This window comes from Myxine glutinosa, chromosome 10 (assembly GCF_964187855.1).
Source record: "Myxine glutinosa chromosome 10, kmMyxGlut1.1, whole genome shotgun sequence".
NCBI classification, from domain to species: domain Eukaryota; kingdom Metazoa; phylum Chordata; class Myxini; order Myxiniformes; family Myxinidae; genus Myxine; species Myxine glutinosa.
Window position 1 is genome coordinate 19,163,848 of NC_136270.1, and position 72,089 is coordinate 19,235,936.

Below are 72,089 nucleotides of genomic sequence, written 5' to 3' on the forward strand. Positions count from 1 at the left end.
ACACAAGTGCGAAAAGTGGTTTTTCAACACTAACACAGGTGCGAAAAGTGGTTTTTCAACACTAACACAAGTGCGAAAAGTGGTTTTTTCACACTAATACAAGTGCGAAAAGTGGTTTTTCAACACTAAAACAAGTGCGAAAAGTGGTTTTTCCACACTAATACAAGTGCAAAAGTGGTTTCCTGCACAAACACAAGTGCGAAAAGTGATTTTTCAACACTAACACAAGTGCGAAAAGTGGTTTTTCAACACTATCACAAGTGCAAAAAGTGTTTTTTCCACACTAATACAAGTGCAAACAAAAGTGGTTTCCTGCACCAACACAAGTGCGAAAAGTGGTTTTTTAACACTAACACAAGTGCGAAAAGTGGTTTTTCAACACTATCACAAGTGCAAAAAGTGTTTTTTCCACACTAATACAAGTGGAAAAGTTGTTTCCTGCACCAATACAAGTGCGAAAAGTGGTTTTTCAACACTAACACAAGTGCGAAAAGTGGTTTTTCAACACTAACACAAGTGCGAAAAGTGTTTTTTCCACACTAATACAAGTGCAAAAGTGGTTTCCTGCACCAACACAAGTGCGAAAAGTGGTTTTTCAACACTAACACAAGTGCAAAAAGTGGTTTTTCAACACTAACACAAGTGCGAAAAGTGGTTTTTCAACACTAACACACGTGCGAAAAGTGTTTTTTCCACACTAATACAAGTGCAAAAGTGGTTTCCTGCACCAACACAAGTGCGAAAAGTGGTTTTTCAACACTAACACAAGTGCGAAAAGTGGTTTTTCAACACTAACACAAGTGCGAAAAGTGGTTTTTCCACACTAATACAAGTGCAAAAGTGGTTTCCTGCACCAACACAAGTGCGAAAAGTGGTTTTTCAACACTAACACAAGTGCGAAAAGTGGTTTTTCAACACTATCACAAGTGCAAAAAGTGTTTTTTCCACACTAATACAAGTGCAAAAGTGATTTCCTGCACTAACACAAGTGCGAAAAGTGGTTTTTCAACACTAACACAAGTGCGAAAAGTGGTTTTTCAACACTAACACAAGTGCGAAAAGTGTTTTTTCCACACTAATACAAGTGCAAAACAGGTTTCCTGCACCAACACAAGTGCCAAAAGTGGTTTTTCAACACTATCACAAGTACAAAAAGTGTTTTTTCCACACTAATACAAGTGCAAAAATGGTTTCCTGCACCAACACAAGTGCGAAAAGTGGTTTTTCAACACTAACACAAGTGCGAAAAGTGGTTTTTCAACACTAACACAAGTGGAAAAGTTGTTTCCTGCACCAATACAAGTGCGAAAAGTGGTTTTTCAACACTAACACAAGTGCGAAAAGTGTCTTTTCAACACTAACACAAGTGCGAAAAGTGGTTTTTCAACACTAACACAGGTGCGAAAAGTGGTTTTTCAACACTAACACAAGTGCGAAAAGTGGTTTTTTCACACTAATACAAGTGCGAAAAGTGGTTTTTCAACACTAAAACAAGTGCGAAAAGTGGTTTTTCCACACTAATACAAGTGCAAAAGTGGTTTCCTGCACAAACACAAGTGCGAAAAGTGATTTTTCAACACTAACACAAGTGCGAAAAGTGGTTTTTCAACACTATCACAAGTGCAAAAAGTGTTTTTTCCACACTAATACAAGTGCAAACAAAAGTGGTTTCCTGCACCAACACAAGTGCGAAAAGTGGTTTTTTAACACTAACACAAGTGCGAAAAGTGGTTTTTCAACACTATCACAAGTGCAAAAAGTGTTTTTTCCACACTAATACAAGTGGAAAAGTTGTTTCCTGCACCAATACAAGTGCGAAAAGTGGTTTTTCAACACTAACACAAGTGCGAAAAGTGGTTTTTCCACACTAATACAAGTGCGAAAAGTGGTTTTTCAACACTAACACAAGTGCGAAAAGTGGTTTTTCCACACTAATACAAGTGCAAAAGTGGTTTCCTGCACCAACACAAGTGCGAAAAGTGTCTTTTCAACACTAACACAAGTGCGAAAAGTGGTTTTTCAACACTAACACAGGTGCGAAAAGTGGTTTTTCAACACTAACACAAGTGCGAAAAGTGGTTTTTTCACACTAATACAAGTGCGAAAAGTGGTTTTTCAACACTAAAACAAGTGCGAAAAGTGGTTTTTCCACACTAATACAAGTGCAAAAGTGGTTTCCTGCACAAACACAAGTGCGAAAAGTGATTTTTCAACACTAACACAAGTGCGAAAAGTGGTTTTTCAACACTATCACAAGTGCAAAAAGTGTTTTTTCCACACTAATACAAGTGCAAACAAAAGTGGTTTCCTGCACCAACACAAGTGCGAAAAGTGGTTTTTTAACACTAACACAAGTGCGAAAAGTGGTTTTTCAACACTATCACAAGTGCAAAAAGTGTTTTTTCCACACTAATACAAGTGGAAAAGTTGTTTCCTGCACCAATACAAGTGCGAAAAGTGGTTTTTCAACACTAACACAAGTGCGAAAAGTGGTTTTTCAACACTAACACAAGTGCGAAAAGTGTTTTTTCCACACTAATACAAGTGAAAAAGTGGTTTCCTGCACCAACACAAGTGCGAAAAGTGGTTTTTCAACACTAACACAAGTGCAAAAAGTGGTTTTTCAACACTAACACAAGTGCGAAAAGTGGTTTTTCAACACTAACACACGTGCGAAAAGTGTTTTTTCCACACTAATACAAGTGCAAAAGTGGTTTCCTGCACCAACACAAGTGCGAAAAGTGGTTTTTCAACACTAACACAAGTGCGAAAAGTGGTTTTTCAACACTAACACAAGTGCGAAAAGTGGTTTTTCCACACTAATACAAGTGCAAAAGTGGTTTCCTGCACCAACACAAGTGCGAAAAGTGGTTTTTCAACACTAACACAAGTGCGAAAAGTGGTTTTTCCACACTAATACAAGTGCAAAACAGGTTTCCTGCACCAACACAAGTGCGAATAGTGGTTTTTCAACACTATCACAAGTGCAAAAAGTGTTTTTTCCACACTAATACAAGTGCAAAAGTGGTTTCCTGCACCAACACAAGTGCGAAAAGTGGGTTTTCAACATTAACACAAGTGCGAAAAGTGGTTTTTCAACACTAACACAAGTGCGAAAAGTGGTTTTTCAACACTATCACAAGTGCAAAAAGTGTTTTTTCCACACTAATACAAGTGCAAAAGTGGTTTGCTGCACCAACACAATTGCGAAAAGTGGTTTTTCAACACGAACACAAGTGCGAAAAGTGGTTTTTCCACACTAATACAAGTGCAAAGGTGGTTTTCTGCACCAACACAAGTGCGAAAAGTGGTTTTTCAACACTAACATAAGTGCGAAAAGTGGTTTTTCAACACTAACACAAGTGCGAAAAGTGGTTTTTCCACACTAATACAAGTGCGAAAAGTGGTTTTTCAACACTAACACAAGTGCGAAAAGTGGTTTTTCCACACTAATACAAGTGCAAAAGTGGTTTCCTGCACCAACACAAGTGCGAAAAGTGTCTTTTCAACACTAACACAAGTGCGAAAAGTGGTTATCAACACTATCACAAGTGCAAAAAGTGTTTTTTCCACACTAATACAAGTGCAAAAGTGGTTTCCTGCACCAACACAAGTGCGAAAAGTGGTTTTTCAACACTAACACAAGTGCGAAAAGTGGTTTTTCAACACTAACACAAGTGTGAAAAGTGGTTTTTCAACACTAACACAAGTGCGAAAAGTGGTTTTTCAACACTATCACAATTGCAAAAAGTGTTTTTTCCACACTAATACAAGTGCAAAAGTGGTTTATTGCACCAACACAAGTGCGAAAAGTGGTTTTTCAACACTAACACCAGTGCGAAAAGTGGTTTTTCAACACTGACACAAGTGCGAAAAGTGGTTTTTCCAAACTAATACAAGTGCGAAAAGTGGTTTTTCAACACTATCACAAGTGCAAAAAGTGTTTTTTCCACACTAATACAAGTGCAAAAGTGGTTTCCTGCACCAAAACAAGTCGAAAATTGGTTTTTCAACACTAACACAGGTGCGAAAAGTGGTTTTTCAACACTAACACAAGTGCGAAAAGTGGTTTTTTCACACTAATACAAGTGCGAAAAGTGGTTTTTCAACACTAAAACAAGTGCGAAAAGTGGTTTTTCCACACTAATACAAGTGCAAAAGTGGTTTCCTGCACAAACACAAGTGCGAAAAGTGATTTTTCAACACTAACACAAGTGCGAAAAGTGGTTTTTCAACACTATCACAAGTGCAAAAAGTGTTTTTTCCACACTAATACAAGTGCAAAAGTGGTTTCCTGCACCAACACAAGTGCGAAAAGTGGTTTTTCAACACTAACACAAGTGCGGAAAGTGTTTTTTCCACACTAATACAAGTGCAAAAGTGGTTTCCTGCACCAACACAAGTGCGAAAAGTGGTTTTTCAACACTAACACAAGTGCAAAAAGTGGTTTTTCAACACTAACACAAGTGCGAAAAGTGGTTTTTCAACACTAACACACGTGCGAAAAGTGTTTTTTCCACACTAAGACAAGTGCAAAAGTGGTTTCCTGCACCAACACAAGTGCGAAAAGTGGTTTTTCAACACTAACACAAGTGCGAAAAGTGGTTTTTCAACACTAACACAAGTGCGAAAAGTGGTTTTTCCACACTAATACAAGTGCAAAAGTGGTTTCCTGCACCAACACAAGTGCGAAAAGTGGTTTTTCAACACTAACACAAGTGCGAAAAGTGGTTTTTCAACACTATCACAAGTGCAAAAAGTGTTTTTTCCACACTAATACAAGTGCAAAAGTGATTTCCTGCACTAACACAAGTGCGAAAAGTGGTTTTTCAACACTAACACAAGTGCGAAAAGTGGTTTTTCAACACTAACACAAGTGCGAAAAGTGTTTTTTCCACACTAATACAAGTGCAAAACAGGTTTCCTGCACCAACACAAGTGCCAAAAGTGGTTTTTCAACACTATCACAAGTACAAAAAGTGTTTTTTCCACACTAATACAAGTGCAAAAATGGTTTCCTGCACCAACACAAGTGCGAAAAGTGGTTTTTCAACATTAACACAAGTGCGAAAAGTGGTTTTTCAACACTAACACAAGTGCGAAAAGTGGTTTTTCAACACTATCACAAGTGCAAAAAGTGTTTTTTCCACACTAATACAAGTGCAAAAGTGGTTTCCTGCACCAACACAAGTGCGAAAAGTGGTTTTTCAACACTAACACAAGTGCAAAAAGTGGTTTTTCAACACTAACACAAGTGCGAAAAGTGGTTTTTCAACACTAACACAAGTGCGAAAAGTGGTTTTTCAACACTATCACAAGTGCAAAAAAGTGTTTTTTCCACACTAATACAAGTGCAAAGGTGGTTTCCTGCACCAACACAAGTGCGAAAAGTGGTTTTTCAACACTAACATAAGTGCGAAAAGTGGTTTTTCAACACTAACACAAGTGCGAAAAGTGGTTTTTCCACACTAATACAAGTGCGAAAAGTGGTTTTTCAACACTAACACAAGTGCGAAAAGTGGTTTTTCCACACTAATACAAGTGCAAAAGTGGTTTCCTGCACCAACACAAGTGCGAAAAGTGTCTTTTCAACACTAACACAAGTGCGAAAAGTGGTTTTTCAACACTAACACAGGTGCGAAAAGTGGTTTTTCAACACTAACACAAGTGCGAAAAGTGGTTTTTTCACACTAATACAAGTGCGAAAAGTGGTTTTTCAACACTAAAACAAGTGCGAAAAGTGGTTTTTCCACACTAATACAAGTGCAAAAGTGGTTTCCTGCACAAACACAAGTGCGAAAAGTGATTTTTCAACACTAACACAAGTGCGAAAAGTGGTTTTTCAACACTATCACAAGTGCAAAAAGTGTTTTTTCCACACTAATACAAGTGCAAAAGTGGTTTCCTGCACCAACACAAGTGCGAAAAGTGGTTTTTTTTAACACTAACACAAGTGTGAAAAGTGGTTTTTCAACACTATCACAAGTGCAAAAAGTGTTTTTTCCACACTAATACAAGTGGAAAAGTTGTTTCCTGCACCAATACAAGTGCGAAAAGTGGTTTTTCAACACTAACACAAGTGCGAAAAGTGGTTTTTCAACACTAACACAAGTGCGAAAAGTGTTTTTTCCACACTAATACAAGTGCAAAAGTGGTTTCCTGCACCAACACAAGTGCGAAAAGTGGTTTTTCAACACTAACACAAGTGCAAAAAGTGGTTTTTCAACACTAACACAAGTGCGAAAAGTGGTTTTTCAACACTAACACACGTGCGAAAAGTGTTTTTTCCACACTAATACAAGTGCAAAAGTGGTTTCCTGCACCAACACAAGTGCGAAAAGTGGTTTTTCAACACTAACACAAGTGCGAAAAGTGGTTTTTCAACACTAACACAAGTGCGAAAAGTGGTTTTTCCACACTAATACAAGTGCAAAAGTGGTTTCCTGCACCAACACAAGTGCGAAAAGTGGTTTTTCAACACTAACACAAGTGCGAAAAGTGGTTTTTCAACACTATCACAAGTGCAAAAAGTGTTTTTTCCACACTAATACAAGTGCAAAAGTGATTTCCTGCACTAACACAAGTGCGAAAAGTGGTTTTTCAACACTAACACAAGTGCGAAAAGTGGTTTTTCAACACTAACACAAGTGCGAAAAGTGTTTTTTCCACACTAATACAAGTGCAAAAGTGGTTTCCTGCACCAATACAAGTGCGAAAAGTGGTTTTTCAACACTAACACAAGTGCGAAAAGTGGTTTTTCAACACTAACACAAGTGCGAAAAGTGTTTTTTCCACACTAATACAAGTGGAAAAGTGGTTTCCTGCACCAACACAAGTGCGAAAAGTGGTTTTTCAACACTAACACAAGTGCGAAAAGTGGTTTTTCAATACTAACACAAGTGCGAAAAGTGGTTTTTCAACACTAACACACGTGCGAAAAGTGTTTTTTCCACACTAATACAAGTGCAAAAGTGGTTTCCTGCACCAACACAAGTGCGAAAAGTGGTTTTTCAACACTAACACAAGTGCGAAAAGTGGTTTTTCAACACTAACACAAGTGCGAAAAGTGGTTTTTCCACACTAATACAAGTGCAAAAGTGGTTTCCTGCACCAACACAAGTGCGAAAAGTGGTTTTTCAACACTAACACAAGTGCGAAAAGTGGTTTTTCAACACTATCACAAGTGCAAAAAGTGTTTTTTCCACACTGATACAAGTGCAAAAGTGGTTTCCTGCACTAACACAAGTGCGAAAAGTGGTTTTTCAACACTAACACAAGTGCGAAAAGTGGTTTTTCAACACTAACACAGGTGCGAAAAGTGGTTTTTCAACACTAACACAAGTGCGAAAAGTGGTTTTTCAACACTAACACAAGTGCGAAAAGTGGTTTTTCCACACTAATACAAGTGCAAAAGTGGTTTCCTGCACCAACACAAGTGCGAAAAGTGTCTTTTCAACACTAACACAAGTGCGAAAAGTGGTTTTTCAACACTAACACAGGTGCGAAAAGTGGTTTTTCAACACTAACACAAGTGCGAAAAGTGGTTTTTTCACACTAATACAAGTGCGAAAAGTGGTTTTTCAACACTAAAACAAGTGCGAAAAGTGGTTTTTCCACACTAATACAAGTGCAAAAGTGGTTTCCTGCACAAACACAAGTGCGAAAAGTGATTTTTCAACACTAACACAAGTGCGAAAAGTGGTTTTTCAACACTATCACAAGTGCAAAAAGTGTTTTTTCCACACTAATACAAGTGCAAACAAAAGTGGTTTCCTGCACCAACACAAGTGCGAAAAGTGGTTTTTTAACACTAACACAAGTGCGAAAAGTGGTTTTTCAACACTATCACAAGTGCAAAAAGTGTTTTTTCCACACTAATACAAGTGGAAAAGTTGTTTCCTGCCCCAATACAAGTGCGAAAAGTGGTTTTTCAACACTAACACAAGTGCGAAAAGTGGTTTTTCAACACTAACACAAGTGCGAAAAGTGTTTTTTCCACACTAATACAAGTGCAAAAGTGGTTTCCTGCACCAACACAAGTGCGAAAAGTGGTTTTTCAACACTAACACAAGTGGAAAAAGTGGTTTTTCAACACTAACACAAGTGCAAAAAGTGGTTTTTCAACACTAACACACATGCGAAAAGTGTTTTTTCCACACTAATACAAGTGCAAAAGTGGTTTCCTGCACCAACACAAGTGCGAAAAGTGGTTTTTCAACACTAACACAAGTGCGAAAAGTGGTTTTTCAACACTAACACAAGTGCGAAAAGTGGTTTTTCCACACTAATACAAGTGCAAAAGTGGTTTCCTGCACCAACACAAGTGCGAAAAGTGGTTTTTCAACACTAACACAAGTGCGAAAAGTGGTTTTTCAACACTATCACAAGTGCAAAAAGTGTTTTTTCCACACTAATACAAGTGCAAAAGTGATTTCCTGCACTAACACAAGTGCGAAAAGTGGTTTTTCAACACTAACACAAGTGCGAAAAGTGTCTTTTCAACACTAACACAAGTGCGAAAAGTGGTTTTTCAACACTAACACAGGTGCGAAAAGTGGTTTTTCAACACTAACACAAGTGCGAAAAGTGGTTTTTTCACACTAATACAAGTGCGAAAAGTGGTTTTTCAACACTAAAACAAGTGCGAAAAGTGGTTTTTCCACACTAATACAAGTGCAAAAGTGGTTTCCTGCACAAACACAAGTGCGAAAAGTGATTTTTCAACACTAACACAAGTGCGAAAAGTGGTTTTTCAACACTATCACAAGTGCAAAAAGTGTTTTTTCCACACTAATACAAGTGCAAACAAAAGTGGTTTCCTGCACCAACACAAGTGCGAAAAGTGGTTTTTTAACACTAACACAAGTGCGAAAAGTGGTTTTTCAACACTATCACAAGTGCAAAAAGTGTTTTTTCCACACTAATACAAGTGGAAAAGTTGTTTCCTGCACCAATACAAGTGCGAAAAGTGGTTTTTCAACACTAACACAAGTGCGAAAAGTGGTTTTTCCACACTAATACAAGTGCGAAAAGTGGTTTTTCAACACTAACACAAGTGCGAAAAGTGGTTTTTCCACACTAATACAAGTGCAAAAGTGGTTTCCTGCACCAACACAAGTGCGAAAAGTGTCTTTTCAACACTAACACAAGTGCGAAAAGTGGTTTTTCAACACTAACACAGGTGCGAAAAGTGGTTTTTCAACACTAACACAAGTGCGAAAAGTGGTTTTTTCACACTAATACAAGTGCGAAAAGTGGTTTTTCAACACTAAAACAAGTGCGAAAAGTGGTTTTTCCACACTAATACAAGTGCAAAAGTGGTTTCCTGCACAAACACAAGTGCGAAAAGTGATTTTTCAACACTAACACAAGTGCGAAAAGTGGTTTTTCAACACTATCACAAGTGCAAAAAGTGTTTTTTCCACACTAATACAAGTGCAAACAAAAGTGGTTTCCTGCACCAACACAAGTGCGAAAAGTGGTTTTTTAACACTAACACAAGTGCGAAAAGTGGTTTTTCAACACTATCACAAGTGCAAAAAGTGTTTTTTCCACACTAATACAAGTGGAAAAGTTGTTTCCTGCACCAATACAAGTGCGAAAAGTGGTTTTTCAACACTAACACAAGTGCGAAAAGTGGTTTTTCAACACTAACACAAGTGCGAAAAGTGTTTTTTCCACACTAATACAAGTGCAAAAGTGGTTTCCTGCACCAACACAAGTGCGAAAAGTGGTTTTTCAACACTAACACAAGTGCAAAAAGTGGTTTTTCAACACTAACACAAGTGCGAAAAGTGGTTTTTCAACACTAACACACGTGCGAAAAGTGTTTTTTCCACACTAATACAAGTGCAAAAGTGGTTTCCTGCACCAACACAAGTGCGAAAAGTGGTTTTTCAACACTAACACAAGTGCGAAAAGTGGTTTTTCAACACTAACACAAGTGCGAAAAGTGGTTTTTCCACACTAATACAAGTGCAAAAGTGGTTTCCTGCACAAACACAAGTGCGAAAAGTGATTTTTCAACACTAACACAAGTGCGAAAAGTGGTTTTTCAACACTATCACAAGTGCAAAAAGTGTTTTTTCCACACTAATACAAGTGCAAACAAAAGTGGTTTCCTGCACCAACACAAGTGCGAAAAGTGGTTTTTTAACACTAACACAAGTGCGAAAAGTGGTTTTTCAACACTATCACAAGTGCAAAAAGTGTTTTTTCCACACTAATACAAGTGGAAAAGTTGTTTCCTGCACCAATACAAGTGCGAAAAGTGGTTTTTCAACACTAACACAAGTGCGAAAAGTGGTTTTTCCACACTAATACAAGTGCGAAAAGTGGTTTTTCAACACTAACACAAGTGCGAAAAGTGGTTTTTCCACACTAATACAAGTGCAAAAGTGGTTTCCTGCACCAACACAAGTGCGAAAAGTGTCTTTTCAACACTAACACAAGTGCGAAAAGTGGTTTTTCAACACTAACACAGGTGCGAAAAGTGGTTTTTCAACACTAACACAAGTGCGAAAAGTGGTTTTTTCACACTAATACAAGTGCGAAAAGTGGTTTTTCAACACTAAAACAAGTGCGAAAAGTGGTTTTTCCACACTAATACAAGTGCAAAAGTGGTTTCCTGCACAAACACAAGTGCGAAAAGTGATTTTTCAACACTAACACAAGTGCGAAAAGTGGTTTTTCAACACTATCACAAGTGCAAAAAGTGTTTTTTCCACACTAATACAAGTGCAAACAAAAGTGGTTTCCTGCACCAACACAAGTGCGAAAAGTGGTTTTTTAACACTAACACAAGTGCGAAAAGTGGTTTTTCAACACTATCACAAGTGCAAAAAGTGTTTTTTCCACACTAATACAAGTGGAAAAGTTGTTTCCTGCCCCAATACAAGTGCGAAAAGTGGTTTTTCAACACTAACACAAGTGCGAAAAGTGGTTTTTCAACACTAACACAAGTGCGAAAAGTGTTTTTTCCACACTAATACAAGTGCAAAAGTGGTTTCCTGCACCAACACAAGTGCGAAAAGTGGTTTTTCAACACTAACACAAGTGGAAAAAGTGGTTTTTCAACACTAACACAAGTGCAAAAAGTGGTTTTTCAACACTAACACACATGCGAAAAGTGTTTTTTCCACACTAATACAAGTGCAAAAGTGGTTTCCTGCACCAACACAAGTGCGAAAAGTGGTTTTTCAACACTAACACAAGTGCGAAAAGTGGTTTTTCAACACTAACACAAGTGCGAAAAGTGGTTTTTCCACACTAATACAAGTGCAAAAGTGGTTTCCTGCACCAACACAAGTGCGAAAAGTGGTTTTTCAACACTAACACAAGTGCGAAAAGTGGTTTTTCAACACTATCACAAGTGCAAAAAGTGTTTTTTCCACACTAATACAAGTGCAAAAGTGATTTCCTGCACTAACACAAGTGCGAAAAGTGGTTTTTCAACACTAACACAAGTGCGAAAAGTGGTTTTTCAACACTAACACAAGTGCGAAAAGTGTTTTTTCCACACTAATACAAGTGCAAAACAGGTTTCCTGCACCAACACAAGTGCCAAAAGTGGTTTTTCAACACTATCACAAGTACAAAAAGTGTTTTTTCCACACTAATACAAGTGCAAAAATGGTTTCCTGCACCAACACAAGTGCGAAAAGTGGTTTTTCAACATTAACACAAGTGCGAAAAGTGGTTTTTCAACACTAACACAAGTGCGAAAAGTGGTTTTTCAACACTATCACAAGTGCAAAAAGTGTTTTTTCCACACTAATACAAGTGCAAAAGTGGTTTCCTGCACCAACACAAGTGCGAAAAGTGGTTTTTCAACACCAACACAAGTGCAAAAAGTGGTTTTTCAACACTAACACAAGTGCGAAAAGTGGTTTTTCAACACTAACACAAGTGCGAAAAGTGGTTTTTCAACACTATCACAAGTGCAAAAAAGTGTTTTTTCCACACTAATACAAGTGCAAAGGTGGTTTCCTGCACCAACACAAGTGCGAAAAGTGGTTTTTCAACACTAACATAAGTGCGAAAAGTGGTTTTTCAACACTAACACAAGTGCGAAAAGTGGTTTTTCCACACTAATACAAGTGCGAAAAGTGGTTTTTCAACACTAACACAAGTGCGAAAAGTGGTTTTTCCACACTAATACAAGTGCAAAAGTGGTTTCCTGCCCCAACACAAGTGCGAAAAGTGTCTTTTCAACACTAACACAAGTGCGAAAAGTGGTTATTCAACACTAACACAGGTGCGAAAAGTGGTTTTTCAACACTAACACAAGTGCGAAAAGTGGTTTTTTCACACTAATACAAGTGCGAAAAGTGGTTTTTCAACACTAAAACAAGTGCGAAAAGTGGTTTTTCCACACTAATACAAGTGCAAAAGTGGTTTCCTGCACCAACACAAGTGCGAAAAGTGGTTTTTCAACACTAACACAAGTGCAAAAAGTGGTTTTTCAACACTAACACAAGTGCGAAAAGTGGTTTTTCAACACTAACACAAGTGCGAAAAGTGGTTTTTCAACACTAACACAAGTGCGAAAAGTGTTTTTCCCACACTAATACAAGTGCAAAAGTGGTTTCCTGCACCAACACAAGTGCGAAAAGTGGTTTTTCAACACTAACACAAGTGCAAAAAGTGGTTTTTCAACACTAACACAAGTGCGAAAAGTGGTTTTTCAACACTAACACACGTGCGAAAAGTGTTTTTTCCACACTAATACAAGTGCAAAAGTGGTTTCCTGCACCAACACAAGTGCGAAAAGTGGTTTTTCAACACTAACACAAGTGCGAAAAGTGGTTTTTCAACACTAACACAAGTGCGAAAAGTGGTTTTGCCACACTAATACAAGTGCAAAAGTGGTTTCCTGCACCAACACAAGTGCGAAAAGTGGTTTTTCAACACTAACACAAGTGCGAAAAGTGGTTTTTCAACACTATCACAAGTGCAAAAAGTGTTTTTTCCACACTAATACAAGTGCAAAAGTGATTTACTGCACCAACACAAGTGCGAAAAGTGGTTTTTCAACACTAACACAAGTGCGAAAAGTGGTTTTTCAACACTATCACAAGTGCAAAAAGTGTTTTTTCCACACTAATACAAGTGGAAAAGTTGTTTCCTGCACCAATACAAGTGCGAAAAGTGGTTTTTCAACACTAACACAAGTGCGAAAAGTGGTTTTTCAACACTAACACAAGTGCGAAAAGTGTTTTTTCCACACTAATACAAGTGAAAAAGTGGTTTCCTGCACCAACACAAGTGCGAAAAGTGGTTTTTCAACACTAACACAAGTGCAAAAAGTGGTTTTTCAACACTAACACAAGTGCGAAAAGTGGTTTTTCAACACTAACACACGTGCGAAAAGTGTTTTTTCCACACTAATACAAGTGCAAAAGTGGTTTCCTGCACCAACACAAGTGCGAAAAGTGGTTTTTCAACACTAACACAAGTGCGAAAAGTGGTTTTTCAACACTAACACAAGTGCGAAAAGTGTTTTTTCCACACTAATACAAGTGCAAAACAGGTTTCCTGCACCAACACAAGTGCCAAAAGTGGTTTTTCAACACTATCACAAGTACAAAAAGTGTTTTTTCCACACTAATACAAGTGCAAAAATGGTTTCCTGCACCAACACAAGTGCGAAAAGTGGTTTTTCAACATTAACACAAGTGCGAAAAGTGGTTTTTCAACACTAACACAAGTGCGAAAAGTGGTTTTTCAACACTATCACAAGTGCAAAAAGTGTTTTTTCCACACTAATACAAGTGCAAAAGTGGTTTCCTGCACTAACACAAGTGCGAAAAGTGGTTTTTCAACACTAACACAAGTGCAAAAAGTGGTTTTTCAACACTAACACAAGTGCGAAAAGTGGTTTTTCAACACTAACACAAGTGCGAAAAGTGGTTTTTCAACACTATCACAAGTGCAAAAAAGTGTTTTTTCCACACTAATACAAGTGCAAAGGTGGTTTCCTGCACCAACACAAGTGCGAAAAGTGGTTTTTCAACACTAACATAAGTGCGAAAAGTGGTTTTTCAACACTAACACAAGTGCGAAAAGTGGTTTTTCCACACTAATACAAGTGCGAAAAGTGGTTTTTCAACACTAACACAAGTGCGAAAAGTGGTTTTTCCACACTAATACAAGTGCAAAAGTGGTTTCCTGCACCAACACAAGTGCGAAAAGTGTCTTTTCAACACTAACACAAGTGCGAAAAGTGGTTTTTCAACACTAACACAGGTGCGAAAAGTGGTTTTTCAACACTAACACAAGTGCGAAAAGTGGTTTTTTCACACTAATACAAGTGCGAAAAGTGGTTTTTCAACACTAAAACAAGTGCGAAAAGTGGTTTTTCCACACTAATACAAGTGCAAAAGTGGTTTCCTGCACAAACACAAGTGCGAAAAGTGATTTTTCAACACTAACACAAGTGCGAAAAGTGGTTTTTCAACACTATCACAAGTGCAAAAAGTGTTTTTTCCACACTAATACAAGTGCAAACAAAAGTGGTTTCCTGCACCAACACAAGTGCGAAAAGTGGTTTTTTAACACTAACACAAGTGCGAAAAGTGGTTTTTCAACACTATCACAAGTGCAAAAAGTGTTTTTTCCACACTAATACAAGTGGAAAAGTTGTTTCCTGCACCAATACAAGTGCGAAAAGTGGTTTTTCAACACTAACACAAGTGCGAAAAGTGTCTTTTCAACACTAACACAAGTGCGAAAAGTGGTTTTTCAACACTAACACAGGTGCGAAAAGTGGTTTTTCAACACTAACACAAGTGCGAAAAGTGGTTTTTTCACACTAATACAAGTGCGAAAAGTGGTTTTTCAACACTAAAACAAGTGCGAAAAGTGGTTTTTCCACACTAATACAAGTGCAAAAGTGGTTTCCTGCACAAACACAAGTGCGAAAAGTGATTTTTCAACACTAACACAAGTGCGAAAAGTGGTTTTTCAACACTATCACAAGTGCAAAAAGTGTTTTTTCCACACTAATACAAGTGCAAACAAAAGTGGTTTCCTGCACCAACACAAGTGCGAAAAGTGGTTTTTTAACACTAACACAAGTGCGAAAAGTGGTTTTTCAACACTATCACAAGTGCAAAAAGTGTTTTTTCCACACTAATACAAGTGGAAAAGTTGTTTCCTGCACCAATACAAGTGCGAAAAGTGGTTTTTCAACACTAACACAAGTGCGAAAAGTGGTTTTTCCACACTAATACAAGTGCGAAAAGTGGTTTTTCAACACTAACACAAGTGCGAAAAGTGGTTTTTCCACACTAATACAAGTGCAAAAGTGGTTTCCTGCACCAACACAAGTGCGAAAAGTGTCTTTTCAACACTAACACAAGTGCGAAAAGTGGTTTTTCAACACTAACACAGGTGCGAAAAGTGGTTTTTCAACACTAACACAAGTGCGAAAAGTGGTTTTTTCACACTAATACAAGTGCGAAAAGTGGTTTTTCAACACTAAAACAAGTGCGAAAAGTGGTTTTTCCACACTAATACAAGTGCAAAAGTGGTTTCCTGCACAAACACAAGTGCGAAAAGTGATTTTTCAACACTAACACAAGTGCGAAAAGTGGTTTTTCAACACTATCACAAGTGCAAAAAGTGTTTTTTCCACACTAATACAAGTGCAAACAAAAGTGGTTTCCTGCACCAACACAAGTGCGAAAAGTGGTTTTTTAACACTAACACAAGTGCGAAAAGTGGTTTTTCAACACTATCACAAGTGCAAAAAGTGTTTTTTCCACACTAATACAAGTGGAAAAGTTGTTTCCTGCACCAATACAAGTGCGAAAAGTGGTTTTTCAACACTAACACAAGTGCGAAAAGTGGTTTTTCAACACTAACACAAGTGCGAAAAGTGTTTTTTCCACACTAATACAAGTGCAAAAGTGGTTTCCTGCACCAACACAAGTGCGAAAAGTGGTTTTTCAACACTAACACAAGTGCAAAAAGTGGTTTTTCAACACTAACACAAGTGCGAAAAGTGGTTTTTCAACACTAACACACGTGCGAAAAGTGTTTTTTCCACACTAATACAAGTGCAAAAGTGGTTTCCTGCACCAACACAAGTGCGAAAAGTGGTTTTTCAACACTAACACAAGTGCGAAAAGTGGTTTTTCAACACTAACACAAGTGCGAAAAGTGGTTTTTCCACACTAATACAAGTGCAAAAGTGGTTTCCTGCACCAACACAAGTGCGAAAAGTGGTTTTTCAACACTAACACAAGTGCGAAAAGTGGTTTTTCAACACTATCACAAGTGCAAAAAGTGTTTTTTCCACACTAATACAAGTGCAAAAGTGATTTCCTGCACTAACACAAGTGCGAAAAGTGGTTTTTCAACACTAACACAAGTGCGAAAAGTGGTTTTTCAACACTAACACAAGTGCGAAAAGTGTTTTTTCCACACTAATACAAGTGCAAAACAGGTTTCCTGCACCAACACAAGTGCCAAAAGTGGTTTTTCAACACTATCACAAGTACAAAAAGTGTTTTTTCCACACTAATACAAGTGCAAAAATGGTTTCCTGCACCAACACAAGTGCGAAAAGTGGTTTTTCAACACTAACACAAGTGCGAAAAGTGGTTTTTCAACACTAACACAAGTGGAAAAGTTGTTTCCTGCACCAATACAAGTGCGAAAAGTGGTTTTTCAACACTAACACAAGTGCGAAAAGTGTCTTTTCAACACTAACACAAGTGCGAAAAGTGGTTTTTCAACACTAACACAGGTGCGAAAAGTGGTTTTTCAACACTAACACAAGTGCGAAAAGTGGTTTTTTCACACTAATACAAGTGCGAAAAGTGGTTTTTCAACACTAAAACAAGTGCGAAAAGTGGTTTTTCCACACTAATACAAGTGCAAAAGTGGTTTCCTGCACAAACACAAGTGCGAAAAGTGATTTTTCAACACTAACACAAGTGCGAAAAGTGGTTTTTCAACACTATCACAAGTGCAAAAAGTGTTTTTTCCACACTAATACAAGTGCAAACAAAAGTGGTTTCCTGCACCAACACAAGTGCGAAAAGTGGTTTTTTAACACTAACACAAGTGCGAAAAGTGGTTTTTCAACACTATCACAAGTGCAAAAAGTGTTTTTTCCACACTAATACAAGTGGAAAAGTTGTTTCCTGCACCAATACAAGTGCGAAAAGTGGTTTTTCAACACTAACACAAGTGCGAAAAGTGGTTTTTCCACACTAATACAAGTGCGAAAAGTGGTTTTTCAACACTAACACAAGTGCGAAAAGTGGTTTTTCCACACTAATACAAGTGCAAAAGTGGTTTCCTGCACCAACACAAGTGCGAAAAGTGTCTTTTCAACACTAACACAAGTGCGAAAAGTGGTTTTTCAACACTAACACAGGTGCGAAAAGTGGTTTTTCAACACTAACACAAGTGCGAAAAGTGGTTTTTTCACACTAATACAAGTGCGAAAAGTGGTTTTTCAACACTAAAACAAGTGCGAAAAGTGGTTTTTCCACACTAATACAAGTGCAAAAGTGGTTTCCTGCACAAACACAAGTGCGAAAAGTGATTTTTCAACACTAACACAAGTGCGAAAAGTGGTTTTTCAACACTATCACAAGTGCAAAAAGTGTTTTTTCCACACTAATACAAGTGCAAACAAAAGTGGTTTCCTGCACCAACACAAGTGCGAAAAGTGGTTTTTTAACACTAACACAAGTGCGAAAAGTGGTTTTTCAACACTATCACAAGTGCAAAAAGTGTTTTTTCCACACTAATACAAGTGGAAAAGTTGTTTCCTGCACCAATACAAGTGCGAAAAGTGGTTTTTCAACACTAACACAAGTGCGAAAAGTGGTTTTTCAACACTAACACAAGTGCGAAAAGTGTTTTTTCCACACTAATACAAGTGAAAAAGTGGTTTCCTGCACCAACACAAGTGCGAAAAGTGGTTTTTCAACACTAACACAAGTGCAAAAAGTGGTTTTTCAACACTAACACAAGTGCGAAAAGTGGTTTTTCAACACTAACACACGTGCGAAAAGTGTTTTTTCCACACTAATACAAGTGCAAAAGTGGTTTCCTGCACCAACACAAGTGCGAAAAGTGGTTTTTCAACACTAACACAAGTGCGAAAAGTGGTTTTTCAACACTAACACAAGTGCGAAAAGTGGTTTTTCCACACTAATACAAGTGCAAAAGTGGTTTCCTGCACCAACACAAGTGCGAAAAGTGGTTTTTCAACACTAACACAAGTGCGAAAAGTGGTTTTTCCACACTAATACAAGTGCAAAACAGGTTTCCTGCACCAACACAAGTGCGAATAGTGGTTTTTCAACACTATCACAAGTGCAAAAAGTGTTTTTTCCACACTAATACAAGTGCAAAAGTGGTTTCCTGCACCAACACAAGTGCGAAAAGTGGGTTTTCAACATTAACACAAGTGCGAAAAGTGGTTTTTCAACACTAACACAAGTGCGAAAAGTGGTTTTTCAACACTATCACAAGTGCAAAAAGTGTTTTTTCCACACTAATACAAGTGCAAAAGTGGTTTGCTGCACCAACACAATTGCGAAAAGTGGTTTTTCAACACGAACACAAGTGCGAAAAGTGGTTTTTCCACACTAATACAAGTGCAAAGGTGGTTTTCTGCACCAACACAAGTGCGAAAAGTGGTTTTTCAACACTAACATAAGTGCGAAAAGTGGTTTTTCAACACTAACACAAGTGCGAAAAGTGGTTTTTCCACACTAATACAAGTGCGAAAAGTGGTTTTTCAACACTAACACAAGTGCGAAAAGTGGTTTTTCCACACTAATACAAGTGCAAAAGTGGTTTCCTGCACCAACACAAGTGCGAAAAGTGTCTTTTCAACACTAACACAAGTGCGAAAAGTGGTTATCAACACTATCACAAGTGCAAAAAGTGTTTTTTCCACACTAATACAAGTGCAAAAGTGGTTTCCTGCACCAACACAAGTGCGAAAAGTGGTTTTTCAACACTAACACAAGTGCGAAAAGTGGTTTTTCAACACTAACACAAGTGTGAAAAGTGGTTTTTCAACACTAACACAAGTGCGAAAAGTGGTTTTTCAACACTATCACAATTGCAAAAAGTGTTTTTTCCACACTAATACAAGTGCAAAAGTGGTTTATTGCACCAACACAAGTGCGAAAAGTGGTTTTTCAACACTAACACCAGTGCGAAAAGTGGTTTTTCAACACTGACACAAGTGCGAAAAGTGGTTTTTCCAAACTAATACAAGTGCGAAAAGTGGTTTTTCAACACTATCACAAGTGCAAAAAGTGTTTTTTCCACACTAATACAAGTGCAAAAGTGGTTTCCTGCACCAAAACAAGTCGAAAATTGGTTTTTCAACACTAACACAGGTGCGAAAAGTGGTTTTTCAACACTAACACAAGTGCGAAAAGTGGTTTTTCAACACTAAAACAAGTGCGAAAAGTGGTTTTTCCACACTAATACAAGTGCAAAAGTGGTTTCCTGCACAAACACAAGTGCGAAAAGTGATTTTTCAACACTAACACAAGTGCGAAAAGTGGTTTTTCAACACTATCACAAGTGCAAAAAGTGTTTTTTCCACACTAATACAAGTGCAAACAAAAGTGGTTTCCTGCACCAACACAAGTGCGAAAAGTGGTTTTTTAACACTAACACAAGTGCGAAAAGTGGTTTTTCAACACTATCACAAGTGCAAAAAGTGTTTTTTCCACACTAATACAAGTGGAAAAGTTGTTTCCTGCACCAATACAAGTGCGAAAAGTGGTTTTTCAACACTAACACAAGTGCGAAAAGTGGTTTTTCCACACTAATACAAGTGCGAAAAGTGGTTTTTCAACACTAACACAAGTGCGAAAAGTGGTTTTTCCACACTAATACAAGTGCAAAAGTGGTTTCCTGCACCAACACAAGTGCGAAAAGTGTCTTTTCAACACTAACACAAGTGCGAAAAGTGGTTTTTCAACACTAACACAGGTGCGAAAAGTGGTTTTTCAACACTAACACAAGTGCGAAAAGTGGTTTTTTCACACTAATACAAGTGCGAAAAGTGGTTTTTCAACACTAAAACAAGTGCGAAAAGTGGTTTTTCCACACTAATACAAGTGCAAAAGTGGTTTCCTGCACAAACACAAGTGCGAAAAGTGATTTTTCAACACTAACACAAGTGCGAAAAGTGGTTTTTCAACACTATCACAAGTGCAAAAAGTGTTTTTTCCACACTAATACAAGTGCAAACAAAAGTGGTTTCCTGCACCAACACAAGTGCGAAAAGTGGTTTTTTAACACTAACACAAGTGCGAAAAGTGGTTTTTCAACACTATCACAAGTGCAAAAAGTGTTTTTTCCACACTAATACAAGTGGAAAAGTTGTTTCCTGCACCAATACAAGTGCGAAAAGTGGTTTTTCAACACTAACACAAGTGCGAAAAGTGGTTTTTCAACACTAACACAAGTGCGAAAAGTGTTTTTTCCACACTAATACAAGTGAAAAAGTGGTTTCCTGCACCAACACAAGTGCGAAAAGTGGTTTTTCAACACTAACACAAGTGCAAAAAGTGGTTTTTCAACACTAACACAAGTGCGAAAAGTGGTTTTTCAACACTAACACACGTGCGAAAAGTGTTTTTTCCACACTAATACAAGTGCAAAAGTGGTTTCCTGCACCAACACAAGTGCGAAAAGTGGTTTTTCAACACTAACACAAGTGCGAAAAGTGGTTTTTCAACACTAACACAAGTGCGAAAAGTGGTTTTTCCACACTAATACAAGTGCAAAAGTGGTTTCCTGCACCAACACAAGTGCGAAAAGTGGTTTTTCAACACTAACACAAGTGCGAAAAGTGGTTTTTCCACACTAATACAAGTGCAAAACAGGTTTCCTGCACCAACACAAGTGCGAATAGTGGTTTTTCAACACTATCACAAGTGCAAAAAGTGTTTTTTCCACACTAATACAAGTGCAAAAGTGGTTTCCTGCACCAACACAAGTGCGAAAAGTGGGTTTTCAACATTAACACAAGTGCGAAAAGTGGTTTTTCAACACTAACACAAGTGCGAAAAGTGGTTTTTCAACACTATCACAAGTGCAAAAAGTGTTTTTTCCACACTAATACAAGTGCAAAAGTGGTTTGCTGCACCAACACAATTGCGAAAAGTGGTTTTTCAACACGAACACAAGTGCGAAAAGTGGTTTTTCCACACTAATACAAGTGCAAAGGTGGTTTTCTGCACCAACACAAGTGCGAAAAGTGGTTTTTCAACACTAACATAAGTGCGAAAAGTGGTTTTTCAACACTAACACAAGTGCGAAAAGTGGTTTTTCCACACTAATACAAGTGCGAAAAGTGGTTTTTCAACACTAACACAAGTGCGAAAAGTGGTTTTTCCACACTAATACAAGTGCAAAAGTGGTTTCCTGCACCAACACAAGTGCGAAAAGTGTCTTTTCAACACTAACACAAGTGCGAAAAGTGGTTATCAACACTATCACAAGTGCAAAAAGTGTTTTTTCCACACTAATACAAGTGCAAAAGTGGTTTCCTGCACCAACACAAGTGCGAAAAGTGGTTTTTCAACACTAACACAAGTGCGAAAAGTGGTTTTTCAACACTAACACAAGTGTGAAAAGTGGTTTTTCAACACTAACACAAGTGCGAAAAGTGGTTTTTCAACACTATCACAATTGCAAAAAGTGTTTTTTCCACACTAATACAAGTGCAAAAGTGGTTTATTGCACCAACACAAGTGCGAAAAGTGGTTTTTCAACACTAACACCAGTGCGAAAAGTGGTTTTTCAACACTGACACAAGTGCGAAAAGTGGTTTTTCCAAACTAATACAAGTGCGAAAAGTGGTTTTTCAACACTATCACAAGTGCAAAAAGTGTTTTTTCCACACTAATACAAGTGCAAAAGTGGTTTCCTGCACCAAAACAAGTCGAAAATTGGTTTTTCAACACTAACACAGGTGCGAAAAGTGGTTTTTCAACACTAACACAAGTGCGAAAAGTGGTTTTTTCACACGAATACAAGTGCGAAAAGTGGTTTTTCAACACTAAAACAAGTGCGAAAAGTGGTTTTTCCACACTAATACAAGTGCAAAAGTGGTTTCCTGCACAAACACAAGTGCGAAAAGTGATTTTTCAACACTAACACAAGTGCGAAAAGTGGTTTTTCAACACTATCACAAGTGCAAAAAGTGTTTTTTCCACACTAATACAAGTGCAAAAGTGGTTTCCTGCACCAACACAAGTGCGAAAAGTGGTTTTTCAACACTAACACAAGTGCGGAAAGTGTTTTTTCCACACTAATACAAGTGCAAAAGTGGTTTCCTGCACCAACACAAGTGCGAAAAGTGGTTTTTCAACACTAACACAAGTGCAAAAAGTGGTTTTTCAACACTAACACAAGTGCGAAAAGTGGTTTTTCAACACTAACACACGTGCGAAAAGTGTTTTTTCCACACTAAGACAAGTGCAAAAGTGGTTTCCTGCACCAACACAAGTGCGAAAAGTGGTTTTTCAACACTAACACAAGTGCGAAAAGTGGTTTTTCAACACTAACACAAGTGCGAAAAGTGGTTTTTCCACACTAATACAAGTGCAAAAGTGGTTTCCTGCACCAACACAAGTGCGAAAAGTGGTTTTTCAACACTAACACAAGTGCGAAAAGTGGTTTTTCAACACTATCACAAGTGCAAAAAGTGTTTTTTCCACACTAATACAAGTGCAAAAGTGATTTCCTGCACTAACACAAGTGCGAAAAGTGGTTTTTCAACACTAACACAAGTGCGAAAAGTGGTTTTTCAACACTAACACAAGTGCGAAAAGTGTTTTTTCCACACTAATACAAGTGCAAAACAGGTTTCCTGCACCAACACAAGTGCCAAAAGTGGTTTTTCAACACTATCACAAGTACAAAAAGTGTTTTTTCCACACTAATACAAGTGCAAAAATGGTTTCCTGCACCAACACAAGTGCGAAAAGTGGTTTTTCAACATTAACACAAGTGCGAAAAGTGGTTTTTCAACACTAACACAAGTGCGAAAAGTGGTTTTTCAACACTATCACAAGTGCAAAAAGTGTTTTTTCCACACTAATACAAGTGCAAAAGTGGTTTCCTGCACCAACACAAGTGCGAAAAGTGGTTTTTCAACACTAACACAAGTGCAAAAAGTGGTTTTTCAACACTAACACAAGTGCGAAAAGTGGTTTTTCAACACTAACACAAGTGCGAAAAGTGGTTTTTCAACACTATCACAAGTGCAAAAAAGTGTTTTTTCCACACTAATACAAGTGCAAAGGTGGTTTCCTGCACCAACACAAGTGCGAAAAGTGGTTTTTCAACACTAACATAAGTGCGAAAAGTGGTTTTTCAACACTAACACAAGTGCGAAAAGTGGTTTTTCCACACTAATACAAGTGCGAAAAGTGGTTTTTCAACACTAACACAAGTGCGAAAAGTGGTTTTTCCACACTAATACAAGTGCAAAAGTGGTTTCCTGCACCAACACAAGTGCGAAAAGTGTCTTTTCAACACTAACACAAGTGCGAAAAGTGGTTTTTCAACACTAACACAGGTGCGAAAAGTGGTTTTTCAACACTAACACAAGTGCGAAAAGTGGTTTTTTCACACTAATACAAGTGCGAAAAGTGGTTTTTCAACACTAAAACAAGTGCGAAAAGTGGTTTTTCCACACTAATACAAGTGCAAAAGTGGTTTCCTGCACAAACACAAGTGCGAAAAGTGATTTTTCAACACTAACACAAGTGCGAAAAGTGGTTTTTCAACACTATCACAAGTGCAAAAAGTGTTTTTTCCACACTAATACAAGTGCAAAAGTGGTTTCCTGCACCAACACAAGTGCGAAAAGTGGTTTTTTTTAACACTAACACAAGTGTGAAAAGTGGTTTTTCAACACTATCACAAGTGCAAAAAGTGTTTTTTCCACACTAATACAAGTGGAAAAGTTGTTTCCTGCACCAATACAAGTGCGAAAAGTGGTTTTTCAACACTAACACAAGTGCGAAAAGTGGTTTTTCAACACTAACACAAGTGCGAAAAGTGTTTTTTCCACACTAATACAAGTGCAAAAGTGGTTTCCTGCACCAACACAAGTGCGAAAAGTGGTTTTTCAACACTAACACAAGTGCAAAAAGTGGTTTTTCAACACTAACACAAGTGCGAAAAGTGGTTTTTCAACACTAACACACGTGCGAAAAGTGTTTTTTCCACACTAATACAAGTGCAAAAGTGGTTTCCTGCACCAACACAAGTGCGAAAAGTGGTTTTTCAACACTAACACAAGTGCGAAAAGTGGTTTTTCAACACTAACACAAGTGCGAAAAGTGGTTTTTCCACACTAATACAAGTGCAAAAGTGGTTTCCTGCACCAACACAAGTGCGAAAAGTGGTTTTTCAACACTAACACAAGTGCGAAAAGTGGTTTTTCAACACTATCACAAGTGCAAAAAGTGTTTTTTCCACACTAATACAAGTGCAAAAGTGATTTCCTGCACTAACACAAGTGCGAAAAGTGGTTTTTCAACACTAACACAAGTGCGAAAAGTGGTTTTTCAACACTAACACAAGTGCGAAAAGTGTTTTTTCCACACTAATACAAGTGCAAAAGTGGTTTCCTGCACCAATACAAGTGCGAAAAGTGGTTTTTCAACACTAACACAAGTGCGAAAAGTGGTTTTTCAACACTAACACAAGTGCGAAAAGTGTTTTTTCCACACTAATACAAGTGGAAAAGTGGTTTCCTGCACCAACACAAGTGCGAAAAGTGGTTTTTCAACACTAACACAAGTGCGAAAAGTGGTTTTTCAATACTAACACAAGTGCGAAAAGTGGTTTTTCAACACTAACACACGTGCGAAAAGTGTTTTTTCCACACTAATACAAGTGCAAAAGTGGTTTCCTGCACCAACACAAGTGCGAAAAGTGGTTTTTCAACACTAACACAAGTGCGAAAAGTGGTTTTTCAACACTAACACAAGTGCGAAAAGTGGTTTTTCCACACTAATACAAGTGCAAAAGTGGTTTCCTGCACCAACACAAGTGCGAAAAGTGGTTTTTCAACACTAACACAAGTGCGAAAAGTGGTTTTTCAACACTATCACAAGTGCAAAAAGTGTTTTTTCCACACTGATACAAGTGCAAAAGTGGTTTCCTGCACTAACACAAGTGCGAAAAGTGGTTTTTCAACACTAACACAAGTGCGAAAAGTGTTTTTTCCACACTAATACAAATGCAAAACAGGTTTCCTGCACCAACACAAGTGCGAATAGTGGTTTTTCAACACTATCACAAGTGCAAAAAGTGTTTTTTCCACACTAATACAAGTGCAAAAGTGGTTTCCTGCACCAACACAAGTGCGAAAAGTGGGTTTTCAACATTAACACAAGTGCGAAAAGTGGTTTTTCAACACTAACACAAGTGCGAAAAGTGGTTTTTCAACACTATCACAAGTGCAAAAAGTGTTTTTTCCACACTAATACAAGTGCAAAAGTGGTTTGCTGCACCAACACAAGTGCGAAAAGTGGTTTTTCAACACTAACACCAGTGCGAAAAGTGGTTTTTCAACACTATCACAAGTGCAAAAAGTGTTTTTTCCACACTAATACAAGTGCAAAAGTGGTTTCCTGCACCAACACAAGTGCGAAAAGTGGTTTTTCAACACTAACACAAGTGCGAAAAGTGGTTTTTCAACACGAACAAAAGTGCGAAAAGTGGTTTTGCCACACTAACACAAGTGCGAAAAGTGTTTTTTCCACACTAATACAAGTGCAAAAGTGGTTTCCTGCACCAACACAAGTGCGAAAAGTGGTTTTTCAACACTAACACAAGTGCGAAAAGTGGTTTTTCAACACTAACACAAGTGCGAAAAGTGGTTTTTCAACACTAACACAAGTGCGAAAAGTGGTTTTTCCACACTAATACAAGTGCAAAAGTGGTTTCCTGCACCAACACAAGTGCGAAAAGTGGTTTTTCAACACTAACACAAGTGCGAAAAGTGGTTTTTCAACACTATCACAAGTGCAAAAAGTGTTTTTTCCACACTAATACAAGTGCAAAAGTGGTTTCCTGCACCAACACAAGTGCGAAAAGTGGTTTTTCAACACTAACACAAGTGCGAAAAGTGGTTTTTCAACACTAACACAAGTGCGAAAAGTGGTTTTTCCACACTAATACAAGTGCAAAAGTGGTTTCCTGCACCAACACAAGTGCGAAAAGTGGTTTTTCAACACTAACACAAGTGCAAAAAGTGGTTTTTCAACACTAACACAATTGCGAAAAGTGGTTTTTCAACACTAACACAAGTGCGAAAAGTGGTTTTTCCACACTAATACAAGTGCAAAGGTGGTTTCCTGCACCAACACAAGTGCGAAAAGTGGTTTTTCAACACTAACATAAGTGCGAAAAGTGGTTTTTCAACACTAACACACGTGCGAAAAGTGTTTTTTCCACACTAATACAAGTGCAAAAGTGATTTCCTGCACCAACACAAGTGCGAAAAGTGGTTTTTCAACACTAACACAAGTGCGAAAAGTGGTTTTTCAACACTAACACAAGTGCGAAAAGTGGTTTTTCCACACTAATACAAGTGCAAAAGTGGTTTCCTGCACCAACACAAGTGCGAAAAGTGGTTTTTCAACACTAACACAAGTGCGAAAAGTGGTTTTTCAACACTATCACAAGTGCAAAAAGTGTTTTTTCCACACTAATACAAGTGCAAAAGTGGTTTCCTGCACTAACACAAGTGCGAAAAGTGGTTTTTCAACACTAACACAAGTGCGAAAAGTGTTTTTTCCACACTAATACAAATGCAAAACAGGTTTCCTGCACCAACACAAGTGCGAATAGTGGTTTTTCAACACTATCACAAGTGCAAAAAGTGTTTTTTCCACACTAATACAAGTGCAAAAGTGGTTTCCTGCACCAACACAGGTGCGAAAAGTGGTTTTTCAACATTAACACAAGTGCGAAAAGTGGTTTTTCAACACGAACAAAAGTGCGAAAAGTGGTTTTGCCACACTAACACAAGTGCGAAAAGTGTTTTTTCCACACTAATACAAGTGCAAAAGTGGTTTCCTGCACCAACACAAGTGCGAAAAGTGGTTTTTCAACACTAACACAAGTGCGAAAAGTGGTTTTTCAACACTAACACAAGTGCGAAAAGTGGTTTTTCAACACTAACACAAGTGCGAAAAGTGGTTTTTCCACACTAATACAAGTGCAAAAGTGGTTTCCTGCACCAACACAAGTGCGAAAAGTGGTTTTTCAACACTAACACAAGTGCGAAAAGTGGTTTTTCAACACTATCACAAGTGCAAAAAGTGTTTTTTCCACACTAATACAAGTGCAAAAGTGGTTTCCTGCACCAACACAAGTGCGAAAAGTGGTTTTTCAACACTAACACAAGTGCGAAAAGTGGTTTTTCAACACTAACACAAGTGTGAAAAGTGGTTTTTCCACACTAATACAAGTGCAAAAGTGGTTTCCTGCACCAACACAAGTGCGAAAAGTGGTTTTTCAACACTAACACAAGTGCAAAAAGTGGTTTTTCAACACTAACACAATTGCGAAAAGTGGTTTTTCAACACTAACACAAGTGCGAAAAGTGGTTTTTCCACACTAATACAAGTGCAAAGGTGGTTTTCTGCACCAACACAAATGCGAAAAGTGGTTTTTCAACACTAACATAAGTGCGAAAAGTGGTTTTTCAACACTAACACAAGTGCGAAAAGTGGTTTTTCCACACTAATACAAGTGCGAAAAGTGGTTTTTCAACACTAACACAAGTGCGAAAAGTGGTTTTTCCACACTAATACAAGTGCAAAAGTGGTTTCCTGCACCAACACAAGTGTGAAAAGTGTCTTTTCAACACTAACACAAGTGCGAAAAGTGGTTATCAACACTATCACAAGTGCAAAAAGTGTTTTTTCCACACTAATACAAGTGCAAAAGTGGTTTCCTGCACCAACACAAGTGCGAAAAGTGGTTTTTCAACACTAACACAAGTGCGAAAAGTGGTTTTTCAGCACTAACACATGTGTGAAAAGTGGTTTTTCAACACTAACACAAGTGCGAAAAGTGGTTTTTCAACACTATCACAATTGCAAAAAGTGTTTTTTCCACACTAATACAAGTGCAAAAGTGGTTTATTGCACCAACACAAGTGCGAAAAGTGGTTTTTCAACACTAACACCAGTGCGAAAAGTGGTTTTTCAACACTAACACAAGTGCGAAAAGTGGTTTTTCCAAACTAATACAAGTGCGAAAAGTGGTTTTTCAACACTATCACAAGTGCAAAAAGTGTTTTTTCCACACTAATACAAGTGCAAAAGTGGTTTCCTGCACCAAAACAAGTCGAAAATTGGTTTTTCAACACTAACACAGGTGCGAAAAGTGGTTTTTCAACACTAACACAAGTGCGAAAAGTGGTTTTTTCACACTAATACAAGTGCGAAAAGTGGTTTTTCAACACTAACACAAGTGCGAAAAGTGTTTTTTCCACACTAATACAAGTGCAAAACAGGTTTCCTGCACCAACACAAGTGCCAAAAGTGGTTTTTCAACACTATCACAAGTACAAAAAGTGTTTTTTCCACACTAATACAAGTGCAAAAATGGTTTCCTGCACCAACACAAGTGCGAAAAGTGGTTTTTCAACATTAACACAAGTGCGAAAAGTGGTTTTTCAACACTAACACAAGTGCGAAAAGTGGTTTTTCAACACTATCACAAGTGCAAAAAGTGTTTTTTCCACACTAATACAAGTGCAAAAGTGGTTTCCTGCACCAACACAAGTGCGAAAAGTGGTTTTTCAACACTAACACAAGTGCAAAAAGTGGTTTTTCAACACTAACACAAGTGCGAAAAGTGGTTTTTCAACACTAACACAAGTGCGAAAAGTGGTTTTTCAACACTATCACAAGTGCAAAAAAGTGTTTTTTCCACACTAATACAAGTGCAAAGGTGGTTTCCTGCACCAACACAAGTGCGAAAAGTGGTTTTTCAACACTAACACAAGTGCGAAAAGTGGTTTTTCAACACTAACACAAGTGCGAAAAGTGGTTTTTCCACACTAATACAAGTGCAAAAGTGGTTTCCTGCACCAACACAAGTGCGAAAAGTGGTTTTTCAACACTAACACAAGTGCAAAAAGTGGTTTTTCCACACTAATACAAGTGCGAAAAGTGGTTTTTCAACACGAACACAAGTGCGAAAAGTGGTTTTTCCACACTAATACAAGTGCAAAGGTGGTTTTCTGCACCAACACAAGTGCGAAAAGTGGTTTTTCAACACTAACATAAGTGCGAAAAGTGGTTTTTCAACACTAACACAAGTGCGAAAAGTGGTTTTTCCACACTAATACAAGTGCGAAAAGTGGTTTTTCAACACTAACACAAGTGCGAAAAGTGGTTTTTCCACACTAATACAAGTGCAAAAGTGGTTTCCTGCACCAACACAAGTGCGAAAAGTGTCTTTTCAACACTAACACAAGTGCGAAAAGTGGTTATCAACACTATCACAAGTGCAAAAAGTGTTTTTTCCACACTAATACAAGTGCAAAAGTGGTTTCCTGCACCAAAACAAGTCGAAAATTGGTTTTTCAACACTAACACAGGTGCGAAAAGTGGTTTTTCAACACTAACACAAGTGCGAAAAGTGGTTTTTTCACACTAATACAAGTGCGAAAAGTGGTTTTTCAACACTAACACAAGTGCGAAAAGTGTTTTTTCCACACTAATACAAGTGCAAAACAGGTTTCCTGCACCAACACAAGTGCCAAAAGTGGTTTTTCAACACTAACACAAGTGCGAAAAGTGGTTTTTCAACACTATCACAAGTGCAAAAAGTGTTTTTTCCACACTAATACAAGTGCAAAAGTGGTTTCCTGCACCAACACAAGTGCGAAAAGTGGTTTTTTTAACACTAACACAAGTGCGAAAAGTGGTTTTTCAACACTATCACAAGTGCAAAAAGTGTTTTTTCCACACTAATACAAGTGGAAAAGTTGTTTCCTGCACCAATACAAGTGCGAAAAGTGGTTTTTCAACACTAACACAAGTGCGAAAAGTGGTTTTTCAACACTAACACAAGTGCGAAAAGTGTTTTTTCCACACTAATACAAGTGCAAAAGTGGTTTCCTGCACCAACACAAGTGCGAAAAGTGGTTTTTCAACACTAACACAAGTGCAAAAAGTGGTTTTTCAACACTAACACAAGTGCGAAAAGTGGTTTTTCAACACTAACACACGTGCGAAAAGTGTTTTTTCCACACTAATACAAGTGCAAAAGTGGTTTCCTGCACCAACACAAGTGCGAAAAGTGGTTTTTCAACACTAACACAAGTGCGAAAAGTGGTTTTTCAACACTAACACAAGTGCGAAAAGTGGTTTTTCCACACTAATACAAGTGCAAAAGTGGTTTCCTGCACCAACACAAGTGCGAAAAGTGGTTTTTCAACACTAACACAAGTGCGAAAAGTGGTTTTTCAACACTATCACAAGTGCAAAAAGTGTTTTTTCCACACTAATACAAGTGCAAAAGTGATTTCCTGCACTAACACAAGTGCGAAAAGTGGTTTTTCAACACTAACACAAGTGCGAAAAGTGGTTTTTCAACACTAACACAAGTGCGAAAAGTGTTTTTTCCACACTAATACAAGTGCAAAAGTGGTTTCCTGCACCAATACAAGTGCGAAAAGTGGTTTTTCAACACTAACACAAGTGCGAAAAGTGGTTTTTCAACACTAACACAAGTGCGAAAAGTGTTTTTTCCACACTAATACAAGTGGAAAAGTGGTTTCCTGCACCAACACAAGTGCGAAAAGTGATTTTTCAACACTAACACAAGTGCGAAAAGTGGTTTTTCAACACTATCACAAGTGCAAAAAGTGTTTTTTCCACACTAATACAAGTGCAAAAGTGGTTTCCTGCACCAACACAAGTGCGAAAAGTGGTTTTTTTAACACTAACACAAGTGCGAAAAGTGGTTTTTCAACACTATCACAAGTGCAAAAAGTGTTTTTTCCACACTAATACAAGTGGAAAAGTTGTTTCCTGCACCAATACAAGTGCGAAAAGTGGTTTTTCAACACTAACACAAGTGCGAAAAGTGGTTTTTCAACACTAACACAAGTGCGAAAAGTGTTTTTTCCACACTAATACAAGTGCAAAAGTGGTTTCCTGCACCAACACAAGTGCGAAAAGTGGTTTTTCAACACTAACACAAGTGCAAAAAGTGGTTTTGCAACACTAACACAAGTGCGAAAAGTGGTTTTTCAACACTAACACACGTGCGAAAAGTGTTTTTTCCACACTAATACAAGTGCAAAAGTGGTTTCCTGCACCAACACAAGTGCGAAAAGTGGTTTTTCAACACTAACACAAGTGCGAAAAGTGGTTTTTCAACACTAACACAAGTGCGAAAAGTGGTTTTTCCACACTAATACAAGTGCAAAAGTGGTTTCCTGCACCAACACAAGTGCGAAAAGTGGTTTTTCAACACTAACACAAGTGCGAAAAGTGGTTTTTCAACACTATCACAAGTGCAAAAAGTGTTTTTTCCACACTAATACAAGTGCAAAAGTGATTTCCTGCACTAACACAAGTGCGAAAAGTGGTTTTTCAACACTAACACAAGTGCGAAAAGTGGTTTTTCAACACTAACACAAGTGCGAAAAGTGTTTTTTCCACACTAATACAAGTGCAAAAGTGGTTTCCTGCACCAATACAAGTGCGAAAAGTGGTTTTTCAACACTAACACAAGTGCGAAAAGTGGTTTTTCAACACTAACACAAGTGCGAAAAGTGTTTTTTCCACACTAATACAAGTGGAAAAGTGGTTTCCTGCACCAACACAAGTGCGAAAAGTGGTTTTTCAACACTAACACAAGTGCGAAAAGTGGTTTTTCAATACTAACACAAGTGCGAAAAGTGGTTTTTCAACACTAACACACGTGCGAAAAGTGTTTTTTCCACACTAATACAAGTGCAAAAGTGGTTTCCTGCACCAACACAAGTGCGAAAAGTGGTTTTTCAACACTAACACAAGTGCGAAAAGTGGTTTTTCAACACTAACACAAGTGCGAAAAGTGGTTTTTCCACACTAATACAAGTGCAAAAGTGGTTTCCTGCACCAACACAAGTGCGAAAAGTGGTTTTTCAACACTAACACAAGTGCGAAAAGTGGTTTTTCAACACTATCACAAGTGCAAAAAGTGTTTTTTCCACACTGATACAAGTGCAAAAGTGGTTTCCTGCACTAACACAAGTGCGAAAAGTGGTTTTTCAACACTAACACAAGTGCGAAAAGTGTTTTTTCCACACTAATACAAATGCAAAACAGGTTTCCTGCACCAACACAAGTGCGAATAGTGGTTTTTCAACACTATCACAAGTGCAAAAAGTGTTTTTTCCACACTAATACAAGTGCAAAAGTGGTTTCCTGCACCAACACAAGTGCGAAAAGTGGGTTTTCAACATTAACACAAGTGCGAAAAGTGGTTTTTCAACACTAACACAAGTGCGAAAAGTGGTTTTTCAACACTATCACAAGTGCAAAAAGTGTTTTTTCCACACTAATACAAGTGCAAAAGTGGTTTGCTGCACCAACACAAGTGCGAAAAGTGGTTTTTCAACACTAACACCAGTGCGAAAAGTGGTTTTTCAACACTATCACAAGTGCAAAAAGTGTTTTTTCCACACTAATACAAGTGCAAAAGTGGTTTCCTGCACCAACACAAGTGCGAAAAGTGGTTTTTCAACACTAACACAAGTGCGAAAAGTGGTTTTTCAACACGAACAAAAGTGCGAAAAGTGGTTTTGCCACACTAACACAAGTGCGAAAAGTGTTTTTTCCACACTAATACAAGTGCAAAAGTGGTTTCCTGCACCAACACAAGTGCGAAAAGTGGTTTTTCAACACTAACACAAGTGCGAAAAGTGGTTTTTCAACACTAACACAAGTGCGAAAAGTGGTTTTTCAACACTAACACAAGTGCGAAAAGTGGTTTTTCCACACTAATACAAGTGCAAAAGTGGTTTCCTGCACCAACACAAGTGCGAAAAGTGGTTTTTCAACACTAACACAAGTGCGAAAAGTGGTTTTTCAACACTATCACAAGTGCAAAAAGTGTTTTTTCCACACTAATACAAGTGCAAAAGTGGTTTCCTGCACCAACACAAGTGCGAAAAGTGGTTTTTCAACACTAACACAAGTGCGAAAAGTGGTTTTTCAACACTAACACAAGTGCGAAAAGTGGTTTTTCCACACTAATACAAGTGCAAAAGTGGTTTCCTGCACCAACACAAGTGCGAAAAGTGGTTTTTCAACACTAACACAAGTGCAAAAAGTGGTTTTTCAACACTAACACAATTGCGAAAAGTGGTTTTTCAACACTAACACAAGTGCGAAAAGTGGTTTTTCCACACTAATACAAGTGCAAAGGTGGTTTCCTGCACCAACACAAGTGCGAAAAGTGGTTTTTCAACACTAACATAAGTGCGAAAAGTGGTTTTTCAACACTAACACACGTGCGAAAAGTGTTTTTTCCACACTAATACAAGTGCAAAAGTGATTTCCTGCACCAACACAAGTGCGAAAAGTGGTTTTTCAACACTAACACAAGTGCGAAAAGTGGTTTTTCAACACTAACACAAGTGCGAAAAGTGGTTTTTCCACACTAATACAAGTGCAAAAGTGGTTTCCTGCACCAACACAAGTGCGAAAAGTGGTTTTTCAACACTAACACAAGTGCGAAAAGTGGTTTTTCAACACTATCACAAGTGCAAAAAGTGTTTTTTCCACACTAATACAAGTGCAAAAGTGGTTTCCTGCACTAACACAAGTGCGAAAAGTGGTTTTTCAACACTAACACAAGTGCGAAAAGTGTTTTTTCCACACTAATACAAATGCAAAACAGGTTTCCTGCACCAACACAAGTGCGAATAGTGGTTTTTCAACACTATCACAAGTGCAAAAAGTGTTTTTTCCACACTAATACAAGTGCAAAAGTGGTTTCCTGCACCAACACAGGTGCGAAAAGTGGTTTTTCAACATTAACACAAGTGCGAAAAGTGGTTTTTCAACACGAACAAAAGTGCGAAAAGTGGTTTTGCCACACTAACACAAGTGCGAAAAGTGTTTTTTCCACACTAATACAAGTGCAAAAGTGGTTTCCTGCACCAACACAAGTGCGAAAAGTGGTTTTTCAACACTAACACAAGTGCGAAAAGTGGTTTTTCAACACTAACACAAGTGCGAAAAGTGGTTTTTCAACACTAACACAAGTGCGAAAAGTGGTTTTTCCACACTAATACAAGTGCAAAAGTGGTTTCCTGCACCAACACAAGTGCGAAAAGTGGTTTTTCAACACTAACACAAGTGCGAAAAGTGGTTTTTCAACACTATCACAAGTGCAAAAAGTGTTTTTTCCACACTAATACAAGTGCAAAAGTGGTTTCCTGCACCAACACAAGTGCGAAAAGTGGTTTTTCAACACTAACACAAGTGCGAAAAGTGGTTTTTCAACACTAACACAAGTGTGAAAAGTGGTTTTTCCACACTAATACAAGTGCAAAAGTGGTTTCCTGCACCAACACAAGTGCGAAAAGTGGTTTTTCAACACTAACACAAGTGCAAAAAGTGGTTTTTCAACACTAACACAATTGCGAAAAGTGGTTTTTCAACACTAACACAAGTGCGAAAAGTGGTTTTTCCACACTAATACAAGTGCAAAGGTGGTTTTCTGCACCAACACAAATGCGAAAAGTGGTTTTTCAACACTAACATAAGTGCGAAAAGTGGTTTTTCAACACTAACACAAGTGCGAAAAGTGGTTTTTCCACACTAATACAAGTGCGAAAAGTGGTTTTTCAACACTAACACAAGTGCGAAAAGAGGTTTTTCCACACTAATACAAGTGCAAAAGTGGTTTCCTGCACCAACACAAGTGTGAAAAGTGTCTTTTCAACACTAACACAAGTGCGAAAAGTGGTTATCAACACTATCACAAGTGCAAAAAGTGTTTTTTCCACACTAATACAAGTGCAAAAGTGGTTTCCTGCACCAACACAAGTGCGAAAAGTGGTTTTTCAACACTAACACAAGTGCGAAAAGTGGTTTTTCAGCACTAACACAAGTGTGAAAAGTGGTTTTTCAACACTAACACAAGTGCGAAAAGTGGTTTTTCAACACTATCACAATTGCAAAAAGTGTTTTTTCCACACTAATACAAGTGCAAAAGTGGTTTATTGCACCAACACAAGTGCGAAAAGTGGTTTTTCAACACTAACACCAGTGCGAAAAGTGGTTTTTCAACACTAACACAAGTGCGAAAAGTGGTTTTTCCAAACTAATACAAGTGCGAAAAGTGGTTTTTCAACACTATCACAAGTGCAAAAAGTGTTTTTTCCACACTAATACAAGTGCAAAAGTGGTTTCCTGCACCAAAACAAGTCGAAAATTGGTTTTTCAACACTAACACAGGTGCGAAAAGTGGTTTTTCAACACTAACACAAGTGCGAAAAGTGGTTTTTTCACACTAATACAAGTGCGAAAAGTGGTTTTTCAACACTAACACAAGTGCGAAAAGTGTTTTTTTCCACACTAATACAAGTGCAAAACAGGTTTCCTGCACCAACACAAGTGCCAAAAGTGGTTTTTCAACATTAACACAAGTGCGAAAAGTGGTTTTTCAACACTAACACAAGTGCGAAAAGTGGTTTTTCAACACTATCACAAGTGCAAAAAGTGTTTTTTCCACACTAATACAAGTGCAAAAATTGGTTTCCTGCACCAACACAAGTGCGAAAAGTGGTTTTTCAACACTAACACAAGTGCAAAAAGTGGTTTTTCAACACTAACACAAGTGCGAAAAGTGGTTTTTCAACACTAACACAAGTGCGAAAAGTGGTTTTTCAACACTATCACAAGTGCAAAAAAGTGTTTTTTCCACACTAATACAAGTGCAAAGGTGGTTTCCTGCACCAACACAAGTGCGAAAAGTGGTTTTTCAACACTAACATAAGTGCGAAAAGTGGTTTTTCAACACTAACACAAGTGCGAAAAGTGGTTTTTCCACACTAATACAAGTGCGAAAAGTGGTTTTTCAACACTAACACAAGTGCGAAAAGTGGTTTTTCCACACTAATACAAGTGCAAAAGTGGTTTCCTGCACCAACACAAGTGCGAAAAGTGTCTTTTCAACACTAACACAAGTGCGAAAAGTGGTTTTTCAACACTAACACAGGTGCGAAAAGTGGTTTTTCAACACTAACACAAGTGCGAAAAGTGGTTTTTTCACACTAATACAAGTGCGAAAAGTGGTTTCCTGCACCAACACAAGTGCGAAAAGTGTCTTTTCAACACTAACACAAGTGCGAAAAGTGGTTTTTCAACACTAACACAGGTGCGAAAAGTGGTTTTTCAACACTAACACAAGTGCGAAAAGTGGTTTTTTCACACTAATACAAGTGCGAAAAGTGGTTTTTTCAACACTAAAACAAGTGCGAAAAGTGGTTTTTCCACACTAATACAAGTGCAAAAGTGGTTTCCTGCACAAACACAAGTGCGAAAAGTGATTTTTCAACACTAACACAAGTGCGAAAAGTGGTTTTTCAACACTATCACAAGTGCAAAAAGTGTTTTTTCCACACTAATACAAGTGCAAAAGTGGTTTCCTGCACCAACACAAGTGCGAAAAGTGGTTTTTTTAACACTAACACAAGTGCGAAAAGTGGTTTTTCAACACTATCACAAGTGCAAAAAGTGTTTTTTCCACACTAATACAAGTGGAAAAGTTGTTTCCTGCACCAATACAAGTGCGAAAAGTAGTTTTTCAACACTAACACAAGTGCGAAAAGTGGTTTTTCAACACTAACAAAAGTGCGAAAAGTGGTTTTGCCACACTAACACAAGTGCGAAAAGTGTTTTTTCCACACTAATACAAGTGCAAAAGTGGTTTCCTGCACCAACACAAGTGCGAAAAGTGGTTTTTCAACACTAACACAAGTGCGAAAAGTGGTTTTTCAACACTAACACAAGTGCGAAAAGTGGTTTTTCAACACTAACACAAGTGCGAAAAGTGGTTTTTCCACACTAATACAAGTGCAAAAGTGGTTTCCTGCACCAACACAAGTGCGAAAAGTGGTTTTTCAACACTAACACAAGTGCGAAAAGTGGTTTTTCAACACTATCACAAGTGCAAAAAGTGTTTTTTCCACACTAATACAAGTGCAAAAGTGGTTTCCTGCACCAACACAAGTGCGAAAAGTGGTTTTTCAACACTAACACAAGTGCGAAAAGTGGTTTTTCAACACTAACACAAGTGTGAAAAGTGGTTTTTCCACACTAATACAAGTGCAAAAGTGGTTTCCTGCACCAACACAAGTGCGAAAAGTGGTTTTTCAACACTAACACAAGTGCAAAAAGTGGTTTTTCAACACTAACACAATTGCGAAAAGTGGTTTTTCAACACTAACACAAGTGCGAAAAGTGGTTTTTCCACACTAATACAAGTGCAAAGGTGGTTTTCTGCACCAACACAAATGCGAAAAGTGGTTTTTCAACACTAACATAAGTGCGAAAAGTGGTTTTTCAACACTAACACAAGTGCGAAAAGTGGTTTTTCCACACTAATACAAGTGCGAAAAGTGGTTTTTCAACACTAACACAAGTGCGAAAAGTGGTTTTTCCACACTAATACAAGTGCAAAAGTGGTTTCCTGCACCAACACAAGTGTGAAAAGTGTCTTTTCAACACTAACACAAGTGCGAAAAGTGGTTATCAACACTATCACAAGTGCAAAAAGTGTTTTTTCCACACTAATACAAGTGCAAAAGTGGTTTCCTGCACCAACACAAGTGCGAAAAGTGGTTTTTCAACACTAACACAAGTGCGAAAAGTGGTTTTTCAGCACTAACACAAGTGTGAAAAGTGGTTTTTCAACACTAACACAAGTGCGAAAAGTGGTTTTTCAACACTATCACAATTGCAAAAAGTGTTTTTTCCACACTAATACAAGTGCAAAAGTGGTTTATTGCACCAACACAAGTGCGAAAAGTGGTTTTTCAACACTAACACCAGTGCGAAAAGTGGTTTTTCAACACTAACACAAGTGCGAAAAGTGGTTTTTCCAAACTAATACAAGTGCGAAAAGTGGTTTTTCAACACTATCACAAGTGCAAAAAGTGTTTTTTCCACACTAATACAAGTGCAAAAGTGGTTTCCTGCACCAAAACAAGTCGAAAATTGGTTTTTCAACACTAACACAGGTGCGAAAAGTGGTTTTTCAACACTAACACAAGTGCGAAAAGTGGTTTTTTCACACTAATACAAGTGCGAAAAGTGGTTTTTCAACACTAACACAAGTGCGAAAAGTGTTTTTTCCACACTAATACAAGTGCAAAACAGGTTTCCTGCACCAACACAAGTGCCAAAAGTGGTTTTTCAACACTATCACAAGTACAAAAAGTGTTTTTTCCACACTAATACAAGTGCAAAAATGGTTTCCTGCACCAACACAAGTGCGAAAAGTGGTTTTTCAACATTAACACAAGTGCGAAAAGTGGTTTTTCAACACTAACACAAGTGCGAAAAGTGGTTTTTCAACACTATCACAAGTGCAAAAAGTGTTTTTTCCACACTAATACAAGTGCAAAAGTGGTTTCCTGCACCAACACAAGTGCGAAAAGTGGTTTTTCAACACTAACACAAGTGCAAAAAGTGGTTTTTCAACACTAACACAAGTGCGAAAAGTGGTTTTTCAACACTAACACAAGTGCGAAAAGTGGTTTTTCAACACTATCACAAGTGCAAAAAAGTGTTTTTTCCACACTAATACAAGTGCAAAGGTGGTTTCCTGCACCAACACAAGTGCGAAAAGTGGTTTTTCAACACTAACATAAGTGCGAAAAGTGGTTTTTCAACACTAACACAAGTGCGAAAAGTGGTTTTTCCACACTAATACAAGTGCGAAAAGTGGTTTTTCAACACTAACACAAGTGCGAAAAGTGGTTTTTCCACACTAATACAAGTGCAAAAGTGGTTTCCTGCACCAACACAAGTGCGAAAAGTGTCTTTTCAACACTAACACAAGTGCGAAAAGTGGTTTTTCAACACTAACACAGGTGCGAAAAGTGGTTTTTCAACACTAACACAAGTGCGAAAAGTGGTTTTTTCACACTAATACAAGTGCGAAAAGTGGTTTCCTGCACCAACACAAGTGCGAAAAGTGTCTTTTCAACACTAACACAAGTGCGAAAAGTGGTTTTTCAACACTAACACAGGTGCGAAAAGTGGTTTTTCAACACTAACACAAGTGCGAAAAGTGGTTTTTTCACACTAATACAAGTGCGAAAAGTGGTTTTTTCAACACTAAAACAAGTGCGAAAAGTGGTTTTTCCACACTAATACAAGTGCAAAAGTGGTTTCCTGCACAAACACAAGTGCGAAAAGTGATTTTTCAACACTAACACAAGTGCGAAAAGTGGTTTTTCAACACTATCACAAGTGCAAAAAGTGTTTTTTCCACACTAATACAAGTGCAAAAGTGGTTTCCTGCACCAACACAAGTGCGAAAAGTGGTTTTTTTAACACTAACACAAGTGCGAAAAGTGGTTTTTCAACACTATCACAAGTGCAAAAAGTGTTTTTTCCACACTAATACAAGTGGAAAAGTTGTTTCCTGCACCAATACAAGTGCGAAAAGTGGTTTTTCAACACTAACACAAGTGCGAAAAGTGGTTTTTCAACACTAACACAAGTGCGAAAAGTGTTTTTTCCACACTAATACAAGTGCAAAAGTGGTTTCCTGCACCAACACAAGTGCGAAAAGTGGTTTTTCAACACTAACACAAGTGCAAAAAGTGGTTTTTCAACACTAACACAAGTGCGAAAAGTGGTTTTTCAACACTAACACACGTGCGAAAAGTGTTTTTTCCACACTAATACAAGTGCAAAAGTGGTTTCCTGCACCAACACAAGTGCGAAAAGTGGTTTTTCAACACTAACACAAGTGCGAAAAGTGGTTTTTCAACACTAACACAAGTGCGAAAAGTGGTTTTTCCACACTAATACAAGTGCAAAAGTGGTTTCCTGCACCAATACAAGTGCGAAAAGTGGTTTTTCAACACTAACACAAGTGCGAAAAGTGGTTTTTCAACACTAACAAAAGTGCGAAAAGTGGTTTTGCCACACTAACACAAGTGCGAAAAGTGTTTTTTCCACACTAATACAAGTGCAAAAGTGGTTTCCTGCACCAACACAAGTGCGAAAAGTGGTTTTTCAACACTAACACAAGTGCGAAAAGTGGTTTTTCAACACTAACACAAGTGCGAAAAGTGGTTTTTCAACACTAACACAAGTGCGAAAAGTGGTTTTTCCACACTAATACAAGTGCAAAAGTGGTTTCCTGCACCAACACAAGTGCGAAAAGTGGTTTTTCAACACTAACACAAGTGCGAAAAGTGGTTTTTCAACACTATCACAAGTGCAAAAAGTGTTTTTTCCACACTAATACAAGTGCAAAAGTGGTTTCCTGCACCAACACAAGTGCGAAAAGTGGTTTTTCAACACTAACACAAGTGCGAAAAGTGGTTTTTCAACACTAACACAAGTGTGAAAAGTGGTTTTTCCACACTAATACAAGTGCAAAAGTGGTTTCCTGCACCAACACAAGTGCGAAAAGTGGTTTTTCAACACTAACACAAGTGCAAAAAGTGGTTTTTCAACACTAACACAATTGCGAAAAGTGGTTTTTCAACACTAACACAAGTGCGAAAAGTGGTTTTTCCACACTAATACAAGTGCAAAGGTGGTTTTCTGCACCAACACAAATGCGAAAAGTGGTTTTTCAACACTAACATAAGTGCGAAAAGTGGTTTTTCAACACTAACACAAGTGCGAAAAGTGGTTTTTCCACACTAATACAAGTGCGAAAAGTGGTTTTTCAACACTAACACAAGTGCGAAAAGTGGTTTTTCCACACTAATACAAGTGCAAAAGTGGTTTCCTGCACCAACACAAGTGTGAAAAGTGTCTTTTCAACACTAACACAAGTGCGAAAAGTGGTTATCAACACTATCACAAGTGCAAAAAGTGTTTTTTCCACACTAATACAAGTGCAAAAGTGGTTTCCTGCACCAACACAAGTGCGAAAAGTGGTTTTTCAACACTAACACAAGTGCGAAAAGTGGTTTTTCAGCACTAACACAAGTGTGAAAAGTGGTTTTTCAACACTAACACAAGTGCGAAAAGTGGTTTTTCAACACTATCACAATTGCAAAAAGTGTTTTTTCCACACTAATACAAGTGCAAAAGTGGTTTATTGCACCAACACAAGTGCGAAAAGTGGTTTTTCAACACTAACACCAGTGCGAAAAGTGGTTTTTCAACACTAACACAAGTGCGAAAAGTGGTTTTTCCAAACTAATACAAGTGCGAAAAGTGGTTTTTCAACACTATCACAAGTGCAAAAAGTGTTTTTTCCACACTAATACAAGTGCAAAAGTGGTTTCCTGCACCAAAACAAGTCGAAAATTGGTTTTTCAACACTAACACAGGTGCGAAAAGTGGTTTTTCAACACTAACACAAGTGCGAAAAGTGGTTTTTTCACACTAATACAAGTGCGAAAAGTGGTTTTTCAACACTAACACAAGTGCGAAAAGTGTTTTTTCCACACTAATACAAGTGCAAAACAGGTTTCCTGCACCAACACAAGTGCCAAAAGTGGTTTTTCAACACTATCACAAGTACAAAAAGTGTTTTTTCCACACTAATACAAGTGCAAAAATGGTTTCCTGCACCAACACAAGTGCGAAAAGTGGTTTTTCAACATTAACACAAGTGCGAAAAGTGGTTTTTCAACACTAACACAAGTGCGAAAAGTGGTTTTTCAACACTATCACAAGTGCAAAAAGTGTTTTTTCCACACTAATACAAGTGCAAAAGTGGTTTCCTGCACCAACACAAGTGCGAAAAGTGGTTTTTCAACACTAACACAAGTGCAAAAAGTGGTTTTTCAACACTAACACAAGTGCGAAAAGTGGTTTTTCAACACTAACACAAGTGCGAAAAGTGGTTTTTCAACACTATCACAAGTGCAAAAAAGTGTTTTTTCCACACTAATACAAGTGCAAAGGTGGTTTCCTGCACCAACACAAGTGCGAAAAGTGGTTTTTCAACACTAACATAAGTGCGAAAAGTGGTTTTTCAACACTAACACAAGTGCGAAAAGTGGTTTTTCCACACTAATACAAGTGCGAAAAGTGGTTTTTCAACACTAACACAAGTGCGAAAAGTGGTTTTTCCACACTAATACAAGTGCAAAAGTGGTTTCCTGCACCAACACAAGTGCGAAAAGTGTCTTTTCAACACTAACACAAGTGCGAAAAGTGGTTTTTCAACACTAACACAGGTGCGAAAAGTGGTTTTTCAACACTAACACAAGTGCGAAAAGTGGTTTTTTCACACTAATACAAGTGCGAAAAGTGGTTTCCTGCACCAACACAAGTGCGAAAAGTGTCTTTTCAACACTAACACAAGTGCGAAAAGTGGTTTTTCAACACTAACACAGGTGCGAAAAGTGGTTTTTCAACACTAACACAAGTGCGAAAAGTGGTTTTTTCACACTAATACAAGTGCGAAAAGTGGTTTTTTCAACACTAAAACAAGTGCGAAAAGTGGTTTTTCCACACTAATACAAGTGCAAAAGTGGTTTCCTGCACAAACACAAGTGCGAAAAGTGATTTTTCAACACTAACACAAGTGCGAAAAGTGGTTTTTCAACACTATCACAAGTGCAAAAAGTGTTTTTTCCACACTAATACAAGTGCAAAAGTGGTTTCCTGCACCAACACAAGTGCGAAAAGTGGTTTTTTTAACACTAACACAAGTGCGAAAAGTGGTTTTTCAACACTATCACAAGTGCAAAAAGTGTTTTTTCCACACTAATACAAGTGGAAAAGTTGTTTCCTGCACCAATACAAGTGCGAAAAGTGGTTTTTCAACACTAACACAAGTGCGAAAAGTGGTTTTTCAACACTAACACAAGTGCGAAAAGTGTTTTTTCCACACTAATACAAGTGCAAAAGTGGTTTCCTGCACCAACACAAGTGCGAAAAGTGGTTTTTCAACACTAACACAAGTGCAAAAAGTGGTTTTTCAACACTAACACAAGTGCGAAAAGTGGTTTTTCAACACTAACACACGTGCGAAAAGTGTTTTTTCCACACTAATACAAGTGCAAAAGTGGTTTCCTGCACCAACACAAGTGCGAAAAGTGGTTTTTCAACACTAACACAAGTGCGAAAAGTGGTTTTTCAACACTAACACAAGTGCGAAAAGTGGTTTTTCCACACTAATACAAGTGCAAAAGTGGTTTCCTGCACCAACACAAGTGCGAAAAGTGGTTTTTCAACACTAACACAAGTGCGAAAAGTGGTTTTTCAACACTATCACAAGTGCAAAAAGTGTTTTTTCCACACTAATACAAGTGCAAAAGTGATTTCCTGCACTAACACAAGTGCGAAAAGTGGTTTTTCAACACTAACACAAGTGCGAAAAGTGGTTTTTCAACACTAACACAAGTGCGAAAAGTGTTTTTTCCACACTAATACAAGTGCAAAAGTGGTTTCCTGCACCAATACAAGTGCGAAAAGTGGTTTTTCAACACTAACACAAGTGCGAAAAGTGGTTTTTCAACACTAACACAAGTGCGAAAAGTGTTTTTTCCACACTAATACAAGTGGAAAAGTGGTTTCCTGCACCAACACAAGTGCGAAAAGTGGTTTTTCAACACTAACACAAGTGCGAAAAGTGGTTTTTCAATACTAACACAAGTGCGAAAAGTGGTTTTTCAACACTAACACACGTGCGAAAAGTGTTTTTTCCACACTAATACAAGTGCAAAAGTGGTTTCCTGCACCAACACAAGTGCGAAAAGTGGTTTTTCAACACTAACACAAGTGCGAAAAGTGGTTTTTCAACACTAACACAAGTGCGAAAAGTGGTTTTTCCACACTAATACAAGTGCAAAAGTGGTTTCCTGCACCAACACAAGTGCGAAAAGTGGTTTTTCAACACTAACACAAGTGCGAAAAGTGGTTTTTCAACACTATCACAAGTGCAAAAAGTGTTTTTTCCACACTGATACAAGTGCAAAAGTGGTTTCCTGCACTAACACAAGTGCGAAAAGTGGTTTTTCAACACTAACACAAGTGCGAAAAGTGTTTTTTCCACACTAATACAAATGCAAAACAGGTTTCCTGCACCAACACAAGTGCGAATAGTGGTTTTTCAACACTATCACAAGTGCAAAAAGTGTTTTTTCCACACTAATACAAGTGCAAAAGTGGTTTCCTGCACCAACACAAGTGCGAAAAGTGGGTTTTCAACATTAACACAAGTGCGAAAAGTGGTTTTTCAACACTAACACAAGTGCGAAAAGTGGTTTTTCAACACTATCACAAGTGCAAAAAGTGTTTTTTCCACACTAATACAAGTGCAAAAGTGGTTTGCTGCACCAACACAAGTGCGAAAAGTGGTTTTTCAACACTAACACCAGTGCGAAAAGTGGTTTTTCAACACTATCACAAGTGCAAAAAGTGTTTTTTCCACACTAATACAAGTGCAAAAGTGGTTTCCTGCACCAACACAAGTGCGAAAAGTGGTTTTTCAACACTAACACAAGTGCGAAAAGTGGTTTTTCAACACGAACAAAAGTGCGAAAAGTGGTTTTGCCACACTAACACAAGTGCGAAAAGTGTTTTTTCCACACTAATACAAGTGCAAAAGTGGTTTCCTGCACCAACACATGTGCGAAAAGTGGTTTTTCAACACTAACACAAGTGCGAAAAGTGGTTTTTCAACACTAACACAAGTGCGAAAAGTGGTTTTTCAACACTAACACAAGTGCGAAAAGTGGTTTTTCCACACTAATACAAGTGCAAAAGTGGTTTCCTGCACCAACACAAGTGCGAAAAGTGGTTTTTCAACACTAACACAAGTGCGAAAAGTGGTTTTTCAACACTATCACAAGTGCAAAAAGTGTTTTTTCCACACTAATACAAGTGCAAAAGTGGTTTCCTGCACCAACACAAGTGCGAAAAGTGGTTTTTCAACACTAACACAAGTGCGAAAAGTGGTTTTTCAACACTAACACAAGTGCGAAAAGTGGTTTTTCCACACTAATACAAGTGCAAAAGTGGTTTCCTGCACCAACACAAGTGCGAAAAGTGGTTTTTCAACACTAACACAAGTGCAAAAAGTGGTTTTTCAACACTAACACAATTGCGAAAAGTGGTTTTTCAACACTAACACAAGTGCGAAAAGTGGTTTTTCCACACTAATACAAGTGCAAAGGTGGTTTCCTGCACCAACACAAGTGCGAAAAGTGGTTTTTCAACACTAACATAAGTGCGAAAAGTGGTTTTTCAACACTAACACACGTGCGAAAAGTGTTTTTTCCACACTAATACAAGTGCAAAAGTGATTTCCTGCACCAACACAAGTGCGAAAAGTGGTTTTTCAACACTAACACAAGTGCGAAAAGTGGTTTTTCAACACTAACACAAGTGCGAAAAGTGGTTTTTCCACACTAATACAAGTGCAAAAGTGGTTTCCTGCACCAACACAAGTGCGAAAAGTGGTTTTTCAACACTAACACAAGTGCGAAAAGTGGTTTTTCAACACTATCACAAGTGCAAAAAGTGTTTTTTCCACACTAATACAAGTGCAAAAGTGGTTTCCTGCACTAACACAAGTGCGAAAAGTGGTTTTTCAACACTAACACAAGTGCGAAAAGTGTTTTTTCCACACTAATACAAATGCAAAACAGGTTTCCTGCACCAACACAAGTGCGAATAGTGGTTTTTCAACACTATCACAAGTGCAAAAAGTGTTTTTTCCACACTAATACAAGTGCAAAAGTGGTTTCCTGCACCAACACAGGTGCGAAAAGTGGTTTTTCAACATTAACACAAGTGCGAAAAGTGGTTTTTCAACACGAACAAAAGTGCGAAAAGTGGTTTTGCCACACTAACACAAGTGCGAAAAGTGTTTTTTCCACACTAATACAAGTGCAAAAGTGGTTTCCTGCACCAACACAAGTGCGAAAAGTGGTTTTTCAACACTAACACAAGTGCGAAAAGTGGTTTTTCAACACTAACACAAGTGCGAAAAGTGGTTTTTCAACACTAACACAAGTGTGAAAAGTGGTTTTTCCACACTAATACAAGTGCAAAAGTGGTTTCCTGCACCAACACAAGTGCGAAAAGTGGTTTTTCAACACTAACACAAGTGCGAAAAGTGGTTTTTCAACACTATCACAAGTGCAAAAAGTGTTTTTTCCACACTAATACAAGTGCAAAAGTGGTTTCCTGCACCAACACAAGTGCGAAAAGTGGTTTTTCAACACTAACACAAGTGCGAAAAGTGGTTTTTCAACACTAACACAAGTGCGAAAAGTGGTTTTTCCACACTAATACAAGTGCAAAAGTGGTTTCCTGCACCAACACAAGTGCGAAAAGTGGTTTTTCAACACTAACACAAGTGCAAAAAGTGGTTTTTCAACACTAACACAATTGCGAAAAGTGGTTTTTCAACACTAACACAAGTGCGAAAAGTGGTTTTTCCACACTAATACAAGTGCAAAGGTGGTTTTCTGCACCAACACAAATGCGAAAAGTGGTTTTTCAACACTAACATAAGTGCGAAAAGTGGTTTTTCAACACTAACACAAGTGCGAAAAGTGGTTTTTCCACACTAATACAAGTGCGAAAAGTGGTTTTTCAACACTAACAGAAGTGCGAAAAGTGGTTTTTCCACACTAATACAAGTGCAAAAGTGGTTTCCTGCACCAACACAAGTGTGAAAAGTGTCTTTTCAACACTAACACAAGTGCGAAAAGTGGTTATCAACACTATCACAAGTGCAAAAAGTGTTTTTTCCACACTAATACAAGTGCAAAAGTGGTTTCCTGCACCAACACAAGTGCGAAAAGTGGTTTTTCAACACTAACACAAGTGCGAAAAGTGGTTTTTCAACACTAACACAAGTGTGAAAAGTGGTTTTTCAACACTAACACAAGTGCGAAAAGTGGTTTTTCAACACTATCACAATTGCAAAAAGTGTTTTTTCCACACTAATACAAGTGCAAAAGTGGTTTATTGCACCAACACAAGTGCGAAAAGTGGTTTTTCAACACTAACACCAGTGCGAAAAGTGGTTTTTCAACACTAACACAAGTGCGAAAAGTGGTTTTTCCAAACTAATACAAGTGCGAAAAGTGGTTTTTCAACACTATCACAAGTGCAAAAAGTGTTTTTTCCACACTAATACAAGTGCAAAAGTGGTTTCCTGCACCAAAACAAGTCGAAAATTGGTTTTTCAACACTAACACAGGTGCGAAAAGTGGTTTTTCAACACTAACACAAGTGCGAAAAGTGGTTTTTTCACACTAATACAAGTGCGAAAAGTGGTTTTTCAACACTAAAACAAGTGCGAAAAGTGGTTTTTCCACACTAATACAAGTGCAAAAGTGGTTTCCTGCACAAACACAAGTGCGAAAAGTGATTTTTCAACACTAACACAAGTGCGAAAAGTGGTTTTTCAACACTATCACAAGTGCAAAAAGTGTTTTTTCCACACTAATACAAGTGCAAAAGTGGTTTCCTGTACCAACACAAGTGCGAAAAGTGGTTTTTCAACACTAACACAAGTGCGAAAAGTGTTTTTTCCACACTAATACAAGTGCAAAAGTGGTTTCCTGCACCAACACAAGTGCGAAAAGTGGTTTTTCAACACTAACACAAGTGCAAAAAGTGGTTTTTCAACACTAACACAAGTGCGAAAAGTGGTTTTTCAACACTAACACACGTGCGAAAAGTGTTTTTTCCACACTAAGACAAGTGCAAAAGTGGTTTCCTGCACCAACACAAGTGCGAAAAGTGGTTTTTCAACACTAACACAAGTGCGAAAAGTGGTTTTTCAACACTAACACAAGTGCGAAAAGTGGTTTTTCCACACTAATACAAGTGCAAAAGTGGTTTCCTGCACCAACACAAGTGCGAAAAGTGGTTTTTCAACACTAACACAAGTGCGAAAAGTGGTTTTTCAACACTATCACAAGTGCAAAAAGTGTTTTTTCCACACTAATACAAGTGCAAAAGTGGTTTCCTGCACCAACACAAGTGCGAAAAGTGGTTTTTCAACATTAACACAAGTGCGAAAAGTGGTTTTTCAACACTAACACAAGTGCGAAAAGTGGTTTTTCAACACTATCACAAGTGCAAAAAGTGTTTTTTCCACACTAATACAAGTGCAAAAGTGGTTTCCTGCACCAACACAAGTGCGAAAAGTGGTTTTTCAACACTAACACAAGTGCAAAAAGTGGTTTTTCAACACTAACACAAGTGCGAAAAGTGGTTTTTCAACACTAACACAAGTGCGAAAAGTGGTTTTTCAACACTATCACAAGTGCAAAAAAGTGTTTTTTCCACACTAATACAAGTGCAAAGGTGGTTTCCTGCACCAACACAAGTGCGAAAAGTGGTTTTTCAACACTAACATAAGTGCGAAAAGTGGTTTTTCAACACTAACACAAGTGCGAAAAGTGGTTTTTCCACACTAATACAAGTGCGAAAAGTGGTTTTTCAACACTAACACAAGTGCGAAAAGTGCTTTTTCCACACTAATACAAGTGCAAAAGTGGTTTCCTGCACCAACACAAGTGCGAAAAGTGTCTTTTCAACACTAACACAAGTGCGAAAAGTGGTTTTTCAACACTAACACAGGTGCGAAAAGTGGTTTTTCAATACTAACACAAGTGCGAAAAGTGGTTTTTTCACACTAATACAAGTGCGAAAAGTGGTTTTTCAACACTAAAACAAGTGCGAAAAGTGGTTTTTCCACACTAATACAAGTGCAAAAGTGGTTTCCTGCACCAAAACAAGTCGAAAATTGGTTTTTCAACACTAACACAGGTGCGAAAAGTGGTTTTTCAACACTAACACAAGTGCGAAAAGTGGTTTTTTCACACTAATACAAGTGCGAAAAGTGGTTTTTCAACACTAAAACAAGTGCGAAAAGTGGTTTTTCCACACTAATACAAGTGCAAAAGTGGTTTCCTGCACAAACACAAGTGCGAAAAGTGATTTTTCAACACTAACACAAGTGCGAAAAGTGGTTTTTCAACACTATCACAAGTGCAAAAAGTGTTTTTTCCACACTAATACAAGTGCAAAAGTGGTTTCCTGTACCAACACAAGTGCGAAAAGTGGTTTTTCAACACTAACACAAGTGCGAAAAGTGTTTTTTCCACACTAATACAAGTGCAAAAGTGGTTTCCTGCACCAACACAAGTGCGAAAAGTGGTTTTTCAACACTAACACAAGTGCAAAAAGTGGTTTTTCAACACTAACACAAGTGCGAAAAGTGGTTTTTCAACACTAACACACGTGCGAAAAGTGTTTTTTCCACACTAAGACAAGTGCAAAAGTGGTTTCCTGCACCAACACAAGTGCGAAAAGTGGTTTTTCAACACTAACACAAGTGCGAAAAGTGGTTTTTCAACACTAACACAAGTGCGAAAAGTGGTTTTTCCACACTAATACAAGTGCAAAAGTGGTTTCCTGCACCAACACAAGTGCGAAAAGTGGTTTTTCAACACTAACACAAGTGCGAAAAGTGGTTTTTCAACACTATCACAAGTGCAAAAAGTGTTTTTTCCACACTAATACAAGTGCAAAAGTGGTTTCCTGCACCAACACAAGTGCGAAAAGTGGTTTTTCAACATTAACACAAGTGCGAAAAGTGGTTTTTCAACACTAACACAAGTGCGAAAAGTGGTTTTTCAACACTATCACAAGTGCAAAAAGTGTTTTTTCCACACTAATACAAGTGCAAAAGTGGTTTCCTGCACCAACACAAGTGCGAAAAGTGGTTTTTCAACACTAACACAAGTGCAAAAAGTGGTTTTTCAACACTAACACAAGTGCGAAAAGTGGTTTTTCAACACTAACACAAGTGCGAAAAGTGGTTTTTCAACACTATCACAAGTGCAAAAAAGTGTTTTTTCCACACTAATACAAGTGCAAAGGTGGTTTCCTGCACCAACACAAGTGCGAAAAGTGGTTTTTCAACACTAACATAAGTGCGAAAAGTGGTTTTTCAACACTAACACAAGTGCGAAAAGTGGTTTTTCCACACTAATACAAGTGCGAAAAGTGGTTTTTCAACACTAACACAAGTGCGAAAAGTGCTTTTTCCACACTAATACAAGTGCAAAAGTGGTTTCCTGCACCAACACAAGTGCGAAAAGTGTCTTTTCAACACTAACACAAGTGCGAAAAGTGGTTTTTCAACACTAACACAGGTGCGAAAAGTGGTTTTTCAATACTAACACAAGTGCGAAAAGTGGTTTTTTCACACTAATACAAGTGCGAAAAGTGGTTTTTCAACACTAAAACAAGTGCGAAAAGTGGTTTTTCCACACTAATACAAGTGCAAAAGTGGTTTCCTGCACAAACACAAGTGCGAAAAGTGATTTTTCAACACTAACACAAGTGCGAAAAGTGGTTTTTCAACACTATCACAAGTGCAAAAAGTGTTTTTTCCACACTAATACAAGTGCAAAAGTGGTTTCCTGCACCAACACAAGTGCGAAAAGTGGTTTTTTTAACACTAACACAAGTGCGAAAAGTGGTTTTTCAACACTATCACAAGTGCAAAAAGTGTTTTTTCCACACTAATACAAGTGGAAAAGTTGTTTCCTGCACCAATACAAGTGCGAAAAGTGGTTTTTCAACACTAATACAAGTGCAAAAAGTGGTTTTTCAACACTAACACAAGTGCGAAAAGTGGTTTTTCAACACTAACACACGTGCGAAAAGTGTTTTTTCCACACTAATACAAGTGCAAAAGTGGTTTCCTGCACCAACACAAGTGCGAAAAGTGGTTTTTCAACACTAACACAAGTGCGAAAAGTGGTTTTTCAACACTAACACAAGTGCGAAAAGTGGTTTTTCCACACTAATACAAGTGCAAAAGTGGTTTCCTGCACCAACACAAGTGCGAAAAGTGGTTTTTCAACACTAACACAAGTGCGAAAAGTGGTTTTTCAACACTATCACAAGTGCAAAAAGTGTTTTTTCCACACTAATACAAGTGCAAAAGTGATTTCCTGCACTAACACAAGTGCGAAAAGTGGTTTTTCAACACTAACACAAGTGCGAAAAGTGGTTTTTCAACACTAACACAAGTGCGAAAAGTGTTTTTTCCACACTAATACAAGTGCAAAAGTGGTTTCCTGCACCAATAAAAGTGCGAAAAGTGGTTTTTCAACACTAACACAAGTGCGAAAAGTGGTTTTTCAACACTAACACAAGTGCGAAAAGTGTTTTTTCCACACTAATACAAGTGGAAAAGTGGTTTCCTGCACCAACACAAGTGCGAAAAGTGGTTTTTCAACACTAACACAAGTGCGAAAAGTGGTTTTTCAATACTAACACAAGTGCGAAAAGTGGTTTTTCAACACTAACACACGTGCGAAAAGTGTTTTTTCCACACTAATACAAGTGCATAAGTGGTTTCCTGCACCAACACAAGTGCGAAAAGTGGTTTTTCCACACTAATACAAGTGCATAAGTGGTTTCCTGCACCAACACAAGTGCGAAAAGTGGTTTTTCAACACTAACACAAGTGCGAAAAGTGGTTTTTCCACACTAATACAAGTGCAAAAGTGGTTTCCTGCACCAACACAAGTGCGAAAAGTGGTTTTTCAACACTAACACAAGTGCGAAAAGTGGTTTTTCAACACTATCACAAGTGCAAAAAGTGTTTTTTCCACACTAATACAAGTGCAAAAGTGGTTTCCTGCACTAACACAAGTGCGAAAAGTGGTTTTTCAACACTAACACAAGTGCGAAAAGTGTTTTTTCCACACTAATACAAATGCAAAACAGGTTTCCTGCACCAACACAAGTGCGAATAGTGGTTTTTCAACACTATCACAAGTGCAAAAAGTGTTTTTTCCACACTAATACAAGTGCAAAAGTGGTTTCCTGCACCAACACAAGTGCGAAAAGTGGTTTTTCAACACTAACACAAGTGCGAAAAGTGGTTTTTCAACACTAACACAAGTGCGAAAAGTGGTTTTTCAACACTATCACAAGTGCAAAAAGTGTTTTTTCCACACTAATACAAGTGCAAAAGTGGTTTGCTGCACCAACACAAGTGCGAAAAGTGGTTTTTCAACACTAACACCAGTGCGAAAAGTGGTTTTTCAACACTATCACAAGTGCAAAAAGTGTTTTTTCCACACTAATACAAGTGCAAAAGTGGGTTTTCAACACGAACAAAAGTGCGAAAAGTGGTTTTGCCACACTAACACAAGTGCGAAAAGTGTTTTTTCCACACTAATACAAGTGCAAAAGTGGTTTCCTGCACCAACACAAGTGCGAAAAGTGGTTTTTCAACACTAACACAAGTGCGAAAAGTGGTTTTTCAACACTAACACAAGTGCGAAAAGTGGTTTTTCAACACTAACACAAGTGCGAAAAGTGGTTTTTCCACACTAATACAAGTGCAAAAGTGGTTTCCTGCACCAACACAAGTGCGAAAAGTGGTTTTTCAACACTAACACAAGTGCGAAAAGTGGTTTTTCAACACTATCACAAGTGCAAAAAGTGTTTTTTCCACACTAATACAAGTGCAAAAGTGGTTTCCTGCACCAACACAAGTGCGAAAAGTGGTTTTTCAACACTAACACAAGTGCGAAAAGTGGTTTTTCAACACTAACACAAGTGCGAAAAGTGGTTTTTCCACACTAATACAAGTGCAAAAGTGGTTTCCTGCACCAACACAAGTGCGAAAAGTGGTTTTTCAACACTAACACAAGTGCAAAAAGTGGTTTTTCAACACTAACACAATTGCGAAAAGTGGTTTTTCAACACTAACACAAGTGCGAAAAGTGGTTTTTCCACACTAATACAAGTGCAAAGGTGGTTTCCTGCACCAACACAAGTGCGAAAAGTGGTTTTTCAACACTAACATAAGTGCGAAAAGTGGTTTTTCAACACTAACACACGTGCGAAAAGTGTTTTTTCCACACTAATACAAGTGCAAAAGTGGTTTCCTGCACCAACACAAGTGCGAAAAGTGGTTTTTCAACACTAACACAAGTGCGAAAAGTGGTTTTTCAACACTAACACAAGTGCGAAAAGTGGTTTTTCCACACTAATACAAGTGCAAAAGTGGTTTCCTGCACCAACACAAGTGCGAAAAGTGGTTTTTCAACACTAACACAGGTGCGAAAAGTGGTTTTTCAACACTATCACAAGTGCAAAAAGTGTTTTTTCCACACTAATACAAGTGCAAAAGTGGTTTCCTGCACTAACACAAGTGCGAAAAGTGGTTTTTCAACACTAACACAAGTGCGAAAAGTGTTTTTTCCACACTAATACAAATGCAAAACAGGTTTCCTGCACCAACACAAGTGCGAATAGTGGTTTTTCAACACTATCACAAGTGCAAAAAGTGTTTTTTCCACACTAATACAAGTGCAAAAGTGGTTTCCTGCACCAACACAGGTGCGAAAAGTGGTTTTTCAACATTAACACAAGTGCGAAAAGTGGTTTTTCAACACTAACACAAGTGCGAAAAGTGGTTTTTCAACACTATCACAAGTGCAAAAAGTGTTTTTTCCACACTAATACAAGTGCAAAAGTGGTTTGCTGCACCAACACAAGTGCGAAAAGTGGTTTTTCAACACTAACACCAGTGCGAAAAGTGGTTTTTCAACACTATCACAAGTGCAAAAAGTGTTTTTTCCACACTAATACAAGTGCAAAAGTGGTTTCCTGCACCAACACAAGTGCGAAAAGTGGTTTTTCAACACTAACACAAGTGCGAAAAGTGGTTTTTCAACACGAACAAAAGTGCGAAAAGTGGTTTTGCCACACTAACACAAGTGCGAAAAGTGTTTTTTCCACACTAATACAAGTGCAAAAGTGGTTTCCTGCACCAACACAAGTGCGAAAAGTGGTTTTTCAACACTAACACAAGTGCGAAAAGTTGTTTTTCAACACTAACACAAGTGCGAAAAGTGGTTTTTCAACACTAACACAAATGCGAAAAGTGGTTTTTCCACACTAATACAAGTGCAAAAGTGGTTTCCTGCACCAACACAAGTGCGAAAAGTGGTTTTTCAACACTAACACAAGTGCGAAAAGTGGTTTTTCAACACTATCACAAGTGCAAAAAGTGTTTTTTCCACACTAATACAAGTGCAAAAGTGGTTTCCTGCACCAACACAAGTGCGAAAAGTGGTTTTTCAACACTAACACAAGTGCGAAAAGTGGTTTTTCAACACTAACACAAGTGCGAAAAGTGGTTTTTCCACACTAATACAAGTGCAAAAGTGGTTTCCTGCACCAACACAAGTGCGAAAAGTGGTTTTTCAACACTAACACAAGTGCAAAAAGTGGTTTTTCAACACTAACACAATTGCGAAAAGTGGTTTTTCAACACTAACACAAGTGCGAAAAGTGGTTTTTCCACACTAATACAAGTGCAAAGGTGGTTTTCTGCACCAACACAAATGCGAAAAGTGGTTTTTCAACACTAACATAAGTGCGAAAAGTGGTTTTTCAACACTAACACAAGTGCGAAAAGTGGTTTTTCCACACTAATACAAGTGCGAAAAGTGGTTTTTCAACACTAACACAAGTGCGAAAAGTGGTTTTTCCACACTAATACAAGTGCAAAAGTGGTTTCCTGCACCAACACAAGTGCGAAAAGTGTCTTTTCAACACTAACACAAGTGCGAAAAGTGGTTATCAACACTATCACAAGTGCAAAAAGTGTTTTTTCCACACTAATACAAGTGCAAAAGTGGTTTCCTGCACCAACACAAGTGCGAAAAGTGGTTTTTCAACACTAACACAAGTGAGAAAAGTGGTTTTTCAACACTAACACAAGTGTGAAAAGTGGTTTTTCAACACTAACACAAGTGCGAAAAGTGGTTTTTCAACACTATCACAATTGCAAAAAGTGTTTTTTCCACACTAATACAAGTGCAAAAGTGGTTTATTGCACCAACACAAGTGCGAAAAGTGGTTTTTCAACACTAACACCAGTGCGAAAAGTGGTTTTTCAACACTAACACAAGTGCGAAAAGTGGTTTTTCCAAACTAATACAAGTGCGAAAAGTGGTTTTTCAACACTATCACAAGTGCAAAAAGTGTTTTTTCCACACTAATACAAGTGCAAAAGTGGTTTACTGCACCAAAACAAGTCGAAAATTGGTTTTTCAACACTAACACAGGTGCGAAAAGTGGTTTTTCAACACTAACACAAGTGCGAAAAGTGCTTTTTCAACACTAACACAAGTGCGAAAAGTGGTTTTTCCACACTAATACAAGTGCAAAAGTGGTTTCCTGCACCAACACAAGTGCGAAAAGTGGTTTTTCAACACTAACACAAGTGCGAAAAGTGGTTTCCTGCACCAACACAAGTGCGAAAAGTGGTTTTTCAACACTAACACAAGTGCGAAAAGTGGTTTTACCACACTAATACAAGTGGGAAAAGTGGTTTTTTCCACACCAATACAAGTGCAAAAGTGGTTTCCTGCACCAACACAAGTGCGAAAAGTGGTTTTTCAACACTAACACAAGTGCGAAAAGTGGTTTTTCAACACCAACACAAGTGCGAAAAGTGGTTTTTCCACACTAATACAAGTGCAAAAGTGGTTTCCTGCACCAACACAAGTGCGAAAAGTGGTTTTTCAACACTAACACAAGTGCGAAAAGTGGTTTTTCAACACCAACACAAGTGCGAAAAGTGGTTTTCCACACCAATACAAGTGCAAAAGTGGTTTCCTGCACCAACACAAGTGCGAAAAGTGCTTTTTCAACACTAACACAAGTGCGAAAATTGGTTTTTCCACACTAATACAAGTGCAAAAGTGGTTTCCTGCACCAACACAAGTGCGAAAAGTGGTTTTTCAACACTAACACAAGTGCGAAAAGTGTTTTTTCCACACTAATACAAGTGCAAAAGTGGTTTCCTGCACCAACACAAGTGCGAAAAGTGGTTTTTTAACACTATCACAAGTGCAAAAAGTGTTTTTCCACACTAATACAAGTGCAAAAGTGGTTTTTCCACACTAATACAAGTGCAAAAGTGGTTTCCTGCACCAACACAAGTGCAAAAAGTGTTTTTCCACACTAATGCAAGTGCAAAAGTGGTTTCCTGCACCACCACAATTGCGAAAAGTGGTTTTTCAACACTAACACAAGTGCGAAAAATGGTTTTTCCACACTAATACAAGTGCAAAAGTGGTTTCCTGCACCAACACAAGTGCGAAAAGTGTTTTTTCAACACTAACACAAGTGCGAAAAGTGGTTTTTCAACACTAACACAAGTGCGAAAAGTGGTTTTTCAACACTAACACAAGTGCGAAAAGTGGTTTTTCCACACTAATACAAGTGCAAAAGTGGTTTCCTGCACCAACACAAGTGCAAAAAGTGTTTTTCCACACTAATGCAAGTGCAAAAGTGGTTTCCTGCACCACCACAATTGCGAAAAGTGGTTTTTCAACACTAACACAAGTGCGAAAAGTGGTTTTTCAACACTAACACAAGTGTGAAAAGTGGTTTTTCCACACTAATACAAGTGCAAAAGTGGTTTCCTGCACCAACACAAGTGCAAAAAGTGTTTTTCCACACTAATGCAAGTGCAAAAGTGGTTTCCTGCACCACCACAATTGCGAAAAGTGGTTTTTCAACACTAACACAAGTGCGAAAAGTGGTTTTTCCACACTAATACAAGTGCAAAAGTGGTTTCCTGCACCAACACAAGTGCGAAAAGTGTTTTTTCAACACTAACACAAGTGCGAAAAGTGGTTTTTCAACACTAACACAAGTGCGAAAAGTGGTTTTTCAACACTAACACAAGTGCGAAAAGTGGTTTTTCAACACTAACACAAGTGCGAAAAGTGGTTTTTCAACACTAACACAAGTGCGAAAAGTGTTTTCTCCACACTAATACAAGTGCAAAAGTGGTTTCCTGCACCAACACAAGTGCGAAAAGTGTTTTTTCAACACTAACACAAGTGCGAAAAGTGGTTTTTTAACACTATCACAAGTGCAAAAAGTGTTTTTCCACACTAATACAAGTGCAAAAGTGGTTTTTCCACACTAATACAAGTGCAAAAGTGGTTTCCTGCACCAACACAAGTGCAAAAAGTGTTTTTCCACACTAATGCAAGTGCAAAAGTGGTTTCCTGCACCACCACAATTGCGAAAAGTGGTTTTTCAACACTAACACAAGTGCGAAAAGTGGTTTTTCAACACTAACACAAGTGTGAAAAGTGGTTTTTCCACACTAATACAAGTGCAAAAGTGGTTTCCTGCACCAACACAAGTGCAAAAAGTGTTTTTCCACACTAATGCAAGTGCAAAAGTGGTTTCCTGCACCACCACAATTGCGAAAAGTGGTTTTTCAACACTAACACAAGTGCGAAAAGTGGTTTTTCCACACTAATACAAGTGCAAAAGTGGTTTCCTGCACCAACACAAGTGCGAAAAGTGTTTTTTCAACACTAACACAAGTGCGAAAAGTGGTTTTTCAACACTAACACAAGTGCGAAAAGTGGTTTTTCAACACTAACACAAGTGCGAAAAGTGGTTTTTCAACACTAACACAAGTGCGAAAAGTGGTTTTTCAACACTAACACAAGTGCGAAAAGTGTTTTCTCCACACTAATACAAGTGCAAAAGTGGTTTCCTGCACCAACACAAGTGCGAAAAGTGGTTTTTCAACACTAACAAGTGCGAAAAGTGGTTTTTCAACACTAACACAAGTGCGAAAAGTGGTTTTTCCACACCAATACAAGTGCAAAAGTGGTTTCCTGCACCAACACAAGTGCGAAAAGTGGTTTTTCAACACTAACAAGTGCGAAAAGTGGTTTTTCAACACTAACACAAGTGTGATAAGTGGTTTTTCAACACTAACACAAGTGTGAAAAGTGGTTTTTCAACACTAACACAAGTGCGAAAAGTGGTTTTTCAACACTATCACAATTGCAAAAGTGGTTTCCTGCACCAACACAAGTGCGAAAAGTGTCTTTTCAACACTAACACAAGTGCGAAAAGTGGTTATCAACACTATCACAAGTGCAAAAAGTGTTTTTTCCACACTAATACAAGTGCAAAAGTGGTTTCCTGCACCAACACAAGTGCGAAAAGTGGTTTTTCAACACTAACACAAGTGAGAAAAGTGGTTTTTCAACACTAACACAAGTGTGAAAAGTGGTTTTTCAACACTAACACAAGTGCGAAAAGTGGTTTTTCAACACTATCACAATTGCAAAAAGTGTTTTTTCCACACTAATACAAGTGCAAAAGTGGTTTATTGCACCAACACAAGTGCGAAAAGTGGTTTTTCAACACTAACACCAGTGCGAAAAGTGGTTTTTCAACACTAACACAAGTGCGAAAAGTGGTTTTTCCAAACTAATACAAGTGCGAAAAGTGGTTTTTCAACACTATCACAAGTGCAAAAAGTGTTTTTTCCACACTAATACAAGTGCAAAAGTGGTTTACTGCACCAAAACAAGTCGAAAATTGGTTTTTCAACACTAACACAGGTGCGAAAAGTGGTTTTTCAACACTAACACAAGTGCGAAAAGTGCTTTTTCAACACTAACACAAGTGCGAAAAGTGGTTTTTCCACACTAATACAAGTGCAAAAGTGGTTTCCTGCACCAACACAAGTGCGAAAAGTGGTTTTTCAACACTAACACAAGTGCGAAAAGTGGTTTCCTGCACCAACACAGGTGCGAAAAGTGGTTTTTCAACACTAACACAAGTGCGAAAAGTGGTTTTACCACACTAATACAAGTGGGAAAAGTGGTTTTTTCCACACTAATACAAGTGCAAAAGTGGTTTCCTGCACCAACACAAGTGCGAAAAGTGGTTTTTCAACACTAACACAAGTGCGAAAAGTGGTTTTTCAACACCAACACAAGTGCGAAAAGTGGTTTTTCCACACTAATACAAGTGCAAAAGTGGTTTCCTGCACCAACACAAGTGCGAAAAGTGGTTTTTCAACACTAACACAAGTGCGAAAAGTGGTTTTTCAACACCAACACAAGTGCGAAAAGTGGTTTTCCACACCAATACAAGTGCAAAAGTGGTTTCCTGCACCAACACAAGTGCGAAAAGTGCTTTTTCAACACTAACACAAGTGCGAAAATTGGTTTTTCCACACTAATACAAGTGCAAAAGTGGTTTCCTGCACCAACACAAGTGCGAAAAGTGGTTTTTCAACACTAACACAAGTGCGAAAAGTGTTTTTTCCACACTAATACAAGTGCAAAAGTGGTTTCCTGCACCAACACAAGTGCGAAAAGTGGTTTTTTAACACTATCACAAGTGCAAAAAGTGTTTTTCCACACTAATACAAGTGCAAAAGTGGTTTCCTGCACCAACACAAGTGCGAAAAGTGGTTTTTCAACACTAACACAAGTGCGAAAAGTGGTTTTTCAACACTAACACAAGTGTGAAAAGTGGTTTTTCCACACTAATACAAGTGCAAAAGTGGTTTCCTGCACCAACACAAGTGCAAAAAGTGTTTTTCCACACTAATGCAAGTGCAAAAGTGGTTTCCTGCACCACCACAATTGCGAAAAGTGGTTTTTCAACACTAACACAAATGCGAAAAGTGGTTTTTCCACACTAATACAAGTGCAAAAGTGGTTTCCTGCACCAACACAAGTGCGAAAAGTGTTTTTTCAACACTAACACAAGTGCGAAAAGTGGTTTTTCAACACTAACACAAGTGCGAAAAGTGGTTTTTCAACACTAACACAAGTGCGAAAAGTGGTTTTTCAACACTAACACAAGTGCGAAAAGTGGTTTTTCAACACTAACACAAGTGCGAAAAGTGTTTTCTCCACACTAATACAAGTGCAAAAGTGGTTTCCTGCACCAACACAAGTGCGAAAAGTGGTTTTTCAACACTAACAAGTGCGAAAAGTGGTTTTTCAACACTAACACAAGTGCGAAAAGTGGTTTTTCCACACCAATACAAGTGCAAAAGTGGTTTCCTGCACCAACACAAGTGCGAAAAGTGGTTTTTCAACACTAACACAAGTGCGATAAGTGGTTTTTCAACACTAACACAAGTGTGAAAAGTGGTTTTTCAACACTAACACAAGTGCGAAAAGTGGTTTTTCAACACAATCACAATTGCAAAAAGTGTTTTTTCCACACTAATACAAGTGCAAAAGTGGTTTATTGCACCAACACAAGTGCGAAAAGTGGTTTTTCAACACTAACACCAGTGCGAAAAGTGGTTTTTCAACACTAACACAAGTGCGAAAAGTGGTTTTTCCAAACTAATACAAGTGCGAAAAGTGGTTTTTCAACACTATCACAAGTGCAAAAAGTGTTTTTTCCACACTAATACAAGTGCAAAAGTGGTTTCCTGCACCAAAACAAGTCGAAAATTGGTTTTTCAACACTAACACAGGTGCGAAAAGTGGTTTTTCAACACTAACACAAGTGCGAAAAGTGCTTTTTCAACACTAACACAAGTGCGAAAAGTGGTTTTTCCACACTAATACAAGTGCAAAAGTGGTTTCCTGCACCAACACAAGTGCGAAAAGTGTTTTTTCAACACTAACACAAGTGCGAAAAGTGGTTTTTCAACACTAACACAAGTGCGAAAAGTGGTTTTTCAACACTAACACAAGTGCGAAAAGTGGTTTTTCAACACTAACACAAGTGCGAAAAGTGGTTTTTCAACACTAACACAAGTGCGAAAAGTGTTTTCTCCACACTAATACAAGTGCTAAAGTGGTTTCCTGCACCAACACAAGTGCGAAAAGTGGTTTTTCAACACTAACAAGTGCGAAAAGTGGTTTTTCAACACTAACACAAGTGCGAAAAGTGGTTTTTCCACACCAATACAAGTGCAAAAGTGGTTTCCTGCACCAACACAAGTGCGAAAAGTGGTTTTTCAACACTAACACAAGTGCGATAAGTGGTTTTTCAACACTAACACAAGTGTGAAAAGTGGTTTTTCAACACTAACACAAGTGCGAAAAGTGGTTTTTCAACACAATCACAATTGCAAAAAGTGTTTTTTCCACACTAATACAAGTGCAAAAGTGGTTTATTGCACCAACACAAGTGCGAAAAGTGGTTTTTCAACACTAACACCAGTGCGAAAAGTGGTTTTTCAACACTAACACAAGTGCGAAAAGTGGTTTTTCCAAACTAATACAAGTGCGAAAAGTGGTTTTTCAACACTATCACAAGTGCAAAAAGTGTTTTTTCCACACTAATACAAGTGCAAAAGTGGTTTCCTGCACCAAAACAAGTCGAAAATTGGTTTTTCAACACTAACACAGGTGCGAAAAGTGGTTTTTCAACACTAACACAAGTGCGAAAAGTGCTTTTTCAACACTAACACAAGTGCGAAAAGTGGTTTTTCCACACTAATACAAGTGCAAAAGTGGTTTCCTGCACCAACACAAGTGCGAAAAGTGGTTTTTCAACACTAACACAAGTGCGAAAAGTGGTTTCCTGCACCAACACAAGTGCGAAAAGTGGTTTTTTCAACACTAAAACAAGTGCGAAAAGTGGTTTTTCCACACTAATACAAGTGCAAAAGTGGTTTCCTGCACAAACACAAGTGCGAAAAGTGATTTTTCAACACTAACACAAGTGCGAAAAGTGGTTTTTCAACACTATCACAAGTGCAAAAAGTGTTTTTTCCACACTAATACAAGTGCAAAAGTGGTTTCCTGCACCAACACAAGTGCGAAAAGTGGTTTTTTTAACACTAACACAAGTGCGAAAAGTGGTTTTTCAACACTATCACAAGTGCAAAAAGTGTTTTTTCCACACTAATACAAGTGGAAAAGTTGTTTCCTGCACCAATACAAGTGCGAAAAGTGGTTTTTCAACACTAACACAAGTGCGAAAAGTGGTTTTTCAACACTAACACAAGTGCGAAAAGTGTTTTTTCCACACTAATACAAGTGCAAAAGTGGTTTCCTGCACCAACACAAGTGCGAAAAGTGGTTTTTCAACACTAACACAAGTGCAAAAAGTGGTTTTTCAACACTAACACAAGTGCGAAAAGTGGTTTTTCAACACTAACACACGTGCGAAAAGTGTTTTTTCCACACTAATACAAGTGCAAAAGTGGTTTCCTGCACCAACACAAGTGCGAAAAGTGGTTTTTCAACACTAACACAAGTGCGAAAAGTGGTTTTTCAACACTAACACAAGTGCGAAAAGTGGTTTTTCCACACTAATACAAGTGCAAAAGTGGTTTCCTGCACCAACACAAGTGCGAAAAGTGGTTTTTCAACACTAACACAAGTGCGAAAAGTGGTTTTTCAACACTATCACAAGTGCAAAAAGTGTTTTTTCCACACTAATACAAGTGCAAAAGTGATTTCCTGCACTAACACAAGTGCGAAAAGTGGTTTTTCAACACTAACACAAGTGCGAAAAGTGGTTTTTCAACACTAACACAAGTGCGAAAAGTGTTTTTTCCACACTAATACAAGTGCAAAAGTGGTTTCCTGCACCAATACAAGTGCGAAAAGTGGTTTTTCAACACTAACACAAGTGCGAAAAGTGGTTTTTCAACACTAACACAAGTGCGAAAAGTGTTTTTTCCACACTAATACAAGTGGAAAAGTGGTTTCCTGCACCAACACAAGTGCGAAAAGTGGTTTTTCAACACTAACACAAGTGCGAAAAGTGGTTTTTCAATACTAACACAAGTGCGAAAAGTGGTTTTTCAACACTAACACACGTGCGAAAAGTGTTTTTTCCACACTAATACAAGTGCAAAAGTGGTTTCCTGCACCAACACAAGTGCGAAAAGTGGTTTTTCAACACTAACACAAGTGCGAAAAGTGGTTTTTCAACACTAACACAAGTGCGAAAAGTGGTTTTTCCACACTAATACAAGTGCAAAAGTGGTTTCCTGCACCAACACAAGTGCGAAAAGTGGTTTTTCAACACTAACACAAGTGCGAAAAGTGGTTTTTCAACACTATCACAAGTGCAAAAAGTGTTTTTTCCACACTGATACAAGTGCAAAAGTGGTTTCCTGCACTAACACAAGTGCGAAAAGTGGTTTTTCAACACTAACACAAGTGCGAAAAGTGTTTTTTCCACACTAATACAAATGCAAAACAGGTTTCCTGCACCAACACAAGTGCGAAAAGTGGTTTTTCAACACTAACACAAGTGCGAAAAGTGGTTTCCTGCACCAACACAAGTGCGAAAAGTGGTTTTTCAACACTAACACAAGTGCGAAAAGTGGTTTTACCACACTAATACAAGTGGGAAAAGTGATTTTTTCCACACTAATACAAGTGCAAAAGTGGTTTCCTGCACCAACACAAGTGCGAAAAGTGGTTTTTCAACACTAACACAAGTGCGAAAAGTGGTTTTTCAACACCAACACAAGTGCGAAAAGTGGTTTTTCCACACTAATACAAGTGCAAAAGTGGTTTCCTGCACCAACACAAGTGCGAAAAGTGGTTTTTCAACACTAACACAAGTGCGAAAAGTGGTTTTTCAACACCAACACAAGTGCGAAAAGTGGTTTTCCACACCAATACAAGTGCAAAAGTGGTTTCCTGCACCAACACAAGTGCGAAAAGTGCTTTTTCAACACTAACACAAGTGCGAAAATTGGTTTTTCCACACTAATACAAGTGCAAAAGTGGTTTCCTGCACCAACACAAGTGCGAAAAGTGGTTTTTCAACACTAACACAAGTGCGAAAAGTGTTTTTTCCACACTAATACAAGTGCAAAAGTGGTTTCCTGCACCAACACAAGTGCGAAAAGTGGTTTTTTAACACTATCACAAGTGCAAAAAGTGTTTTTCCACACTAATACAAGTGCAAAAGTGGTTTCCTGCACCAACACAAGTGCGAAAAGTGGTTTTTCAACACTAACACAAGTGCGAAAAGTGTTTTTTCCACACTAATACAAGTGCAAAAGTGGTTTCCTGCACCAACACAAGTGCGAAAAGTGGTTTTTCAACACTAACACAAGTGCGAAAAGTGGTTTTTCAACACTAACACAAGTGTGAAAAGTGGTTTTTCCACACTAATACAAGTGCAAAAGTGGTTTCCTGCACCAACACAAGTGCAAAAAGTGTTTTTCCACACTAATGCAAGTGCAAAAGTGGTTTCCTGCACCACCACAATTGCGAAAAGTGGTTTTTCAACACTAACACAAGTGCGAAAAGTGGTTTTTCCACACTAATACAAGTGCAAAAGTGGTTTCCTGCACCAACACAAGTGCGAAAAGTGTTTTTTCAACACTAACACAAGTGCGAAAAGTGGTTTTTCAACACTAACACAAGTGCGAAAAGTGGTTTTTCAACACTAACACAAGTGCGAAAAGTGGTTTTTCAACACTAACACAAGTGCGAAAAGTGGTTTTTCAACACTAACACAAGTGCGAAAAGTGTTTTCTCCACACTAATACAAGTGCAAAAGTGGTTTCCTGCACCAACACAAGTGCGAAAAGTGGTTTTTCAACACTAACAAGTGCGAAAAGTGGTTTTTCAACACTAACACAAGTGCGAAAAGTGGTTTTTCCACACCAATACAAGTGCAAAAGTGGTTTCCTGCACCAACACAAGTGCGAAAAGTGGTTTTTCAACACTAACACAAGTGTGATAAGTGGTTTTTCAACACTAACACAAGTGTGAAAAGTGGTTTTTCAACACTAACACAAGTGCGAAAAGTGGTTTTTCAACACTATCACAATTGCAAAAGTGGTTTCCTGCACCAACACAAGTGCGAAAAGTGTCTTTTCAACACTAACACAAGTGCGAAAAGTGGTTATCAACACTATCACAAGTGCAAAAAGTGTTTTTTCCACACTAATACAAGTGCAAAAGTGGTTTCCTGCACCAACACAAGTGCGAAAAGTGGTTTTTCAACACTAACACAAGTGAGAAAAGTGGTTTTTCAACACTAACACAAGTGTGAAAAGTGGTTTTTCAACACTAACACAAGTGCGAAAAGTGGTTTTTCAACACTATCACAATTGCAAAAAGTGTTTTTTCCACACTAATACAAGTGCAAAAGTGGTTTATTGCACCAACACAAGTGCGAAAAGTGGTTTTTCAACACTAACACCAGTGCGAAAAGTGGTTTTTCAACACTAACACAAGTGCGAAAAGTGGTTTTTCCAAACTAATACAAGTGCGAAAAGTGGTTTTTCAACACTATCACAAGTGCAAAAAGTGTTTTTTCCACACTAATACAAGTGCAAAAGTGGTTTACTGCACCAAAACAAGTCGAAAATTGGTTTTTCAACACTAACACAGGTGCGAAAAGTGGTTTTTCAACACTAACACAAGTGCGAAAAGTGCTTTTTCAACACTAACACAAGTGCGAAAAGTGGTTTTTCCACACTAATACAAGTGCAAAAGTGGTTTCCTGCACCAACACAAGTGCGAAAAGTGGTTTTTCAACACTAACACAAGTGCGAAAAGTGGTTTCCTGCACCAACACAGGTGCGAAAAGTGGTTTTTCAACACTAACACAAGTGCGAAAAGTGGTTTTACCACACTAATACAAGTGGGAAAAGTGGTTTTTTCCACACTAATACAAGTGCAAAAGTGGTTTCCTGCACCAACACAAGTGCGAAAAGTGGTTTTTCAACACTAACACAAGTGCGAAAAGTGGTTTTTCAACACCAACACAAGTGCGAAAAGTGGTTTTTCCACACTAATACAAGTGCAAAAGTGGTTTCCTGCACCAACACAAGTGCGAAAAGTGGTTTTTCAACACTAACACAAGTGCGAAAAGTGGTTTTTCAACACCAACACAAGTGCGAAAAGTGGTTTTCCACACCAATACAAGTGCAAAAGTGGTTTCCTGCACCAACACAAGTGCGAAAAGTGCTTTTTCAACACTAACACAAGTGCGAAAATTGGTTTTTCCACACTAATACAAGTGCAAAAGTGGTTTCCTGCACCAACACAAGTGCGAAAAGTGGTTTTTCAACACTAACACAAGTGCGAAAAGTGTTTTTTCCACACTAATACAAGTGCAAAAGTGGTTTCCTGCACCAACACAAGTGCGAAAAGTGGTTTTTTAACACTATCACAAGTGCAAAAAGTGTTTTTCCACACTAATACAAGTGCAAAAGTGGTTTCCTGCACCAACACAAGTGCGAAAAGTGGTTTTTCAACACTAACACAAGTGCGAAAAGTGGTTTTTCAACACTAACACAAGTGTGAAAAGTGGTTTTTCCACACTAATACAAGTGCAAAAGTGGTTTCCTGCACCAACACAAGTGCAAAAAGTGTTTTTCCACACTAATGCAAGTGCAAAAGTGGTTTCCTGCACCACCACAATTGCGAAAAGTGGTTTTTCAACACTAACACAAATGCGAAAAGTGGTTTTTCCACACTAATACAAGTGCAAAAGTGGTTTCCTGCACCAACACAAGTGCGAAAAGTGTTTTTTCAACACTAACACAAGTGCGAAAAGTGGTTTTTCAACACTAACACAAGTGCGAAAAGTGGTTTTTCAACACTAACACAAGTGCGAAAAGTGGTTTTTCAACACTAACACAAGTGCGAAAAGTGGTTTTTCAACACTAACACAAGTGCGAAAAGTGTTTTCTCCACACTAATACAAGTGCAAAAGTGGTTTCCTGCACCAACACAAGTGCGAAAAGTGGTTTTTCAACACTAACAAGTGCGAAAAGTGGTTTTTCAACACTAACACAAGTGCGAAAAGTGGTTTTTCCACACCAATACAAGTGCAAAAGTGGTTTCCTGCACCAACACAAGTGCGAAAAGTGGTTTTTCAACACTAACACAAGTGCGATAAGTGGTTTTTCAACACTAACACAAGTGTGAAAAGTGGTTTTTCAACACTAACACAAGTGCGAAAAGTGGTTTTTCAACACAATCACAATTGCAAAAAGTGTTTTTTCCACACTAATACAAGTGCAAAAGTGGTTTATTGCACCAACACAAGTGCGAAAAGTGGTTTTTCAACACTAACACCAGTGCGAAAAGTGGTTTTTCAACACTAACACAAGTGCGAAAAGTGGTTTTTCCAAACTAATACAAGTGCGAAAAGTGGTTTTTCAACACTATCACAAGTGCAAAAAGTGTTTTTTCCACACTAATACAAGTGCAAAAGTGGTTTCCTGCACCAAAACAAGTCGAAAATTGGTTTTTCAACACTAACACAGGTGCGAAAAGTGGTTTTTCAACACTAACACAAGTGCGAAAAGTGCTTTTTCAACACTAACACAAGTGCGAAAAGTGGTTTTTCCACACTAATACAAGTGCAAAAGTGGTTTCCTGCACCAACACAAGTGCGAAAAGTGGTTTTTCAACACTAACACAAGTGCGAAAAGTGGTTTCCTGCACCAACACAAGTGCGAAAAGTGGTTTTTTCAACACTAAAACAAGTGCGAAAAGTGGTTTTTCCACACTAATACAAGTGCAAAAGTGGTTTCCTGCACAAACACAAGTGCGAAAAGTGATTTTTCAACACTAACACAAGTGCGAAAAGTGGTTTTTCAACACTATCACAAGTGCAAAAAGTGTTTTTTCCACACTAATACAAGTGCAAAAGTGGTTTCCTGCACCAACACAAGTGCGAAAAGTGGTTTTTTTAACACTAACACAAGTGCGAAAAGTGGTTTTTCAACACTATCACAAGTGCAAAAAGTGTTTTTTCCACACTAATACAAGTGGAAAAGTTGTTTCCTGCACCAATACAAGTGCGAAAAGTGGTTTTTCAACACTAACACAAGTGCGAAAAGTGGTTTTTCAACACTAACACAAGTGCGAAAAGTGTTTTTTCCACACTAATACAAGTGCAAAAGTGGTTTCCTGCACCAACACAAGTGCGAAAAGTGGTTTTTCAACACTAACACAAGTGCAAAAAGTGGTTTTTCAACACTAACACAAGTGCGAAAAGTGGTTTTTCAACACTAACACACGTGCGAAAAGTGTTTTTTCCACACTAATACAAGTGCAAAAGTGGTTTCCTGCACCAACACAAGTGCGAAAAGTGGTTTTTCAACACTAACACAAGTGCGAAAAGTGGTTTTTCAACACTAACACAAGTGCGAAAAGTGGTTTTTCCACACTAATACAAGTGCAAAAGTGGTTTCCTGCACCAACACAAGTGCGAAAAGTGGTTTTTCAACACTAACACAAGTGCGAAAAGTGGTTTTTCAACACTATCACAAGTGCAAAAAGTGTTTTTTCCACACTAATACAAGTGCAAAAGTGATTTCCTGCACTAACACAAGTGCGAAAAGTGGTTTTTCAACACTAACACAAGTGCGAAAAGTGGTTTTTCAACACTAACACAAGTGCGAAAAGTGTTTTTTCCACACTAATACAAGTGCAAAAGTGGTTTCCTGCACCAATACAAGTGCGAAAAGTGGTTTTTCAACACTAACACAAGTGCGAAAAGTGGTTTTTCAACACTAACACAAGTGCGAAAAGTGTTTTTTCCACACTAATACAAGTGGAAAAGTGGTTTCCTGCACCAACACAAGTGCGAAAAGTGGTTTTTCAACACTAACACAAGTGCGAAAAGTGGTTTTTCAATACTAACACAAGTGCGAAAAGTGGTTTTTCAACACTAACACACGTGCGAAAAGTGTTTTTTCCACACTAATACAAGTGCAAAAGTGGTTTCCTGCACCAACACAAGTGCGAAAAGTGGTTTTTCAACACTAACACAAGTGCGAAAAGTGGTTTTTCAACACTAACACAAGTGCGAAAAGTGGTTTTTCCACACTAATACAAGTGCAAAAGTGGTTTCCTGCACCAACACAAGTGCGAAAAGTGGTTTTTCAACACTAACACAAGTGCGAAAAGTGGTTTTTCAACACTATCACAAGTGCAAAAAGTGTTTTTTCCACACTGATACAAGTGCAAAAGTGGTTTCCTGCACTAACACAAGTGCGAAAAGTGGTTTTTCAACACTAACACAAGTGCGAAAAGTGTTTTTTCCACACTAATACAAATGCAAAACAGGTTTCCTGCACCAACACAAGTGCGAATAGTGGTTTTTCAACACTATCACAAGTGCAAAAAGTGTTTTTTCCACACTAATACAAGTGCAAAAGTGGTTTCCTGCACCAACACAAGTGCGAAAAGTGGGTTTTCAACATTAACACAAGTGCGAAAAGTGGTTTTTCAACACTAACACAAGTGCGAAAAGTGGTTTTTCAACACTATCACAAGTGCAAAAAGTGTTTTTTCCACACTAATACAAGTGCAAAAGTGGTTTGCTGCACCAACACAAGTGCGAAAAGTGGTTTTTCAACACTAACACCAGTGCGAAAAGTGGTTTTTCAACACTAACACAAGTGCGAAAAGTGGTTTTTCAACACTAACACAAGTGCGAAAAGTGGTTTTTCAACACTAACACAAGTGCGAAAAGTGTTTTCTCCACACTAATACAAGTGCAAAAGTGGTTTCCTGCACCAACACAAGTGCGAAAAGTGGTTTTTCAACACTAACAAGTGCGAAAAGTGGTTTTTCAACACTAACAAGTGCGAAAAGTGGTTTTTCAACACTAACACAAGTGCGAAAAGTGGTTTTTCCACACCAATACAAGTGCAAAAGTGGTTTCCTGCACCAACACAAGTGCGAAAAGTGGTTTTTCAACACTAACACAAGTGTGATAAGTGGTTTTTCAACACTAACACAAGTGTGAAAAGTGGTTTTTCAACACTAACACAAGTGCGAAAAGTGGTTTTTCAACACTATCACAATTGCAAAAGTGGTTTCCTGCACCAACACAAGTGCGAAAAGTGTCTTTTCAACACTAACACAAGTGCGAAAAGTGGTTATCAACACTATCACAAGTGCAAAAAGTGTTTTTTCCACACTAATACAAGTGCAAAAGTGGTTTCCTGCACCAACACAAGTGCGAAAAGTGGTTTTTCAACACTAACACAAGTGAGAAAAGTGGTTTTTCAACACTAACACAAGTGTGAAAAGTGGTTTTTCAACACTAACACAAGTGCGAAAAGTGGTTTTTCAACACTATCACAATTGCAAAAAGTGTTTTTTCCACACTAATACAAGTGCAAAAGTGGTTTATTGCACCAACACAAGTGCGAAAAGTGGTTTTTCAACACTAACACCAGTGCGAAAAGTGGTTTTTCAACACTAACACAAGTGCGAAAAGTGGTTTTTCCAAACTAATACAAGTGCGAAAAGTGGTTTTTCAACACTATCACAAGTGCAAAAAGTGTTTTTTCCACACTAATACAAGTGCAAAAGTGGTTTACTGCACCAAAACAAGTCGAAAATTGGTTTTTCAACACTAACACAGGTGCGAAAAGTGGTTTTTCAACACTAACACAAGTGCGAAAAGTGCTTTTTCAACACTAACACAAGTGCGAAAAGTGGTTTTTCCACACTAATACAAGTGCAAAAGTGGTTTCCTGCACCAACACAAGTGCGAAAAGTGGTTTTTCAACACTAACACAAGTGCGAAAAGTGGTTTCCTGCACCAACACAGGTGCGAAAAGTGGTTTTTCAACACTAACACAAGTGCGAAAAGTGGTTTTACCACACTAATACAAGTGGGAAAAGTGGTTTTTTCCACACTAATACAAGTGCAAAAGTGGTTTCCTGCACCAACACAAGTGCGAAAAGTGGTTTTTCAACACTAACACAAGTGCGAAAAGTGGTTTTTCAACACCAACACAAGTGCGAAAAGTGGTTTTTCCACACTAATACAAGTGCAAAAGTGGTTTCCTGCACCAACACAAGTGCGAAAAGTGGTTTTTCAACACTAACACAAGTGCGAAAAGTGGTTTTTCAACACCAACACAAGTGCGAAAAGTGGTTTTCCACACCAATACAAGTGCAAAAGTGGTTTCCTGCACCAACACAAGTGCGAAAAGTGCTTTTTCAACACTAACACAAGTGCGAAAATTGGTTTTTCCACACTAATACAAGTGCAAAAGTGGTTTCCTGCACCAACACAAGTGCGAAAAGTGGTTTTTCAACACTAACACAAGTGCGAAAAGTGTTTTTTCCACACTAATACAAGTGCAAAAGTGGTTTCCTGCACCAACACAAGTGCGAAAAGTGGTTTTTTAACACTATCACAAGTGCAAAAAGTGTTTTTCCACACTAATACAAGTGCAAAAGTGGTTTCCTGCACCAACACAAGTGCGAAAAGTGGTTTTTCAACACTAACACAAGTGCGAAAAGTGGTTTTTCAACACTAACACAAGTGTGAAAAGTGGTTTTTCCACACTAATACAAGTGCAAAAGTGGTTTCCTGCACCAACACAAGTGCAAAAAGTGTTTTTCCACACTAATGCAAGTGCAAAAGTGGTTTCCTGCACCACCACAATTGCGAAAAGTGGTTTTTCAACACTAACACAAATGCGAAAAGTGGTTTTTCCACACTAATACAAGTGCAAAAGTGGTTTCCTGCACCAACACAAGTGCGAAAAGTGTTTTTTCAACACTAACACAAGTGCGAAAAGTGGTTTTTCAACACTAACACAAGTGCGAAAAGTGGTTTTTCAACACTAACACAAGTGCGAAAAGTGGTTTTTCAACACTAACACAAGTGCGAAAAGTGGTTTTTCAACACTAACACAAGTGCGAAAAGTGTTTTCTCCACACTAATACAAGTGCAAAAGTGGTTTCCTGCACCAACACAAGTGCGAAAAGTGGTTTTTCAACACTAACAAGTGCGAAAAGTGGTTTTTCAACACTAACACAAGTGCGAAAAGTGGTTTTTCCACACCAATACAAGTGCAAAAGTGGTTTCCTGCACCAACACAAGTGCGAAAAGTGGTTTTTCAACACTAACACAAGTGCGATAAGTGGTTTTTCAACACTAACACAAGTGTGAAAAGTGGTTTTTCAACACTAACACAAGTGCGAAAAGTGGTTTTTCAACACAATCACAATTGCAAAAAGTGTTTTTTCCACACTAATACAAGTGCAAAAGTGGTTTATTGCACCAACACAAGTGCGAAAAGTGGTTTTT